The following is a 72,089-nucleotide window of genomic DNA, read 5'->3' as shown; positions in this document are numbered from 1 at the left end:
GCTCCCCACAGGGACCTTGTTTCTGCTGGCTTAGCACAACAAAACGTCTGTATTGTTGGTCTCAGACACCACTTTGCTGTCCACTATCCTGCGGGGGCTCTTCTTTTGGATGGCTTGCAGGTATTTACTGCTGTCCAGAGCATCCGGGAGATTGAAATCCTCCCCGTCTTCTAGCAGGTGGCAGTAGGTGGCAATCTCAGCCTCCAGCTCGACCTTGATGTTCCACAGGTCCTCGTGCTCTTGGGCCTGGTTCCTCTCTTCCTGGGTTTGGGATAGCTCTGACTCCAGATGCAGCAGGATCCTGTTGAGCTGCTCCATCTACATCTGCCTCCATCAGGTTGTTCTCCAAGCTGGCCTTCAGATATCTCATTGAGTCCAGGTCGATATCCAAGGACTGGACTGTACATCTCAACCCCCTGAGCATCCTCTCAGCAGCTGCGATCTCAGCGGACTGCATGGTGACTACTGTGGTGCTCTCCTCAGTCTGCTGGGACCAGTACTTGTCCAGGTCCTCTCAGTTGTTCTCAGCCATCTCGTCATATTGGGCCCAGATGCCTGTCATGACCTTGCCAAGGTCCTGAGACTTGGGGACATCTACCTCCATGGTCAACCAAGAGCTGGAAATCAGGTATTGTGACCTTTAACGTCCTCCTCATGATTCTTCATGAAGAGCAGCTCTTCCTTGAGGGCCTCCATCTCTGTCTCCAGCAGAGGCTGAGTGACACTGGTGTTATCAGTAATGTCGCTCTCCACAAACTGGCACATGGCCAGCTCTGTCTCACACTTTAAAGTCATCAGCAGCAAAATGATCATTGTCAGTCTGCAGGATGATGCAGGCACTGTCTGCAGAATTGGCAAAGATTTTTTTATTAGTCTAGTTGTCTGTCCTTATGCCAGTAACATAAGATTTTGATTACTGTAGATTTCTAACATGTTTTGAAATCAGGATTTGTAATGCTTCCAACTTTTTTTATGTGGTCCCTGAAATTCCGTATACTTTGGGGAGTCACATTCTCTGTTTCTGTGAAAAATAATATTAAGAATTTCATAGGGATTGTATTAAATCTGTAGCTCACTTTGGGCCTTATAGACACGTTCAAAATATTAAATTTTTAACTCTTGAACAAAAGCATGTTGAAGAATAAATTGTTTAATTTTCATGTATTTGTGAATTTTATGAATTTTCTTCTGTTATTGATTTCTAGTTTTAATCCATTTTGGTCAGAAATTATAGTCTGTAACCTTCAATTTTTATTATACTTTAAGTTCTAGGATACATGTGCAGAAAGTACAGGTTTGTTACACAGGTATACATGTGCCATGTTGGTTTACTGCACCCATCAACTCATCATTTACATTAAATGTTCTCCTAATGCTATCCCTTTCATGCCCCCCCACCCCCAAACAGGGACTAGCGTTTGATGTTCCCTGTCCTGTGTCCACGTGTTCTCATTGTTGAACTCCTACCTATGAGTGAAAACATGCAGTGTTTGTTTTTCTGTCCTTGTGATAGTTTGCTGAGAATGATGGTTTCCAGCTTCATCCATGTCCCTGCAAATGACATGAACTCATCCATTTTTAAGGCTGCGTAGTATTCCATGGTGTATATGTGCCACAATTTCTTAATCCAGTCTATCATTGATGGACATCTGGGATGGTTCCAAGACTTTGCTATTCTGAACAGTGCCACATTAAACATATGTGTGCAGGTGTCTTTATAGTAGCACGATTTATAATCCTTTGGATATATACCCAGAAATGGGATTGCTGGGTCAAATGGTATTTCTGGCTGTAGATACTTGAGAAATTGCCACACTCTCTTCCACAGTGGTTGAACTAATTTACACTCCAACCCACAGTGCAAAAGCGTTTTTGTTTTTCCACATCCTCTCCAGCATCTGTTGTTCCCTGACATTTTAATGATCCCCATTCTAACTAGCATAAGATGGTATGTCATTGTGGTTTTCATTTGCATTTCTCTGATGACCAGTGACGATGAGCAATTTTTCATGTCCGTTGGTTACATAAATGTCTGTTCATATCCTTTGCCCACTTTTTGATGGGATTGCTCGTTTTTTTCTTGTAAATTTGTTTAAGTTCTTTGTAGATTCTGGATGTGAGTCCTTTGTCAGATGGGTAGATTGCAAAAATTTTCTCACATATGAGAGTCAATTTTTCAACTTTTGAAACTGCCTTCGGGTATGGGAATCAGAGCCTCAAAAGTGAACTATGATCATGTGAAAGAACGACAATCTTTAATGTTGGCTGGGTGTGCATCCCAATGCCATTACATTACTGTGTGCTGAGCCCTATTAGGACTTTCTGTTTTGCACCTGAGGGCTTTATATGTTATGCATGACAGTCTCAATTCTTTCAGAGATTTTCATGCTGGCATGGACCCATGATCATACCTGTGGCCCTAAGCCTATATATGAGTCAACATCTTTACAACTGGTGGGGTCCAGATAAGAGAATCATCACCTTTCTATGCGCTGGGTTTATAACGAAGTTCCCCTTCCAACTCTGGACAGATGATTACATATGAGAGTCACAATTCCAACTATAAACTGCATTCATGTGTGAAATTCAGGACCTCACCAGTGGGTTCTGTTTATATGTGAGGGTGAAAATCATAATGGTCAGGAGGGTGCAGGGTGTGCATATGAGAAACAAATTTCACCTGTGTGCTGGGCCCTGTGATGAGACTGTGTACCACCTGAGGGCTTTCTGTAATATGTGAGAGAGTGGATGATCTTAGCGAGGAGGCCCACGGCTATTTCTCATTTCCCTAAGTGTAGCTAGGAGAAGCAGTATCTCTCCTATTGGCTGGTTTGACATATGAATGTCATCATTGCACCTGTGTGTTGTGTTCCAAGATATATGTCACAATTGCACCTGCATATAGGAAGAGAGCAGGAGAGTAAAATCAGCTGGATGCTGGGCCAGTGATATGTCGCTTCCCTGAGAAGAGGGACCAGACAACAGTCACATTACCTGAACGCTCAGGCATGGGTATGTTGCAATCCACTCCTCAAATTAGGACCCAGGCAGCAGAGACACATCACCTGCATGCTGGATCTAGCAATATGTCACAATCCTCTCTGTGGTCAGGGTGCAGGCAGAAGAGTCACATCTTCTTGTTGATGAATGCAGAAATATGTCACAAGTTTCACTGGTGTAAGGTAGAGGAATAAACCTTTTATCCCCTAAGTGTTGGGCCCAGGAATATGTCACAATGCCCAAAATATGCAAACCCAGGCAAAAGAGAACAGTCACATCACCTTGGTGGTAGGGTCAGTGATATATCACAATCCCCTCTTTTGGAAGGGCCCAGATAAGAGTGGACAGTCACATCACCTAGGCAATGAATAGAAAGGTGTGTCATAATACATCTGTTGGCAAGACCTATGCAGAATAGTCACATCACCTATGTGTTCAACCCAGATATATGTTACCACACACCATGTATGCAGGGACTAGGCAAGAGAAAAGGCCACATCACCTCGGTTTTGGCCCAGCAATATATCACAATACCTCCTAAGAGGAGGTAACAGACAGGACAGTCACACCACCTAGGTCTGAGGAGCAGAGCTATATGGTAATGCCCTGTGTGTGTGGGCCCCAAAATAGAGGAGATTTACATCACCTGAAGACTGTACCCAGCTTTAAGTCACAATGACCCCTGTGGGCAGCACCCAGGCATGAGAAGAGAGCACCATGATGTAGGTGCTGTGCGAGGCTGTATTTCACAATCTCCACTATGGATAGGTTTCAGGGAGAAGAGGAGCATCACATTATCCAGTTGATGAGTCTAGAGATAAGTGAAAATGAACCCTCTGAAGAGACCAGGATGCAGAATCACATGACCTGTGTGCTGGGTCTAGGAATAACCCACTCTCCCTTCTGTAAACGTGGCCACGCAGAAGATGAGGGTCACATATTTAAGGTGATGAACGCGGAAAGATTTCACAAGGCTCCCTGTAGGCAAGACCCAGGCAGGAGATTCCCTTCCCTCAGTTGCTGAGACCAGGAATATATCACAATGTGGGGCTCAAGCAGAAAACAAAAGAAACATCTCCTATTTTCTGGGCTCAGAATTATGTCACAATCTCTCCTATTGGCAAAGCCTTTGTAAAAAAAGAAGAGTCTTGTCAAATAGTTGATGGGCTCAGAGATATGTCCCAATGCCATATGTTACAAATTGCTGTAGGCAGGGTTCAGGCAGGAGACTCACTTTGGTGTTGGGCCCAATAATGTGTCACAGTGCTTTCTGCCTGCACGGCAAAGTCAACAGAGTAATGTCACTGAGAAGTTGGACCCACCAATGTATCACAATCTCCTTCCAAACAAATCCTAAGAAACGAAAGAAGAGTAACATGAGCTAGGTGCTGGGCACAGTGATATGTCACAATCCCTTCTTTAAGCAGGGACTAGGCAGCAGAAGAAAATCACACCACAGGGGTGATGGGCACATAGATATTTCACAATGTCCCCTTAGGCAAAGCTCAGGAAGGAGAGGTAGATCACCTAGGTTTTGGATGCAGCAATATGTCAAAATGGCCATTGTGGACTGGGTACCGCCAGAAGAGTCACATTACCTGGAAGTGGGACCCATCAATATATCACAACGCCCCTGTGAGTAGCACTAATGCAAGACAGAAAACTTACCTAGGTGTAAGGCCAAGTGATATGTCCCAATGTCCCCTGTGGGCAGCACCAAGGCAGGAGATAAGAGTCACATCACCTAGGTGCTGGCTTCAGTGATACATCAGAATCCCATCTGTGAGCTGGACACAGGAAACAGAGCTAAAATACTCGGGAGCTGGGCAGAGAAGTATGTCACAATCCCACCTGCAGAAAGCGACAGGGACAAGATGAACAACTCCACACATGTACAGATTCCAGGTATGAGAATTTGTATGTTGGGCCTAAGTACACCAGTCTCAATCTCAACAGTGAACTGGATTCATAAATGAGTCTTCTCTGGCTGACCGTGTCCCCTTAGGTGAGTTACAGTCTCACAGATGTAATGAATTTTGGTTTGAGAGTCACCCACCTACCTGTGGAAAAGATCCATATATGAGAGTCAATTTTCTCTTTCTTTCTTTTTCTTTCTTTCTTTCTCTTTCTTTCTTTCTTTCCTTCTCTTTCTTTCTTTCTTTCTCTTTCTTTCATTCTCTTTCTCTTTCTTTCTTTCTTTCTTTCTTTTTCTTTCTTTATTTCTTTTGGTCCCTTGAGATGGAGTCTCACTCTATCGCCAGGCTGGAGTGCAGTGGGGCGATCTCGGCTCTCTGCAACCTCTGCCTCCTGGGTTGAATCAACTCTCCTGCCTCAGCTTCCCGAGTAGCTGGGATTACAGGTACATGCCACCATGCTCAGCTAATTTTTGTATTTTTATTAGAGATGGGGTGGCCAGGTGCAGTGTCCCACGCCTGTAATCCCAGCACTTTGGGAGGTCGAGGTGGGTGGATCACCTGAGGTCATGAGCTTGAGATCAGCCTAATCAATATGGTGAAACCCCGTCTCCACTAAAAATACAAAAATTAGCTGGGAATGGTGGCATGAGCCTGTAGTCCCTGCTACTCGGAAAGCTGAGACAAGAGAATTGTTTGAACCTGGGAGGTGGAGGTTGCAGTAAGCCTAGATGGTGCCAATGCACTCCAGTCTGGGTGACAGAGCAAGACTCTGTCTCAAAATAATAATAATAATAATCATCATCATCATCATCATCATCATCATCATAAATAGTAGAGAGACGGGGTTTCACCATGTTGGCCAGGATGGTCTTGATCTCCTGACCTCGTGATCTGCCCGCCTTGGCTTCCCAAAGTGCTGTGATTACAGGCCTGAGTCACCGCACCCGGCCGATTGTGCTCATTTTTGAGGATGGTAACTTTTATTGTTAACAGAGTGTGAATGAATGTTAGAATCTCGCCTGTTTGCTGGGCCCTGTTAGGACACTATGTACCTCCTGTGGGCCTTGTACAGTGTGCATTAAACATAATCCACTCTGAGGTCTTCATGCTGATATGAACCTATGATCATACCTGTGGCCATAAGCCCAGGTATGAGAGTCAACATCTCTCCAGCTGGCTGGATCCAGACAAGAGGATCTTTACTTGGCTGTGAACTGGGTTCAGAAATAAGTCAGTATCGCAACTGTGACTGGATGTTCACATATGTTAGTTATAATTCCAACTGTGGACTGCATTCAGGTATGAGATTTAGGACCTCCGCAATCACCTCTGATCCTGTGTAAGAGTGACAATTCTGATGATTGGTGGGTGTGCACACAGAGAACACAATCTCACCTGTGTTCTGGGCCCTGTGATGACACTGTACCATCTGAGTGCTTTACATGATATGCAAGAGTGCTTATTTTCTCTGACATTCATAGTAAGAGAAGACCCATAATTTTGCGAGTTTTGTTAAGCCTGGCTGTGAGAGAAAGTATCTCTCCTATTGGTTGGTTTAAGGTATGAATGTCATCATCACTCCTATGTGCTAGGCCAAAATATATGTGACAACTTCACATTTGGGTAGTCAGCCAGCAGGAGAGTCTCATCACCTGGTTCTCTGTCAGAGATATGTTGCAGTCTTCCCTGAGGACAGGGACAAGGCAAGAGAGTCACATCCTAGGTGTTCTGCCAGAGATATGTCCTTCCTTCCTCCTGAAAGCATGACACATGAAGCAGAGTTACCTCACCTGGCTTCAGGGCCCAGTGATATGTCACAATTTTTCCTGTGAACTAAGCGCAGGCAGGAGAAACACATCACCTGTTTGCTCAGCCCAGAAATATGCTACAGTTTTTCTTGTGAGCAGTGCTTAGTCAGAAATGGGGGGATCACATTTTCTAGGTGATAAATGCAGAGCTATGTCACAGGGCCCCCAGTAGTCAGGGCCTTGGCAGAAGCTTCCTATTGTCTAGGCGATTGGCCCAGTGATACAACACAATAGCAAAATTATGTGGGGCCCAAGGCAAAGAGGAGAGTTGCATCACCTAAGTGATGAACAAAAAGATATGTCATAATACCCAGGTGGAAATGGCCCATGCACGTGAGTCACATTACCTGGGTGTTGGACCCAGTGATATGTCACAATACACAATATATGCAGGGCGCAGCCAAGAGGGGAGAGTCAAATCGCTCAGGTGCTGGGCCTGGTGATACATTGTAATCTCTCTTTGGTCAGAGCCCTAGCAGTAGAAGAAACTCACATCACCTCTGTGCTGAGGTCAGCCATATGTCACAATACCCCTGACAAATGGGCCCAGCCAAAGAGTCACTATTTAGGTGAGAGACTGATAGATATTTTGCAATGCCTCCTGTGGGTAGCGCTCAGTAAAAAGACAGTCACATTACCTAGATTCTGCCCTCAACGATTTGTAACAATCCCTGCTATGAACAGGCAGCAGTCAGAAGAAGGGAGTCCCATCACCTGGGTGATCAGTGCAGAGATATATCACAATGCCCCCTGTAGGCAAAGCCTAGACAAGAGTTACATCACCTGGGTGTTGGACACAGCAATATGTCACAATGGCTCATGTGGGCAAAGCACAGGACAGAGTCACGTAACAAAATGCCAGGACCAGTGATAGGTCAGTATACCCATTTTGGGCAGTGCCAAGGCAGGAGAATAGAAGCGCATTAATTAGATGCTGGATGCAGGGATATATCACAATCTCATTTGTGGGCTACACCCAGGCAAAAATGTCAAATCACTCTGTTACTGGCTAGAGGTGTACATCAGAATCACACCTGCAAGAAGGTCCATGGATGAGATTAACAATCCCTCATAAGTGCCGGTTCTGGGTATGAGAGTCAAGGCCTCCTGTATGTTGCATCTATGTACATAAGTCACTATCTCAATGGAGGAATGGATTTTTTCCATGACAGCCTTAATCCCTTTTGAAAACTGAGTTATCTTAGTGTAGTCACAGCCTCACAAGTGTTTCGGATCTTGGTCAAGGAGTCACAAACGCACTTGCGGACAACATCCACTTATAAGAGCCAAGTTTCCAACTTTTGACTGCCTCTGGGTGTGAGTTTCAGAACCTCAATTATGGTCCATGTTCGTGTGGGAGAATGACAATTTTGACTGATGGCTGGGCTCAGGCAGGAGCATTTCATCCTGCAGGTGTTGAGAGAAAGGATATGATACAACACCTAAAATATGCTGGGTGCAGGCGAAAGAGGAGACTCATATTAGCTGGTTGCTAGGTCCAGTTATATGTCACCACCTCCCTTTTTGGCAGGGCTAAGGAAAAAGAGGAGATCCAGAGCTAAAGAAATGTCATAATGTCCCTGTGGGTAGGGCCTATGCATAAGAGTTGCATCACCTAGTCATTGAACCCAGCCGTATATTACAATACACAATATATATAAGGCCCAGGCAAGAAAGGAGAGTAATATCACATAGGTACTGGGTCCAGCAATATGTCACAATACCCCCTGAGGGGAGGCTCCAGGCAACAGGGTAACATTACCTAAGTGAAGTGCCCACAGAGATGTTTCAATGCCCCTGTTGGGTAGGACTTTGAAAAAGGAGAAGTTACATAACCTATGGGCTACTCCTAGCTATGTGTCACATTCATCTCCAAGATGGACCGCAGACATGAGAGAAAAGTCACATGATGTAGGGCATGTAGTATGTCACAATCCTTATGTGAGCAGGCCCTAGGAAGAAGTAGAGAATCACATAGTCTAGATGATGGGACCAGAGGCATTTGACAATGACTCCTGTATGTAGGGACCAGGCAGAAGAATCACATCACCCATGTGCTGTGCCCAGTTATAAGTCACACTTCCTTCTATGGGCATGACCCAGGCAGGGAGAAGTCACATCATCCCAGTGCTAGACCCCGAGATATGTCACAATCTCTCTTATGGGCAATGCTCAGGTAAGAGAGGAGAGTCATATCAAATAGGGGATGCACCCAGAGGTATTTCACGATGCCTTCTGTGAACTCGATCCAGGCAGAAGATTCACATCAACATCAACTTGGTGCTAAGCCCAGCAACATGTCACAATCCCTTCTGTGTAAAGGGACCAGGCAGGAGAAGAGAATCACATCACCTGGCTGATGAGCACAGAGATATGTCACAATGACACTGTAAGGCAGGGCCCAGGCAGGGGAGTTACATCGCCTGAGTAGTGGACCCAGCAATATAACACAGTGTTCCATATGGGCAGTGCACAAGCCGGAGAGTCACATAACCTGGATGCGAGGCCAAGCTGTATATAAGAACGCTTCCTGTGGGCAGCGCCAAGGCAGAAGGGGAGACTCACATCTCCTGGGTGCAAGGTCTAGCGATATGTCAAAATGCTCACTGTGGGCAGTGCCAAGGAAGGAGAATAGAGTTACACCCTCAATGTGCTGGATCCAGCAATATGTTAATATCCCATCTGTGGGCTGGGTCCATGCGAGCCCGTCAAGTCACTCAGGTGCTAGGCACCGGCAAATTTCACAATGAAAGCTGCAGAATGGTCCAGGAATGAGATTAACAATCCCACAGCTGTCTCAGTTGTAGGCATGACATTCAACACCTCCTGTATGTTGGGTCTAAGCCCACGAATAACCGTCTCAGCAGCAGACTGGATTTGTGCATGACAGCCTCAATTCCTCTGCAGACTGACCTGTGTTCCTGTGAGAGGATGACAATAGTTACTGTTGGCTGGGTGTGCATATGAGTGTCACAATCTCACCTGTGTGCTCGGCCCAGTTAGCACGCTCTCTGTACTACCCAATGGCCCTATACAGTATGCATGAGAGTTGTAATCAACTTTGAGACCTTCCTAATGGTAGGGACCTATGATCGTACTTGTAGCATTAAGTCCAGGTATGAGAGTCAACATCATTACAATTAACTAGGTCAGGATAGGAGAGTCCTCCCTTGCCTATGAGCTGAGTTTAGATGTGGGCCACCATTTCAACTCTGGTTGAATGTTTATATATGAACACAGGTCTAGCACCAAGGTGATGTGAGTCTTTGGCCTAGACACTTCAAGCAGGAGGAAATGTGACATATCTCTGGGTCTATCAACTATTTGATGTGACCTTCCTTTTTTACCTGAGCTTTCTCCATAAAAGAGATGTGACATATGTCTAGACCAAGCACCTGGGTGATGTGACTCTCCTTTATTGACTGAGCCCTGTGTATTTTGGGTATTCTGACGTATCCCTGGACCTAACATCTGGAAGATAAGAAGATCCAGCATGGGCCCTGCCTAAAAAGTCTCTTGTGACAAATTTCTACATGAATCATCTTGGAGATTTGACTCTTCTCTCTTACCTGAGATTTGCCCATAAGAGAGATTGTTAAGTACCTCTGCAGCAAGCACCTAAATGCTGTGACTCTTCTTTCTTGCCTGGGTCATGCCCACAGATGAAAGGGTGGCTTATTGCTTTGTCCAGCACACCGGTTATGTGATTATGCTGCCTGATCTCTGCTCACAGGAGCCATTGTGACATATCCCTGGGCCCAGAAACTATTTAACACGACTCTCCTCAATGACCTTAACTTTGTGCATGGGATAAATTTTGACATCTCTGGATCCAGCACCTAGGTGATGTGACTCTCCTTTTCTGCATGAGCTATGTTTACAAGAAGGAGGCTGCCTTATTGCTGTGTTGACAACTGATGTGATACCGCTGTTCTTGTCTTCTTAGATTTTAAGAATTTAAACAAGAGACACAAAGAAAAAAAGTACAGCATAATTTATTGGAAAAGAAAATATTTGGAAGTTAAGTGCAGAATACAGTACACCCTGAGAGAGATATTCCAGGGCGGGCTGCTCATAAGAGTGAGACAGCGTGGATTGTCGCTGGAGAAACCCCCTTATGGGAGTTTTACATTATTGTTAATAAGGAGGAGGGAAGAGGAGCTGCTAGTAAGCATGTTCTGAGTGGTATTCTGGGTGCACATGCGCAGTAGCTGTACATGCTTGTTCATATGATGCATGTCTCGTTAGTATCTTAGATCTCCACCCAGGAGTGTATTTCTGTTTGTTTGTTTGTTTGAGACAGAGTCTCGCCCAAGCTGCCGTGCAGTGGTGTGATCTCTGCTCACTACAACCTCTGCCTCCTGAGTTCAAGCCATGGTCGTGCCTCGGCCTCCTGAGTATCTGGGATTACAGGCATGCACCACCATACTCTGCTAATTTTTGTATTTTTAATTGAGACGGGGTTTCACTATCTTGGCCAGTCTAGTCTCGAGCTTCTGGTTTGAAGTGATCCATCTTCCTCAGCCTCCCAAAATGCTGAGAGTAGAGGTATGAGCCACCGTGCCTGGCTACGGGGTGCATTTTTTGCTATTAAAATAAGCAAAATTTAAGTTTGAGGACAGGTAAAATCAAAATACACGTGCTCTGTAGAACAGAAAGTCCTTAATGAGGATATCTTTGCTCGAATAAGCCCAATTACAATGCGAAAGTTAAGGCTTATTGTGCTGGCTGTACAGTCACCACGGTTTCTGTATCCCAAGATCATGGTCATTTTCTGGACTATCTATTCTGCCTCAATTTCCCCCTAATAGATTTTAGGGCAATAACTATATTGAGGGGTTGACGGGTTAGGCCACATTTTCGGGAGCTCTTTTCTGCTGAGTGGGTGTTACTTCTGCCTAGCCTGGGCCTTAAAGTTTCTTCCTGTGTGATCTAACCGGGTGTAAATTATGTCATTCATGGAGCCAGTGGGCAAGATGCTGGCAGCCAAAGGTTGAAAGCCTTGCAAACCATCATGCAAACATGGAGCTGTCGCAAGCAAGACAGCAAGAAATCAGCTAACATTTTAAACAAAATTGGAACAAAACTAAAAGCTGAAAGTATAATAATGACTGGTACTATTAAAGAGAGCAAGGCAGGCAATGGACATTGCTTTCACATTCCCATGGAAGTTCCTAGAGATTCAATTTTGTCTGCCTGAGTGATGATATTATTAATATTTTCTTGGACTAAACCAGACTGATTGACCTCAAAAAACAGCATTCTTCTTTTAGATATAAACATGTTCCTCTTTGCCCGGCTGGGAGAAGATCCCAGGCTCTTTGGTTTTGTCGGACTACAGTGGCCATGGAGTCCAGACGTTGTTGAAGTCTATTGAGGTCCTCTGCTGCCTGTTGGGGACACATTGAGATTTTCTGAGATAGTTTTTACTGGAGTCCCGAGGCTCTACCTTATGGTGACATTTGTGCTGCAAAAGTATTCTGCATTAAAATGGTGAAAACAGCAAAAGTTTTAAGTATTTTCTATTTTTCGCCAATAAGAAAAAGTTTTGTGTAGCTGAGTTGGCAGCAGTCATTGGGTCCAACTATGGATGGTGAAGTTGAATGGTGGTCAAAGTTAGAGCCTGGAAGCCTTCAGTAAATGCTCTGAAGTTCTCTGAGAGCCATCAGAGCTGTTGCTTACATTTAATTAGATCATTTATTAAGAGAACAAGCACTCTGATGGTCCTCTTTCCATTTGGGACTTTCTGTAAGGGGATCAAATTATCTGGCCCTGCATGGTGTGAAGCTCCACTGTGAGTAACTACAGATGGGCTGGTCTCTATTGTACCTGGCAAAGGCCGATAGAGGAGCATAAGGAGGAGATGAAACAAGCTTAGATTCTACAGAAGACTCTGATAGTGTGGGGATGCTGGGGATTCTAAAGGAGGTGTAGGCCTCTGAGGGCCCCTATCTGGAGCTGGTATTGGGCTGTGGGGTCTAGGGTCCCTTCCCCTTAAAACAGATGATCCTCTAATGGTTCTGAGGGGTTTTCTGGCTTACTGGCCTTTAGCCCACAGGTGCTGCATAGAGCTGGGTTTTGTTGTCAGGCCAGAAAGGCTTGCACATAGGATACTTCAGACCATTTTCCCTGATTTCTACAGAAAAGATCTAGCTGTAGGATGGTGTTAAAGTTCACAGTCTCATTCTCCAGCCATGTTTTGTGATCTAATCTGTATGCAGGCTAAATAGTGTTACAAAAGAAGATTTTTTTTTTTTTTTGCTTCATCTAGCCAAAAGCTGTTTCAATTTTTAAATATATATCCCAGGTGTGTTTCAGTGTCAGTAGACGAAGTGACTCCCATGGTGCCGAGAGAATCCTGTAACGACAGAACATGTACTAAAGTCCAGGAGGCGATGGGCAACCCCATGGGCCAAGTGGAGCCACCAAGGTGTCCAGTGCATCCCCTCAAAACCCCGTTAACTGAAGCTCTAGGAGGTCATAGGCATTTGCCATACACCGTCCTATCTCTCACCAGCGGTGGACATCTCCAGCCCTGCCGAGATGACCCCCACTGCTGGCTGGGGGACAGATGTCTGGCTGACAAGCCTTTCCCTAATTGACTGATTTGCCATTTATGATGCCCAATTATAACACCTGCAATGCTCAGATTCAAAACCTGCGACTGGGCACCTACATGACTCTGCTTCTTTTGTTCAGCAAAGAAATCCTGTTGAAGAACAATTTCAAGGAGCTGGGAAATGCATAAAGCCTGAAGGGAGAGGGTTTCCCCAGAACTTTAGTGAAACAGCTCTGGAACAACCAGCGATAGTTAACCAGGTAGTCCGGAAGCGCCATAGTATTCACTGCAAGTAAAGGGAAAGTGAAATTAATGAAGTGGACAGACCTCTCTCCGGGCCATGGCACCAGAAATGTTGATGGCTGATGTAATACCTTGGTTCTTATTTTCTTAGTTTAAAAGAATTTAAACAAGAAACACTCAGCAAAAGAAGTACAGCATAGAGTAATTTATTGCACACCAAAAAAGAAAGAATACTTTGAAAATTAAGTACAGAATAGACGGTACAGTCTGAGAAAGAGATTCCAGGCCAGCCTGCTCATAAGAGTGAGACAGCATTAATTGTTACTGAAGAAACCCTCCTTCTGGGAGTTTTACATGATTATTCATAAGAAGGTGGAAAGAAGTGTTATAGTAAGCAGGTTTTGAGTGGTCTTCTGGGTGCACATGTGCAGTAGCTGTACATATTTGTTCATACATTGCATGTCTCATTAGCATCTTAAGTCTCCACCCAGAAATGTGTTTTTACTATTAAAATGAGCAAAAGTTCAGTATGAGGATAGATAAAATCAAAATGCACATGCTGTCTAGAAGTAAAAGTCCCTACTGAAGATAGCGGGTTTCAAACGACCCCAAGTGCACCACATCTTAAATGTCGCTCCCACAAAGCTGGAACACTATCTGTTCCTGAGGGATCAGGTCCCATTTATGTTTCTGAGACACTGGCAAGTCAGGCGTCACTTGAGATGAGACTGATGATTTCAAGTGTAAAATGCCAAAATAATCAGCAGCTTCAGGTTGCATTTTGGAGCTTGTCCACTTAAATGGGTTGATGAAAATGTCTCACAAGACTCACTCCCTGGAAATGGGGTTTTCTCCTTTGCTCTTAGCAGATTTTGTGCCACCCAATAATTAACCTTCCTGATGCCTTGACTTTCACATTCGTGAAAAAGGCGCCATTGAGACTGACATTTCCAGGAAGGCACAGACCTTGTCACCCCCTGCAGAGTTCTGAAGCTGTTCATAAGCAGGCCACTTGGAAGATTTCTCTCAAAAGCTGTTGAGCATGAGCCCTGGCTAGAGGAAAAAGAGGGCTGCGGCACAATGAACAGTGTCTCAGACATCAGGACAATTTCCACAGAAGTTTAGGAAAGAAGGCAGCGCCCTGGGCTGCGGAAGGCGCAATGCTCTGGAAAGAACCCTGGGTACAGCTGAAAGAGGAACCTGAGAAGGATAGGGCCAATCGGTTGAGGACAACCCGCTCGATTTGGGCAAAGGTAAGGTGCCTACGTAGGGTAATACCCTCCTCAATGCTCAGAGCAGACCTGTCCTCCAGGTCCACCTCTTTACTCATTCTCCTTGGCAAAGAGTCGGCATAGCATAAGAACTCAGCAGTGCTTTGGCCACCGGGAAGTCCACACCGCTCTGCCCCTCCCTCCAGGGCTATGCACCCCAGTTCCTGGTACATGCTGGGATTATATTTCTGAAGCCTACCGACAAACAGGTTGAGAGCAGTTAACAGACTACAGCTCCCAGCATATTAGGTGGGGCGTGTACCACTCTGCCCCTTCTTCCAGGACTGTGCCTCGACCCGGAGACTGGTGCATGCTGGGATTGTAGTCCTGTGGCACTTTGACCAAAGGGCTGGGAGTGTTTCTGAGAATACATCTCCCAGCAAGCCTAGGGAGACGCACACAACCCCGCCTCTTTCTCCAGGGACGGGCTGTGTCCCTGACCCCAGTGCATACTGGGATGGTAGTCCTGCAGCCCTGTGACGAAAGTTCTGGGAGTCTTTATGAAACTACATCTCCCAGCAAGCAGAAGGAGGCGTCCACAGCCTAGCCTTTTCCTCCAGTCATGCGCACTGTCCCTGAGCCGGGCGCATGCTGGGATTGCAGTCCTGCAGCCTGGTGATGAAAGGTCTGGGAGTGTTTATGAGACTGCATCTCCCACCAAGCCCAGAGAGGCACGGACAAACCTGCCTCTTCCTCCAGTGACGCGCACTTTCCGTGAGCCTGGTCCATGCTAGGATTGTAGCGCTGCAGCCCAGTGACCAAAGGGCTGGGAGTGTTTATGAGACTGCATCTCCCAGCAAGACCAGCGAGGAGTGCAGAGCCTCGCCCCTTCCTCCACTGAGTAGCGCACTATCCCTGATCCCGACGCATGCTGGGATTGTAGTGCTGCAGCCCATTGACGAAAGGGCTGGGAGCGTTTACGAGAATACATCTCCCAAAAAGCATAGCGAGAACAGCACAGGTCCACCTCTTCCTACAGTGTCGAGCGCTGTCCCTGAGCAGGATGCATGCTGGGATTGTAGTCCTGAAGCCCTGTGACCAAAGGGCTGGGAGAAATAATGAGACAACATCTCCCGGAAAGCCCAGCAAGGAGCTCACACCCCCTTTCTCTTCCTGCAGTGAGGCGGACTGCCCCGACGCCCCGTGCATGCTGGAATTGTAGTCCTACAGCGATGTGATGAAAGGGCTGGGAGTGTTTATGAGACTACCTCGCCCAGCAAGCCCAGCGAGGTGCGCACAGACCTGCCTCTTCCTCCAGTGACTAGTGCACTCTCCCTGAGCCCAGTGTATGCTGAAATTGTAGTGCTGCAGCCCTGTGACCAAACGACTGGGGTAGTTATGAGACTACATCTCCCTGCAAGCCCAGCGAGGCACGCACAGCTCCACGTCTTCCTCCAGTGACACACACTGTCCCTGAACCTGCTGCATGCTGGGATTGTAGTCCTGCAGCCCTGTGACGAAAGGATCAAGAGTGTTTATGAGACTACATCTCCCAGAAGACCTAGGGAGACGCACACAGCCCCGCATGTTTTCCCCGTGACGCATACTGCTTTGATCCCGATGCATCCTGGGATTGTAGTCCTGCAGCCCTGTGACAAAAGGGTCTGAGAGTCTTTATGAAATAACATCTCCCAGCAAACGCAGCGAGGTGCGCACAACCTTCCCCTCGTTTTCCAGTGATGCGGACTGTCCGTGAGCCCCACGCATGTTGGGATTGTAGTCTTATAGCACTGTGACCAAAGGTCAGGGAGAGGCCATGAGACTACCTCTCCCAGGAAGCCCAGCAAGGCGCACACTGCCCTGCCTCTTTCTCCTTAGACCGGCGCACCGTCACTGATCTGGGTGCATGCTAGGATTGTAGTCCTGCAGCCCTATGACCAAAGGGATGGGAGCGTTTATGAGAATACATCTCCCAGTACGCCCAGGAGGTGCACACAGCCCTGCCTCTTCCTGCAGTGACTAGCGCACTGTCTCTGACCTGGGTGCATGTAGGGATTGCAGGCCTGGATCTCTCTGACCAAAGGGCTGGGAGCGTTAATGACACTACATCTCCCAAAAAAGCACAGCGAGAAGCGCAAAGCCCTCCCTCTTCCTCCAGTGACGCGCGCTGTCCCTGAGCCTAGTGTATGATGGGGCTGGCAGTGTAGTCCTTCAACCCTGTGATGAAAGGGCTGCGAGGGTTTATGAGAATACATCTCCCAGCAAGCCCGGCGAGTAGCACACAACCCCGCCTCTTCCTCCAGTGATGCACAATTTCCCTGAGCCCGGTGCTGGCTGGGATTGTAGTCTTCTGCCTCTTCCTCCAGTGACGGGCACTGTCTCTTAGCCAGGTGCATGCTGGGATTGTAGTCCAGCCGCCCTGTGACCAAAGGGTTGGGCATGTGTATGAGAATACATATCCCACCAAGTCCAGCGAGGCGTGCACAATCCCGCCTCATCCTCCAGTTATGCACACTATCCTTGATCTTGGTTCATACTGGGATTGTAGTACTGCTGCCCTGTAATGAAAAGTCTGGATGTCTTTATGAAACTACATCTCCCAGGAAGCCAAAGGAGGCGCGCAAAACTTTGTCTCTTCGCCCAGGAACATGCACTATCCCTGATCCCGGTGCATGATGGGAATGTAGTCCTGCAGCCCTGTGACCAAAGGGCAGGGAGAGTTTATGAGACTGCATCTCTCAGCAAGCAAAGCAAGGCCGGCACAGCCCCGCCTTTTCCTCCAGTGAGGCGCACTGTTCATTAAGGAGTGTTCATGAGATTACATCTTCCATCAAGCCCAGCGAGTCACGCACAGCTCTACCTCTTCCTCTGCCGGCGCGCACTTCCCTGATTCCGTTGCATACTGGAATTGCGGTGCTGCAGCCCTCTGACCAAAGGGCTGAGAGTCTTTATAAGACTACATCTCCCAGCAAGCACAAGAGGTGCTCACAGCTGCACACAACCCTCCCAGCCCCACTTTTCCTTCAGTGACCGCGCACTGTCCTGTGAACATGGTGCATGCTGGAATTCTCCTGTTGCGGGATTCAGGAGGATGAGAGAGACCTCGGGTTGAAACAGGATAATTTTTATTGAGTGCCCTCAGTATAAGGCCTCTGAGCCTAAGCTAAGCCATCGTATCTTCTGTGACCTGCACGTACACATCCAGATGGCAGGTTCTTGCTTTAACTGATGACATTCCACCACAAAAGAAGTGAAAATGGCCTGTTCCTGCCTTAACTGATGACATTGTCTTGTGAAATTCCTTCTCCTGGCTCATCCTGGCTCAAAAGCTCCCCCACGGAGTACCTTGTGACCCCCCACTCCTGCCCGCCAGATAGCAACCCCCCCTTTTCCCTTACTTACCCAAATCCTATAAAACGGCCCCACCCCTATCTACCTTTGCTGACTCTCTTTTCGGACTTAGCCCGCCTGCACCCAGGTGATTAAAAGCTTTTATTGCTCACACAAAGTCTGTTTGGTGGTCTCTTCACACGGACGCGCATGAAACTCAGGACCAGCTGACTCACGTCAAAAAGACTGGGACCGGAACACAGACAGAACTTGACTTTTATACACACTTCGCAAAAGGGGGTGGGCTAGCTTGAAACAAGCTTACAGTGGCGTGAAAGCAGGGATACAGAGGCAGGACAAAGACAGGATTGCACATGACCGTTGCCAAGCAACCCACATGTCCATTTTCTAGGTTTCCCTGGGCATGGGCTTCTCCTATAACCCTCAGTATGGTGCCCAAGCAGCTGCAGTTCAGCCTACTCAGGCTTCTCATGACTTTCATTGTACTTCTTCGATAAAACAGAATACTTGAACTCACGAGTTACAGAGAACAAGAACCTATAAACTCATTCCGTAAAACAAAGGAAATTTGTTTTTCTTTTCCCTATGTTGGGGGAGTGTTGGGAGAGCCTCCAGAGCACATTAGATAATATTATCAAGACTATTCCTGGGTCTGGCTGTGCCTGTTGATGCCTCTGGGACAAGTCAGTCTAATACAAGAAAATTTATTTCTCTTTCTTTTTAATTTTATTTTTCTTTAATTTCCCTCCTCAGTCCCAAAGCCCTGTCACCAAAAGACTGGGAGTGTACAGTTTCACATCTTGTCATTTGTCATGAGACTGTTTTCCTTCACCCCCATGAACGTACTTACAATAGCTTCTTTCAAATCTTATCTACTGATTACAGCATCTTGCACCTCTTGAGAATAGGTTCTATTGTCTGCTTTTTATCTTGTGAATCGATTACATTTTCATGCTTCTTCACGCATCTCATGAAATTTTAAATTGTGTAATAGGAACTACAGGGACTCTGGATTCTGTTGTATTTCTTTGAAAAGTATTATTTTAAGAGGGAGTTAATTTGAATAGATTCAAATCCCAATCCTTATCTCTTCTACAGTGTCACAGCTAAAATCTTCATTCAGTTCTTCTAAACAGTGTGCGTTTCTATATAGCAAAATATAGTATTTTATTAAGCTTTATTATAGTTATCTGTGAAACAGTTATTCAACAATCTACTCTACTTCATTATTACTGGAGTCCAGAACCTCAGTTGTGTTCACTTTTTGGATTTTATGTAAGTGAAATTATATAATATGTATACTTTTACATCTACTTTCTTCTATGCAAATTTATATTTATGATATTAATTCATGGTATTGCAGATAGCTATAGTTTGTTTATTTAAAAATATATTTTACATTTTGGCAAAGTATACATAAAATTAACCATTTTAGCTATTTTAAGTGTGCAGCTGAGAAAAATTAACTACACTCACATTGTTTTGCAACTATTTTTCCCATTCATAGGGATATTTTTTCAACTTCCAAAACCAAAATTCTATGCACATTAAATAACAGCTCCCTGTTACTCCCCCGCCAGCTCCTGGGAACCACTCTTGTATGTGGGGTTTCCAGAATTTAACTACTCTAAGTATCTCATAAGTGGAATAATACAGTATTTGTCGTTTTTTGACTGGCTGATGTCACTTTGCACAATGTCCTTAAGGTTCATGCACGACGTACCTTGTGTCAGAATTTCCTTATTTTTCATAACTGAATAATATCCCACTGTATGTATAAATCACATTTTATCTATTTATTCATTGATCATAATTCAAACAACACAGGTAATTTAAAAACCTTTTGGGTGATGTGAGTAATGCTGCTATGAGCCTAGGTGTACGTGTATTATTTTGTGTCTTTGCTTTCAGATCTTTTGCTAGATACACAGATGTGAAATTGGGGGATCATATGGTGATTTTGTGTGTAAATTATTTGGTTACTATGCTGTTGTTTCATAGCAGCTGCAGCATTTTACATTTCCATCATCAGTGCACAAGTGTTCTAATTTCTCCACTTCCTCACCTACACTTGTGATTTTCTGTTTTTTTTTTCTTTTGGTAGTAGCTATGCTGATGCGTATTAAATGGTATGTCATTTGGGGTTAGATTTTCATTTTACTAATGATTAGTTTTGTTGAGTACCTTTTCACGGACTTATTAGCCACTTCACATAATTTTTCGAGAAATGTCTGTTTAAGTATTCTGCCCATATTATAAACAATTAGTTTGTTTTATTATTGCTGGATTGTTCTTTGTATATTTTGGATAGAGTCCTATTTATCTATTTTTCTTTTGTTTCTTGCGTTTTTGGTGTCCTGTTAAAAAAAAAATCACTGACAAATCCACTGTTATGACATGTTTTACCTATATTTTATACTAAGAATATTGTACTTTTAGCTCTTACATTTAGGTCTTTGATCCAGTTAGTTAATTTTTTCTTATAGTAGAAGTTAAGGGCCCAGCTTCACTCTTTTGCATGTGGGTACCCAATTTCCCCATCACTCATTTCCCATAAAAATCATTTGACCATATATATGAGGGTTTATTTATATTGGCTTTGTATATTACTCCATTAGTCTCTTTGAAGCATGCTATTTTGGAATTTTGTAGTAAGTTTTGAAATCATTAAGTGTGACTTCTCTAGCTTTGGTATTTTTTTTTCAAAATTGTTTTTGCAATTTAAGGATCTTTGAGATTCTCCATAAACTTAAAACTTGATTCTTTGATATCTACACAAAAGTAATTGGCATTTTACTTCTTGGTTACTTCCTAAGTACTTTATTCTTTTGATGCTATTGTAAATTGAATTGTTTTCAGAGTTTTCTTCTCAGATTATTCATATTACTACATAAAATACGGTTTGTTTTTCTATGTTGATTTTGTATGCTACTACTCAGCTGAATTTATTAGTTGTAGTATTTTTGTGTGGAATCTTAAGGATTTTCTACATATAAGAATATATTTTGTGTACACACTTTGATGCAGTTTATTTCATTGTCTTTTTTAATTTCTCTGATTGAAACTTCTAATACTGTGTTGAATAAAACGGCTGGCAAGAGCAGACATTCACTCTGTCTTCTGAGCTTAGAGGAAAGAATTCTGATCTTTTCCTCTGGAATATGTTGTTTGCTGTGGGTTTTTATATGTGAATTTTACAATGATGGTTTCCTTTTATTCCTAATTTATTGTTTTTATAATAAAATATTTTGAATTTTGTAAAATACATTATCTGTCTTAATGAGAGAATACTTTTTAAAAATTTTGTTAATGTGGCATATTCATTGATTAATTTTCATATGCTTAAACTTTTGTTAAGAAAGACTAGCTAAGTGAACCAGTGACAGTGGAAAAACATAAAGAAATCTATACTGGCTGTGATCAATTATTTGTAAACACCACTGCACTGAAACCAGCCATATGCTAAAACTTCCTTGCATTCCAATAATAAATTCCCCTTGGTCATGGGTTGTAATCTTGCTAGTATGCTGCTGAATGTAGTTAGCTAGGATGATGCTGAATAATTTTGCATCCGTGTTCATAAGGGATATTAGTCTATGGGTTTTTGTCGTCTCTTTGTCAAGCTTTGGTATGAGCTAATGCTGGCATCATGGAATAAGTTTGGAACTGCTCTCTTCAGGCTTTTGGTAGACTTTGGAAAGGATTTTAGTTCTATAAATGCTTGATCTAAGTCACTAATGAAGCAAACAAAACAAGGGCCTTTCTTCATGAAGAGGTTTTTAATTACTGATTCCATTTCCTTAGTAGTTTTGTATCTATTCAGATTTTGTATTTCTTTGTAATCAAGTCTTGTATACCTAGGAATCTGCCCACTTTATCTAGGTTTTCCAATTTATCATCCTATCATGGTTCACAGCACACTTTTTTAAACATTTTGTTTCTTTGAATTAGTAGTAATGTCCCACTTTCATTTCTCATTTTAGTATGTGAATATGCTGTTAATTTTTTGTCTGTGTAGCTGAAAGTTTGCCAATTGTTAATTTTTTGAAGAACTGAGAATGAACTTTTGGTGTTTTGGAATTCTATTGTTTGTATAATCTCTATTGCATTTATTTCTGCTAAAATCTTTAATATTTTCCTCTTTCTCTTTGCTTTGCATCTAATTTGGTCTCATTTTTCTAATTTACTAGGTGATAAAGTTATTATTTATTTGAGATCTTTGTTCTTTTTAAATGTATTTTTGCTGCAAACTTTTCACCTTAGCACTGTTTTTGCTGTTTCCCATAACTTTTGATGTGTTTTGTTTTTATTTTTCTTCCTCTGTAAGTATGTTCCTACTTCCTCTGTGATTTCTTCCTTTACTTATTGGTTGTTTAAGGGTATGTTGTTTAATTTATACAATTTTGTAAACTTTCTAACGTTTCTTCTGTTATTGATTTAATTTGAGATCTACTATACAACCCATCGTGGAGAATTCCCCATGTGCATTTGAGAAGAGTGTGTAATCTCTTTTGTTGGATGGAGTATATTGTATATATCTGTTAGATCGATTTGGTTCATTGAGTTAGTCAAGAACTCTATTTCCCAATTTATCATCTATCTCATTTTTCTATTCATTACTCAGAGTGGAGTATTAACTCCTTCAACTATTATTTTAGAACCGCCTTTTTGTCCTTTTAATTCTGTTCACTTACGCTTTCTATATCTAAATGTTTTATTATTAGGTATGGGTTTAAACTATTTCTATCTTCCTGCCAAATGGACAATCTATGACTATATAATGTCTTATTGTCCCTTTTAAGTTTTTAAGTCTATTTTGTCTGCTATTAATATAGTCATTCCCAGTCTCTTTTTCATACTATTGGTATAAAATAATTATTTTCTTCCTTTTTTTTATAACCCTCAAGTCCTGTGGAAGGCTAAGAGCAGCATTACTTAATTTAAAATGCAGATAAATCTTAAATCAATGGCTTAATGTTTGTACAAGCATTTAAATGGAAATGAACTACGCAGTCTACGAGGAACAAGGGATATCAGTTGGGTCTAAGAAGAATCGTGCCAAAATGCTCTAGGAGGAAAAGCTGCTGGGAATTAGGACTGTGATAATGGTCTTCGGGGTCAAGAATGAAATGGGGAAATGGGGATGCTCAGGGTCAGGTACATGCTTAGCAAAAGACCCAGAAAACCCTAAGCTCTCACCTCTGCATTTTAAACTCTGCACAAGTAGAAAGTAGAGGCGCAAGGAGAGTTGTAACTTTATGCTGATTGGTAAAGGCATGCTCCAAGACACATACATAGATCCCAGTTGAAAAAATCAGATATTTATTTTTAGTGAGGGTTAAAAAATCTGGAGTCTCACTTTCCAATTTAGGTTTAGTGAAAATATTTGGGGAGATTTGCATTGATCAATTCATCCTGAGGTCAAGAAAATGTTGATTTTGGCATTTGGAACCTCCAGTAAAGGACTAGCCTCCTCCTAGAGGTGTTCTTTGGGCTTTTGGACTCAGTGACACACTACTGGTTACACTGATTTGAAAGTCAGCTAAGAGCTTGCTGCAGAACCCCTGCCAAACTCAGTTTCACCCATAGAGGGCTAGAGCATCCCCAGCTGGTAGAAATTTTATGCCTCCTTTTATCCTCTGAAGCAAAGCTGCTGTCCCTGTGGGGCCCCCAATTTACTGGGTATTTCCTATATGACTGGTCCTGGTCCATAGATGAGTCAGGGAAGGTGAAACCTCATGATGTCCACTGGGCCGCTGTGGCTGTTTAATCTGTGCCAGCCATACGGAACCTGACATGAGTGGTTGCTCCTCTCAAAGGTCAGAACTCAGGGTTTGGGGTAATTGCACATATTCTATATGTTTGGTTGTCTACAATGGAAACTGTAGACTGTCTGAATGTCTTTTGGGCTGCAAACCGGAAACAATCTCAGATGCTGATCTAACTGGATCACTCCTCTAGAAGTCCACGGTAAGGGTTTGTTTTCTAGAGAGTGACAACAATCAAGCTGCAGATTGAAGCTAAATCTGTGTCTAACGCAGAGTCTAATACTGCAAGCCAGATTTGGGGATGCTGGTGAAAGTTGACCTACTTGTCTCGTGGTTGAACAATTCCTGGACCATACCTAGCAGAATAACCAGAAGTGGACTTTTGGCCCACTTCTTGAGATATCAGTCACCACTCTGGACATCTTCAGCATAACAGTAAGCCGACTCCATCCATACCATGTGTCCCTTGAAGCTAATCTGTGCCATCTTTTAGGCTTTTGAGACCAATTGAGCTCTGACTTCGTGGCATTTTTGACCACATGTACTAAAACGAGCCAACTCTATGATGTTCCCTCCTTTTCCACACATGTTGGTTAGATAATTTGTTGATTAGGTATGGTTTATTATCTCTTCCTGATTGCCTCCAAGATAAGGATGAAATGTTTGGGGGATCTAGGAATCTATTTCACAAACTTGGAATTTCGTGCTAATAATTCCTGGGTGAAATGTGACTTTCTTTCCCATAACTGCAATTCTAGGCAAGCCTGGCTTTTGTATCCTCTGAGTTGCATCTCAGCCTAGTAGCAGTTATGGGACTCCAACTTAGTTCCAGCTAAGATTTATGTAAATATTCTTGTCTCTATTTTACCTGGCTCTACTAGATAAAATGTCTAGGAAAAAGTAGAGGGCGACTAGAATAAAGATGAAATTATAGGTACAGGAATGAGACACACTGATTCTGTGGAAGTAGTGGGAAAACAACCTGGAACCTAGGGAGTGAACAACACAGACCTCGGAAGCTACGGGAAACGGTGGGACATTAACAACTTTTTTCCTTTCTGAACAACCCCTGGCGCAGCCCACAGAAAGGTCTGGAAATACTATTAGTTAGATCAGACGGTAAGGCAGAGGCTGTGGATTCATCTCCTTTTGGTCCCAACATTACTCTTAAGAATCCTTTGAGACTATTCTATCTCTCCGTGATGTAGGCATGGAACTCTAGTGGGCAGTGTGCACTCTCGGTGCCCATGGTTCCAGGCCACAGTTTTTCAGATGATGGACACCAGTTGCTTTTCCCTGAAGAGACTTAGTACCCTGTGGCTGAGCTTAAGTGGGACTCTAGACAGCATTGATTGCATTTTCTTCTTCCTCTATGAACTGGGATTTCTCCTTCTGTTTTTCTACTGTCTAGAGGTGAATCTGTATTTGTCAATATTTAGGTAAATCAGAGACATAAATCAGGTAAGGAACCCTAGACACTGCTTCTAGGCTAGCTGGACTCTTGCCTATTTCCCTTCTCACTTTATGAGATCAATTATATTGGCACAGGTTGATACCCTTAGATAGAGTCTCTCAGGAACAATTAGAGAAGCATACTTCTAGAGAAGCTGGTAGGACAGGGCAGGAGGGCCAATGAGGATCAAAGTTTCTGTCCAAATTTTTGAGCCTAGCTGTGTGTGGTCGAAGAATCCAGGAAAGATCCCAGATCCCTGAAAGGGATTGTTAAGAGAGGATCCATTAGATTAGAATGCTAGGGTGGGTGTTCATCCGTCACCTTCTGAGTCGGATTTTCAGGGTTAAGACTGTGGTAGGGCTGCAGAGAAATGCTTGCCTGGGAAAGCCTCTGATCGAGTGCAACATAGGTGGCTCCAGCACAAGGAGAAGTCCTCTATTTGAGGAACATTATACTTGTGTGGATGTGTCTGTGCTCTTCCTCAGCAGAGCCCCACTGACTGAATGATTGTTTGAGAATTATGCGTAAAGAGCCCTATATTATTTTGAATTTAGTAAATATTGGAAGAGAAACAAACAATATTATCTACTTTCAAATGGAATAACAGCATGAGCAACTTCCAGGAAAATGTCACAGGAGGAAACTCCAGGGCCTTGCTCATCCCTGGAAACCTTGAAAATCCTGATGCAACCTGTAGGGTTAACCTTAGCAACACTTAATTTTTTGCCATATAGATTTATCTTTATAAAAAATATTTCCATTGGACCTTTATTTTGGTATATGCCATGAAGAATAAATCATTTATTTCCTTTGTGTTAAGAACATCACATTTTTACACCTCATGTATAAATGATGCCATCACCCATGTAGTTTTTATTGCTATGGCCTGAATGTTTATGTCCCCTTTCAAATTCCTATGTGTATAATTTTAGGCGTGAGGACTTTGGGAAAGTGGTGAAGCCAAGAGTTCTTCATCTTCATGAATGGAATCAGTGCTCTTTCAAAGGAAGTTGAAGGGAATGCCCTTGTCCCGTGTGCGAGATGGTACCATCTATGGGGAACAGGGCTCTCACAATATACTAAATTTGCTGCTGCCTTGATCTTGCACTTTCCAGCCTCCATAACTGTGAAAAATACATTTCTCTTATTTATCCTTTACCCAGTCTAAGGTATTTTGTTATAGCAGCCAAGATGCAGTATGACACTTTCTTAGGCACTTTGGTTTATTTCTGAATTTTTAGTTTCAGTGATCTATGAGCTTTTTAATCAATCAAGATTTTTCACAGGGCTTGCCAGTGTTTTTTTTTTTTCAGAGTTTTCTTGTCTATTCTTGTTTGCGTTTTCATCTATATAATATTTTATAGTAACGTGTACTTGCAATATTTAATGGTATCAATACAGGAACAAAATTGAGTTTATAAATAACTTTAAGGACAATTGATGTTGATAATATTGAGTTTTGCTGACTAAGAATATGATACAAATTGTCTATTTGCTTATGTCTACATTCATATATTTCATAAACTTTCTATGTTTTTTCCATATTCCGTACACATTTTTGTAATATTTATTCCTAGCTTATTCTGCTAAAAAGTAATTTAAGAGACAATGAAATTGCAAAGTGTTTATTTGAGTAAGAGAAATTGATAAATTATAAAATATCAGATGGAAAGATATTGAGTGCTTCATTGACAGTGTAAGAAGCAAGTATTTATTTGAAAAATGTAGAAACAAAGAAATCATTTGATTGGTGGTAGCACAACTTTTTTAATTGTTTTTTGTTCGCCTGTTTACCTTGTTGGACAGTTTCTATTTATATAAGGTTGTTGGCTACTCCTGACTGGTTGAGCTTCATTTCTCTTTTCTAAATATGCAGCTACAAGAAATAATTTAAGTTTTGTTTGTATTTGCAAATCAAGCAAGGTTGAGATCACTTATGAGACCTAACTGATTTTGTCTGCTCAGAGATTATTGAGACATGATCTCCATTTTAATTTACTTTAACAAATTTTCTGTACTTTTACTTTCCATCCAAACTGTAACTTATAAATTATTATTGTTGTACATATGTAGGCCCATGTTGTGTATGCTTTGAAGACCTGTCCTGCATTCAAACTCATTTGTATTATGTTATTATTGAATTTGCCCCATTTATTGGAATGATAAACTGCAATCCCCCAACTACAAGAGGTATGAGCTCTGATGAGATAAGAGTAAAGATGAATCAGAAGTGAAAACAGTCCTCCAACCCACACATGCAGTAAAAACAAATTTCACATGAATACAATGAGTAATTATCTAAAATTTAAAATACCCTGAAAACATTAACGTTTATCTCATTATTATGTAATATGGAAATTACAAGACAAAAAAATCCAAAGACTTACTGTTTAAATATAATTGAAGCTTTTTATATGATGAAGTGGTAGATAATTTAAATGTAAAAAGCCAATAGGAAATATATGAAATAAAATAAAATTATATGTAAAAGTGACAATGCCTGTATTAGATTTAACAGTATCTTACAATAAAATAAGTTGAAACCTACAAAATGGAAGAAAGTTTAAAATTAGGCAGATATTATCAGCCAGATGAAGAATAAATACATATGTCAATAAGCATTTAATGTATTTTGTCTTAGATTTTATATGAAATAATAAAAAGTAAGCAAACCAATAGCATGATAGTTTCACCATGATTGATTCAAACTGAAAAAATATTAACATTTCTGCATTAGAAGTTGGATTCATGGATTGGCCTCATGCTGCATTCAAGGCACTTTAGCCAGGATCCAACACTCATTGCCAAGAGTCAGCAGGCTAGAAGTTTGCTTTTAAGATGTTCCCTGGCCTGCGACCAAGACACTTTTTCCTGACTACTTCTTCAACTCTGACATAGGTTTTGCTGATATAAATGCAAACCCAGCTCTATACCTACCAAGCATCTACGTGGCTACAGCTGCACGTTGAGCATTTAGGCACTAGGCAAGAGCTCTTCCCACGTTTCCAAGCAGATTTTCTAGAATTTCCCAAAAATACTGACATTGTCTTTTTGAGACCCCATCTCCCAAAGAGAATCAGAGAGGCGGTCTGGAAGCCATTTAGAATCTCCAGCCTCCAACCTAGTAACAATGGACTTGGATACAAAGACGCAACCTACTGACCTCAAAGACACCAGCCCAGATTCTGGGCATTGAATTCCTTCCTCCCCGTGAAAGATCTCATCTGAGTCACATCAAAGCCCACACTCTTCTTCAACGTTCACCTTCCAGACACGTTCCAAAAGAGCCCCTCAGAATTGTCTTGAGATGAAACAAAAAGTGATGAAGCTCCAGGTTTGGATTGCCTGCCTCATTCCTCACTCCTGAAAAGTCTACACCTGCTGGTTAGAACTCTCACACCTTAGGGAGCCTGGCCTCTCAGAGTGCATCCTCTAACAGGACCTCCTGACATTTTCCTCCTTGGAGGAGAGTGCCCAAGAATAAGAGGGAATACATGGCCTCCACTCTCACATGACTTGATTGACTGATGAACTGATGTCGGAGGAGGAAACATATGTAGGGAACAGCCTGGGTCTTGTGAATCCCTGTTTCCCCAGGTATGATGCCTGTGCAAATGGAGGGAGAATCCTCAAGTATTATTGGGTGGTAGATAAACACTGCCTAATAAAATTAAGTAAATGTGAGGTGACTTGAAGGGGAATTTATCATATGTCATATACAAAATTTTAGTTGGTCAACTTTATTTAAAAACAGTCACAATTCGTAAGGGCATTCAAATATAATTTTAATAGGGAGCTATGAAAATTATCTGCACTTGCTATGTAAATGATTGAGTTAGGGGTAACTATCTGAAGGTCATGAGCTTGATATCTGCTACTTAATTTCATAAGACATTTACTTGCAAATGGTTGCCATTTTTGCTCTCACTGTATGAAAATTTTTTCTTGCAAAGAGCATTCTTATGAAAGAAAAAGTAGAAATTTTGCCAATTTCGGCTATTAAAATGATAAAACTGGTTTGTTTGTTATTCTTAACCAAATGCTGTTACAGATAGCACATAGTACCCATGCTTTGATACTTTTTTGGGTTTTTTTTCACCTTAGGTCAATTGCCTTTCATTTTATTCATCAAACTGCATTTACTGTAGATAGACATTGCAGTTGTCATGTGCCCTATGGATTTGTACTTTGTTAGAAATATGAATTCTCAGGCCGAGTATATTGGCTCATGCCTGTAATCCCAGTACTTTGGGAAGCCGAAGCGGTTGGATCACCTGAGGACAGGAGTTCAAGACTAGCCTGGCCAACATGGTGAAACCACATCTCTCTACTATTTGCAGTTCACATTGTACCTTGCAATGAATATACATTTTATCCAAAAAGCCTAAAAAGTAATGAAATTGGGGTGGGAATGGCTGGAAGTATAGGTGAAACAAAAATGACACATGACTAGTAGCTGTTAAAGCTGGATGAGTGGTCTGCTATCCTTTTTTTGTATTGTGTATACGTTTTTAATGTTCTGTAATAAAACACTTGTAGAAAATGACAAAGTTTATCTACACTTAGCTCTTAAGGTCTTGGTTACCTTTGGGAAGGAGAAAGTGTCAAGGGCATGAGCAAATCTGATTCTTACATATACAAGTGTATTTATTTAGTAATAATTCATCAAGCATTCCATAAATATTTTGTTCCTATATTGCTGTATGCATGTTATTCATCAATAAATATTTAAATAGTACATATTTGCATAAATATCCTAAATTAATATTTTAGAATAATAGCAATGTTTTGTTTTGTTTTAAAGTGGGGCGTGTTCACTCAGGACATCATCAGGTGTATATTAATGTTCCAAGTTATTTATTTATGTTTTAACTTTTGGATGAGTCCCCTAGGTCTTTTAATTTTTACCTCAGTACAGTAACTAGCATGGTTTTAACTTTTTGGAATGCAGCTTTGTTTTCAGAAATGTTCTCCCCGAAGAATGATGCTTACCTAGGCAGGAGCACACAGCACAGTGACGCGTGCACAGGATGCAATGAGCACACACTGCACTGGGTGAACCAGGAACAGAAGGAGAAGCCAGCCTGGGTCTGCAAAATATACTGTGCAGGAAAAGCAGGTAAAATTGAAAGGTCACAATTCAGCAGCAAACGTTTTTACATTCATTTGAGAAATCATTTCTAACAAAAGCTGCTGGTTAAAGCCACGGTTTTGTGGCTTGTCTACACATTGTAATCATCTGCACAACTTTCAACCGTATTTTTTTCAGATCCAGCTCCGAGGATTCTGATTTAATTGATCGATTACAACTTGGGTTTAAGGGATTTTGAAAGTTTTCCTCCCCGCAGGTGATTCTCTTGCGCCAGGGGTAAGAAGCGCTGGATAGGGGTGAGGGATGCTTTAGCTGTGAGAGATATCCATGTATGCTTCAGGATTTGCCCCATCGCATATCTGGAGTTCGGGGTCTTAGAAAATATTCTTGCCCGGTTAAAAATTAAAGGATGGCTTCAATACTTACTTAGCTAGTTGGCTACGTTGCAGAAAAAGAAAATGCCTTTCCAGAGATCAGTTTTTTGAGTCAGAGTTTTGTTCTGTCAGCCAGGCTGGAGTGCAGTGGTGTGATCATGGCTCACTGCAGCCTTGACCTCCCAGGCTCAGAAGATCCTCCACCTCCAGCCTTCTGAGTAGCTGGGACTGAAGGCATGCACCAGGCCTGGCTAATTTTTCAATTTTTTTGTTTTTTTTTTTTTTTGTAGAGATGGCTTTCTCTATGCTGCCTGGGCTGGTCTCAAACTCCTGGCCTCAAATGATCCTCCTACATCAGTCTCCCAAACAGTTCGACCTACAGGCACAGGCAAGCATGCCTGGTGTATTTATTAAAATGTAGCTACTAGAATATTTAAAATTTACATGTGCCTCACATATTATTTCTTAGAGAATTGCCTCATTTTTGAAATCTCAGGCTGCCTGCTCTAAAACCTGGATGTGCCAGGAAAGTAAAAAATCTGAAATTTTAAAATAATTGTCATTATATTGCTTCCATGTATGAATAACACATATATATTTTTCATAAATTCAAATAATCTTACACACAAATGTAAATGCAAGTATTTTACAGGTACGGCCAGTGTCCAGTGCATGAAGGAAGCCCTGCCAGTAAAGGATCCAGGAAAAACCTATAATTCTTTCTTTATTCAATCCAGTGTCAAATCACATATGTCACTCATGGTCTGAGGGGGCGTGGTGGGGAATTGAACTATATCCAATCATGGGTGCTGGAGTGGAAATTATCTAATCAGATGCACAGCTGGAGAAGAATGGGCAGCTTTTTGATCTAGGGAGGCCTTTGCCTGTCTCTCCACTCAGAGCTCAGGACACTAGAGCCACCTCAACGCAATCGCCTGTTTTTTAGTTGTTTTAACACTCCAAAAGAGAATTAGTTTTCTCATTCATTTTCCAAATGCGTGGCAAGAAGAGCCTCAAATCTACCACCCTGTTACCACAGCCTAACTCTGGCTTGCAATCAGATTTTAAATTTCCAGTTCTTTCCTGGCACTCACCAACACTAACTAACCTTGTGTAACTCACAACATTATCAACTGTTCTTTATTGTACATTTTAGACACAGTATTTTAATTCTGCATTTCTTCAAAAAGCAGTGGATGACCCTTAAAAAAATTTTCATTTGTGAACATTTTACAGGACGTGAAAGCAGATAATAATCCCCTGACAATCCACAGTAAAAAAAAAAAAAAAAAGGAAAGAAAATATTTGTGCCCCTTTCTTTAATCTTCCCTTGGCACAGGCACCCCGTCAGAATGCCTTTGGGTTGAGGTTTCATGTTGGAAACCTCACAGGGCAATACATCCTCAGCCATCCTGTGTTATTTTCTTGGTTTTGGGTTTCAAAACTGTTTGAGAATCCCCAAGACACCAACACTGGTCATGACTCTTGAAGTGTCTAGTAAATAGCATCCCTTGTGTCATCTCCTCTCAGTGAACAGCCCAAGGTATGGGAATGCAGCCTCTTTTTGGAGTGGTTGGATGCACTATACCTGGAAGGAATCTCCAGGTATACCTTTGCGTTAAAAGCAAACCCCTTAGGACATTAAGAATTTCTTACCCCAACGCTTAGTTTCCATTCCTTAGAGACACATTGCAGGCCAGGCAACTGGATGCTGATATTGAGGAAAAAATGTCCTCAGATTGGTGAAGGGAGAGAAAATATTTCAAAGGACAAAGAAACCCAACCTAGTGAGGCAGTGCAAAAACCTGCAAAGTAAAATGCACCTCACAGACACGGTGGAGCACAGCGTAGCGGCTCCTGGTAGGACGCTCATGACCCACTTCACTGAACCAGATGGGAGCAGAGAAAATACCCCAAGTAATAGAATGGCTTGACTTGACCCTTGGGTCAGATATGTCTGTGTTTCAATCAGCATTGTCACCTTCTAATTTTGTCACCTTGAAAATATGACTGTATTTATTTTAACTTCACTTTTTCATTAACTGTAAATTATGTTTTATCAGTAGAGCTTCAAAAGTATGAAAATATAAAGCACATTAAGTTGGTGAATTTTGAATAAAATTAAGTAGTAATATATTTCATTTGTTAAAAATTGTTACTTACCTATTTCTTCAGCAGAATGAGTGTAGCATGTCTCCCAGGTCTGTTTTTTATTTGTTTGAGAGGTGATTTCAAGCAGAATCTCACAGCTTACTTTTGGAAATGCTACCAGGTGTAAAGACAGGGATAGTCTCTCTTCCACTACGGTGGTAGGAAATGAATACATATCTGCAAGCACATGAGGTAGATTAATTGTCAAATTACATATATTTATCGCATAAGTTATTCTTTTTTTCAAAACAGAGAACTTGTGAAAGTGAATATCTCTATTCCATATGCTGCCATCTGGGTGTTTGAGGGTAATGCTAAGTTTTAGGAGCTGGGACTTGGCACCTCCTGGAAGTGTTCACATATGATTAATTGTTTACTAAATGATTTGTTATGAACATAATTAAATTACATATTTATTTTCTGAAAGGGATAGATACTTTGGCTTTTCTTGATGAGTTATAAGATACAAGCCCCTTATAATGTTTTTATTTTATTTTATTCTGTTATTTTTTAGATGTAGTTTCACTCTTGTTGCCCAGGCTGGAGTGCAATGGCAAGACCTCTGCTCACTGTAACCTCCATCTCCTGGGTTCAAGTGATTCTCCTGACTCGGCCTCCCGAGTAGCTGGGATTACAGGCATACACCACCACACCAGGCTAATTTTGTATTTTTAGTAGAGACGGGGTTTCTTCATGTTGGTCAGGCTGGTCTCAAACTCCTGATCTCAGGTCATCTGCCCACCTAGGCCTCCCAAAATGCAGGGATTACAGGCATGAGTCACCATGCCCGGCTGTAATTTCCTCTCTTTTATACCTTAGATTTGAATAATTTTTGCTGGATTCTTCAAACATGAAGTATTTTTTAAATTGAAAACTGAATGACTAACTGGTAAGTAGAAGTCTCAGACCATTGACTAAAAGCTAAGGCCCACCTTGACCCTTCAAAAGAGGACCACTGAAGGCCCAGTTGATTATTCCTGGGTGTCTGCCCTGCAAGTGTCCAAGCCTACTCACACCAACCACGGAAGGCGCCTTTGTCACTGCCAGAAGATATAGAGCCTTGGTAAACTGGAAGTTCACAGGCAGATGCAGTTGAGGTTGAGACAGAAGAAATGTTGGGAGATTCTTTTTAGAATGGAATTGTTATTGTCCTGAGACTGTTTCTAGACTTGGTCTATGAAGTTACCTAAGAAGTATTGTAACAAAGAAAAAGTACAAATGATTAGATCTTTGAGGATCTCAAAGGTTAGGTGGAAAAGGGCTTTATTTCATAGGGAGGAGAAAACAAGTTTACAAAGAAGGTTGGAAAGGAAACACAGGATGAAGTGTAGCAAAATCAGATCCCAGATAAGATAATGTTTCACCTTGAAGTCAGCCTGTTCTTAGGAGGGGTATGTATAAATAAGGGTTGTAGGTTTGCTGAAGCTGTGGATGAGTCAAAGTTCAGGGGCTGGTTGGAAGAAGAGAAACAAGCAAAGTTTCTGTAAAGAGTATGTTATTTTGACCACTGAAGACTAAATTACTGAATGGTTGTTCATTTTTAAAAATGGGAATTTGCAATCTGTGTCCATCTTTGTGATAGGTTAAAAAAACAGTGGGGAGCATCCTCAAAGTCATCAGGGCAAGCACGCTTCTCTTCACTAAGCTGTTCTTTGAGAATGTAAAGAATGGAGGAATTTCTTTAAATATAGCTATTTCCAGGATTACCTTCACCCACAACTGTTCCTTGCCCTACACATCTCTTCAATTTGGCTGTTTCTGAGTTATATTTTTATAATAAAGTAGTAAATATAATTACAGTTATTTTGTTGAGGTTTTTTTTTTTTAGTAATTCTATCAAATTATTTAACTTGAAAAGGGATTTATGATAGTCTCAGATTTATAGGAGGTCGCTCAGAAGTGTAGATGGGCTTCAGGGAAGTGTAACTCTCCTCTGCAGTGAGAGAGGTGATGTGGGACTGAGCCCTGAATTTGTGGGGTCTGTGCGAACTCTAAGTTGTGTCAGAATTAAATTCTGGGGCAACAAATGGGTGTTGGAGAATCATTGGCTTTTCAGGGAACTTTCCACATTTAGGATCAAAAGCATTGTAAAAAGAAAGACAATGTGGGGGCCTCCGCTGGAGAGAGACTCCAGGTGTCTCGGGGAAGGTAGGCTCTGCTCTGCACACAGGCTAATACACCATGAACTGCCCTGTGTTTCCAGGCATCCTCCCAGTGTGAGAAGGACCGAGGACTCTGAGGGAAGAAGTTCTGAGAACAGATGACTTCTGCCCTCCTGCCAACCAGAGGCCACCACATGTTTTTCACCCACTGAACATACGCACCGCATGTTGATGTGGTCAAGCCCCTCCCAGGGCAGGGCTTCGGCATCAAGATTGTTGCCCATCCTACCTTTCCTCATAGACTTTCCAACCAAAAACCCACACACGTGCCTACAAGACCCCTGGCATATGCTCTACCTCAGACACCGAATCTGCAGTGGCAACCTGGTTTCTTCACCATCCCAGGTTTCTGTGCCACCTGATCATAATCTCATCTTCCTGCATGGACATAGAAATAAGTCAGAGCAAAGTTTCACCTTGGTCAGTATCTGTAGCATGAACCAGTCCTTCCACCAACCCTGTGCTATCTCCCAATTGTGGGTTCTTAATAGCACCTTCCCCTATTTTACCTTTTAGTTTACCTCAAACCTTTTTCTTTACGTGCACTCAGTGTGTCCAAGCCACCCCTAAGTTGCCTGAATCCAGCACCTACTAAAATTCAGATGTTCAGTAGTTCAAGACCATGGGCCTAGACCATGTTTTTGCAGAAGGAAATACAAATTAGAAATGAGAGGCTCTATTCTCCCATTTGAAAATAAAAAAAGATATTTTTTCTTTTCCCTTTTCTTAAACAATGTAATTTACAAAACTTTTATTTTTAATTTTTTGAGACAGAATCTTACTCTTTTGCTTAGTCTGAAGTGCGATGGCATAATCATAGCTCACTATAACCTTAACTTCTTGGCTTTGAGCAGTCCTCCTGCCTCAACCTCTTAATTACCTAGGACTATAGGCATGCACCTCCATGCCTAGCTAACTTTATTTATTTATTTATTTATTTTTTCAAGACAGTGTCTTGCTCTGTGGGCCAGGCTGGAGTGTAGTGGCATGATCTTAGCTCAATGCAACCTCCGCCTCCCAGGTTCAAGCAATTCTCTTGCTTCAACTTTTTGAGTAGCTGGTATTACAGGCACACACCACCATGCCTGGCTAATTTTTTATTGTTATTATTTTTAGGACAGAAAGGGTTTCACCATTTTGGCCAGGCTGGTCTCAAACCCCTGACCTCATTATCCACCTGCCTCTGACTCCCAAAGTTCTGGGATTACAAGCATGAGCCAACATGCCCAGCCATATTTATTTTATTTATTTTTTTATGGTGACAGAATTTCACCATGTTGCCTGTACTGGACTCAAACATTTGGCTTCAAGAGATCCTCCTGCCTTGGCCTCCCCAAATGTTGGGATTACAGGCATGAACAACCATGCCTGGCCTGGAAAACTTTTATATGTACCTTTTTTCTCTGCTTCTTTGAAATATAAGCAAATCATTTTAACAGCTAAATAAACCTTTCGCCATTCTTCATGACAGAGAATTGTCTTTGTCTAAGACCTGGAAACTATTGTTTTGTTTTTTAATTTGGCAACGATTTATTTATTTTTTATTTTCTGTCTTTTGAAGTAGGCACAGCTCAGTACAGTGGCTCATGTTTTTAATCCCAGTGCTTTGGGAGGCTGAGATGAGAGAATTGCTTGGGCCCAGGAGCTTGAGACCAGCCTGGGTAGCATAATGAGTCTCCTTCTTTATAAAAAATTAAAATCAACTAGCAAGGCATGGTGGCACAGGAGGCTGAGGTGAGAGAATCATTTGAGCCCAAGAGTTTGAGGCTGCAATGAGCCATGATCACACCACTCTACCACTGTACTCCAGCTTGGGTGACAGAGGGAGACCCTGTCTCTAAATAAATAAGCAAATAAAAAATGTGTTTTTCCATACAGAAAAATAAGTAAATAAACAGATAAATAAAATAGACATGGATTTGCTGAGAACAAAGCTAATTACAAGATAACAGAACAGTGAGCACCAAAGATGGGGTTCACCCTAGCAAATGATTCCAGCCTATTAGGACACTCACAGAATATTCCCTGCAGCATGACCGACATGAAAGTAGGATGTTATCATGCCAGGCTGTACCAGCGTTGGAAGACTAAACACTGTGGGGAAGAACCTCCCTTATGGAATATTATCAACAGGTGAGAGCCCCGCTCCTGCCCTGATGGGCTACAGAGATGAATTCTTGAGATAACACATTGCAGAAACATGCATAGAGTAGTTTAACCTTTTTTGTGTGTAACCCTTTCTCCATTTTCCTGCGAAATCCTCCCTAGTAATACTGTTAGCTTTTAAGTTTTGAGGGTCCGATAGGACTGAAGCTGCATGCTGCAGGAGATACCTGGGCAGGAAACTAACACAAACTGCAGCCACAGGCACAAATACTCATGGTCTAATGTAAAGTGAAAACAGTAGAAAGGTCTTTACTGTTATTCACCCAAGTGAGTGAACAGAGATTTTCCATATAACCAACTTGCCACTGAGACGAATGAAGGCCAGATTCCACTGGAACAAGACTATGAGTTACTCATGGGAAGGCTGTAGGACAAAGCCCAGAGATTTTTCATATTTGAGTCTGGGTCCTGGGTGTGTCCCGGTCTTCTCGGCTTTCTGTCTCTAGAGACCCCTATGTGGCTGCTCTCAGCACAGCCCAGTGCTGGCTGTGTTTGCTGGTTTAGTGCACCTGCTCTTTTTCCAAAAAGAGGGAGGAGTTGGCCACATCAAAGTGAATGATGAAGCTCCTCATCAATCTGAATGCAGCTTTGTAAATGTGCCTAGAAACCACGCAAAGAAAAGTCTGTGATCTGCCTTACTTTGACCGTATGTGACACCTCCATTAGAAATTCTGTTTTTCTCTGCACTCCAGCCTGGGTAACAGAGTGAGACTTCATGATAAATAAAAAAGAAAGAGAGAGAGAAGGAAAGAAAGAAAGAGAGAGACGGAAGGAAAGAAAGAGAAAGAAAAAAGAAAGAAAGAAGAAAGAAAGAGAAAGAAAGAAAAGAGAAGAGAAGAGAAGAAAGGAAAAAAGAAAAGAAAAGAAATTCTGCTCTTCAAATTAGGCCCATAAGGAGAATCTGTATAAATCTCCATGAAGGAAGGAAACCAGAGGACAAGCTAAAGTCTTGGAATTCACATCTGAGTACACAGACTCGTTCTCCAACCTTCTTCTTTTTATTCTGCCAGCTATGGCCTAGGTATGAACATGACAGGTACACAAGAGTTCCAACACCAGACAATCTACTTCAGTCCAAGAAGAGTGCCCTCCCTCTTGCTCCCCATCCAACTCATGGTACTAAGAAGTGGTGTGGGACTGCCCAGATGAGTTGACAAGAGACGCTGGCATGGAGGGGCCTGTCCTTGGCTGCCCTGTGTTATATGTAGGTTCACCCGGCCAATAGCCAGGGACATCAGTGATGAGGGCTCAGTTGACATCAGTTACATCTGTGTTATCAGATAAGACTTTTACATTGAGCCTTTGTAAGGCTGAAACTCAGAAATTTCAGGGCACAATGAAAGAGCATCTCACTCTCTTGAGCAACTCTCACCAACAGAGGTGGATACAGAGCTGTCTCAAGAATGTGGATTCCTGGTTTCTTAACTGCTGTTGGGTTCTGACACCAAGAAAGTGTGTTAAACTCTTCAAGGTTCCATCTACTGGGCCCCTTGTTTCCGAAAGACATAGCCCCACTATGCTACTGATTGCTCAGTCTCCTCTTCCATGTCAACTCTATTTGTACACAATTATGCAAACACAACTTCCCCTTAATTCCCTGGAAAGACCTAAATGCAGCCTGGGTTCCAGGATAGAAGAGACAGCTGGAACATAACCTTCTTTTTCTTACCGTCTCTGGGACCCAGTAAAAGTCACTGTATTCAAGGCTTCCCCAGCCTCCTAGCATGCACAGTGGGGATGATGCTAACATCTACTTCCTGGGGAATGTATTAGGTGTATATAAGATAATACATAAAAATAATGATGTAGTGTCACCTGTAGATAATGCACACACTTAGACATGGAAGCATTAGGAGAATAGGTGGGAGGTAGCATGGGCCACAACTCAAACAGGCCTGGTGTCTGGCAGGGTGATCTTGGGAATGTCACTTCTCCACTGGGCCTCATTTTCATTCTGCTCCAGTATGAAGTTGAAATTAAATGTAGATACTGTCCACTGGCATTCATATATTTTAGCTGTCTGTCCCCACCCAAAACTCATTGTGTATTATAACCCCCAGGTGTTAAGGGAGAAACCTGAGGGGAGACGATTGGATTATGGGGACCGGTTCTCCTCATGCTGTTTTTGTGATAGTGAGTTCTCACGAGATCTGATAGTTTCATAAGCATCTGGTACATCCCCTGCTCTCACTCATTTCACTTGTCAGCCACTGTAACTGGAAGGTTTCTGAGGTGTCCCCCCCAATTATGTGGAACTGTGAGTCAATTAAACTTCTTTTGTTTATAAGTTACCCAGTCTCAGGTACTTCATCATTGCAGTATGAGAATGATCTAATACAGGAATTCAACATTCTAGTGCTTTCTCTTTATATTTAGAATCATATCCATGTGCCTTATCATGTCTATGACAGAGGAAGTCTTCACAAAGTCTCTCAGTACTTGGTGGTGAGTGACTCAGTTTTTTATTGAATAAAATGGAATACTTCCTGATGCCAGTAGTATGGCCCTTCGGTTTTGAGGAAAATATCATCTTGTAGGTTGGCTAACAAGGAGATAGGAGTTCAGATCAAATTTGTTTTGTTTTACTGGCTTTAAGGCAGTGATTAGAAAAGGCCAAAAGGTGGGTTCTGTAGGGGATTGCTGGAAGGAAAGTAGGAACATGGAAAGTCATGAGACATACACAGTCATCTCTTCTTGCTTCCTCACAGGTCACATGCAAATTCAGGGAGAGTTAGTATGAAGCACACAATGGAAATTTGGGCTTCAACATCTGCAAACTGATGCTTCATGTACTTCAGTTGGCCATATTGGTTCCAACAATTTCAGCCAATGTTTAAAAATGTTATAGCAGTTAAAATTTTAGTGTTTCAACAAGCCGTTTCCTATCTTTCATTCTGAAGATCCATTTTTAAGTCTTTTTTTAAACAGTATAGGGGGTACAAATTCAGCTTCTGTCCAATGAAATACAGAAAAGGATATCACTTTTGTATTAGTTCAGGCTGCTATGCCAAAGAACCATAGATAGGCAGTATATAGACAACAGGACTTAATTTCTCATACCTCCAGAGGTTCAAATTTGAGATCAGGGTGTCAGCATGGTTGAGCTCTGGTGATGACTCTCTTCTGAATTTCAGCCTGCACACTTCAGGTTTTACCCTCATTTTGCAGGAGGATGAGAGCCCTCTGCGGTTTCTTGTATAAAGCCAGTAATCTCTATTATGAGGGTCCCACCCTAAGGGGTTAATTACATCCTACCTCCTTATAGCATTACGCTGGGGGTTACAATTTTAACACAAATATAGAAGAAAAATTATAGTAACTCTCAAATTTTTTTTCTTTCTTTCTTTCTTTTTTTTTTTTGAGACGCAGTTTCACTCTTGTATCCCAGGCTGGAGTGCAGTGGTGTGATCTCGGCTTATTGGAACCTTCGCCTCCCAGGTTCAATTGATTCTCCTCCCTCAGTCTCCCAAGTAGCTGGGATTACAGGCATGCGCCACCACATCTGGCTCATTTTGTATTTTTAGAAGAGACGGTGGTTTCACCATGTTGTCCAGGTTGCTTTCAAATCCTTGACCTCAGGCGATCCACACATCTCAGCATCCCAAAGTGCTGGGATTACAGGTGTGAGACACCTCACCGTCAAGATTTTTTTAAAGCTCTAATTTTTCTCCTACTGGGTTTTTCTTGTTTGCGCCCTCGATCTTTCTCTCTGTCTCTTTTTGTGTAAACCTTTTTGTCCAATTCTCTCTCTCCATTGTATTCCTCAAACACAGGAAGCAAGCTCCAATGCTATGAGATGCTCCATGTAGAGACCCACATAACAAAGGGCTGAGGGGGTGCTCAGACGAGTAGAGAGAAAGAAAGTCAGGCTCTCTGTCCACACTAAGCCCTGTCAGTTTTCACATGAGTCAGCTTAAAGGCTCATGCTTTACAAGTCCAGCTTCAATTAAGACCACAGCCTCCAGTCTCATAAAAGACCTGAAGGCAGAGGTAGCCAGCTGAACTGTGTCCAGATTCTGGCCCACACAAATTAGGAGATATTATATGTTGTTGAAAAGTGCTGAGTTTTAGGGCAATGTTGTCAGAAAGGAGCAGATATCTAACCTCATCTCCCAGGCCCTAGGATTCTCCATCCCTCTGCTTATCTCTTCCTCAGGCTGTCTGCAGCCAAACTATTCCCTTTTTACCTCTGCCAAACTCACACCTATGAGTCTTTTCACTAAGGGTGGCTTCTCCCTGACACATGCTTGTGCAGATGTCTCCCTGCTGTCATCATGGATTAAAAGTCACCTCAGTGAGGCCTGAGGTCCTCCCATGCAATAATTTTCCAGCTTTTCTTCTCAATAATCTACTTTATATTATAGTCTTTGCTCTTTTCTTTCACAAATACTTGCTTTAGTGCTTTTGTCCAGCGGTCCTCAGACTGTTTGGTCCTGCATTGGGGGGTGCAGGCATCATGTAATAATATTCTGTACCACATGTTGGACCCACCAGGGTAGCTGGCAAAGGGTGAGTGCAAGGAAAAAAAGACTGGCTAAGTGATTACATGGGGGATCTCTAATATCCTTTCCTCTTTTGACCACATGATAATGCGGAGATCACTGATAACAACATGAGGTGTGTGACTCTTACTTGTTCCAGCTGCTCCAGCAAAGCTCAGTGGGCACCAGAAACAGAGCAGGCTGTAACCACCTCCAGGCCATCACTAACCCTACAGCCCCATGCAGGAGCACTACGGAACAAATCTGGTATCTTGATTTTTCTGTCCTCAAGACACTGGTTCTTCAAGGTCCTAGGGGATAAAGTAGCAGGATCTGAAGGCCCCAAGTATAATGAGTGACCTAGGAATCCCGTTTTGCCCTCTCTTTGCCTCCACCTTTTGGGTTGTGCTATTTACTCATGAGGTATCCTCCCCTTATCCAGTGAAATTATTTTCTACCACTTTCAAATGAGGACCTTAAGAACCCAACAGTAGCTGAGATTTTCCGTGGACATCAGCCTCAGAGTCCAATGCTCTGGCACATTTAACTCTGTCTCATCTTCATCTACCCAAGATGCCTCTCAAGTGGCCATGCCTCCCTCTGATTTGAAGGATCTGCAGAGAGTGGGTGCATTTTTGCAGTCTCAGAGCAAGAATCCAGGCTGGCAGACACTTATGAGTATGTGAAATCATTGAGGTCACCCACTTCAGGCACCACTATTTATAAGGAAGAAAACAGGCTTTCCTGTAGGCACTGTCTACATTAGGCTGAAGTGGAGCATAGCTCATTTTACTTCCAGTTGCCCTCAGAGCTGGATGCAGAACCCCAGTCCTGTTATCTTGAAACTGACATGGAGAGGTCTCCATGTGAACAGAACCCTGAATCTGCTCATTTTCTGTGCTCCTGAATGTGTAGCTACAGACTCTAATTTCCAAAACAAACCTGATAGGTGGGACGGAGCCAAGGCCTAGGAAGCTGGAGCCCTCTCTAATGCTCTGGAGCCTGCCCACCTCCTGAGACCTGGACCAGCATCTGCCTCTTCTGGGGCCTCAGTTTCCCAACTGTAATGTAATGAGAAATTAAATGTAAAACTGCATAAACATATGCTCTGTGAGAATTTGGTGTCAGAGTTCTCAATACTGGATGATATTTTGGGATGGGGTGGGTTTGGGACCCATGGGTTCTCAGGCCTCCTGTCACACCCAGTGCAGTAGGTGTAGAGCTCTGGACAGCCAGGTGTTCTTTCCTGAGCCAGCTGATTACAACACAATGGACCAAGGGCTCTGATCTTAAATATGGTTTCACAGGATACCCCACCTTCAGCCACCACCTGCTCTGTGCTTCCCATATTTTGGGGAGCTGATGACAAACCCCATTATAGTGAGGAAGACCCAGAAACTAGACTTGTGGGCCTGGGGAAAAGAAAAAAACACTTTTCTATTTCTCCCAAACTGTAGAATCTCTTGTCAAATATTTAATTTTGATTATATCTGAGCTTGATAATACGTTCATGTGTTAACAGCTGCTTAAATTTATTTTTTCTGTGAAGTGTGGGATAATGTCTTTGCCACATTTTAAATCAAATTCTAAAAGCTCTCTTTAGAGTGGAGAAGTGAGCATCTTTGTAATATAAAGTTCACATATTTGTTGCCAGTTTGTTCTTTTTGTTTTTGTTAAAATGTTTTGTTTTATTCTGATTTGGATGTCTTTTGGGGTTTTGCTTTGTGGCTATTTATTACTGCAGTGTAACTTCTCCTCTAATTGACTGACAGGTTTATACATTCTCAATAAAATATTTTTGTAAAATCTTTGTAAAAATTGTGTAGTCTATTTTACATTACATAAACATAAAACAGTCAAGACTGTCATGATGAAAAAGAAAGATTGAGGGCTTAAAAAGTAAAATACGACACAGCTAAAGTAGTGTGTAAAGGGAAATTTACAGCACTAAATCCCCACAAGAGAAAGCAGAAAAGTGTCTAAAATCGACACCGTAATATCACAAATGAAAAAACTAGGGAAGCAAGAGCAAACAAATTCAAAAGCTAGCAGAAGACAAGATTTAAGATCAGAGCAGAACTGAAGGAGATAGAGACACAAAAAGCCCGTCAAAAAAATCAATGAATCCAGAAGCTGGTTTTTTGAAAAGATCAAGAAAATAAATAAACTTCTAGCCAGACTAATAAGGAAGAAGGGAAGAATCAAATACATGCAATAGGAAATGATAAAGGGGATATAACTATTGATCCCACAGAAATAAAAAGTATCATTAGAGAACATTATAAATACCTCTTTGCAAATTAACTAAAAAATCTAGACGAAATGGATAAATTCCTGGACACATATACCCTCCCAAGTGCAAACCAGTAAGAAGTCGAATCCCTGAATAGGCCAATAAAAAGTTCTAAAATTGAGGCAGTAATTAGTAGCCTACCAACAAAAAGAAGTCCAGGACCAGACGGATTCACAGCCGAATTCTACCAAAGGTACAAAGAGGAGCTGGTACCATTCCTTCTGAAACTATTTCAAACAATAGAAAAAGAGGTACTCCTCCTTAACTCATTTTATGCTTCCAGCATCATCCTGAAACCAAAACCTGGCAGAGGCACAACAAAAAAAGAAAATTTCAGGCCCGTATCCCTGATGAACATCGATGTGAAAATCCTCAATAAAATACTGGCAAACTGAATCCAGCAGCACATCAAAGAGCTTCTCCACCACGATCTAGTCAGCTTAATCCCTGGGATACAAAGCTGGTTCAACATATGCAAATCAATAAATGAAATCCATCACATAAACAGAACTAATGACAAAAACCACATGATTATCTCAATAGATGCAAAAAAGTCCTTCAATAAAATTCCACACCTCTTCATGGTAAAAACTCAATGAATTATGTATTGATGGAACCTATCTCAACATAATAAGAGTTATTCATGACAAATGCACAGCTAATATCATACTGAATGGGCAAAAACTGGAAGCATTCCCTTTGAAAACCTGCACAAGACAAGAACACCCTTTCTCCCCACTCCTATTCATTATAGTATTGGAAGTTCTGGCAATCAGCCAAAGAACGAAAGAAATAAAGCGTATTCAGATAGGAAGAGAGGAAGTCAAATTGTCTCTGTTTGCAGATGACATGATTGTATATCTAGAAAACCCTACCATCTCAGCCCAAAATTTCCTTAAACTGATAAGCAACTTCAGCAAAGTCTCAGGATACAAAATCAATGTTCAAAAATCACAAGCATTCCTATACGCAATAATAGGCAAACAGAGAGCCAAATCATGTGTGAACTCTCACTCACAATTGGTACAAAGGGAATAAAATACCTAGGAATCCAACTTAAAAATGATGTAAAGGACCTCTTCAAGGAGAACTACAAACCACTGCTCAAGGAAATGAAAGAGGACACAAATAATTGGAAAACAATCCATGCTTATGGATAGGAAGAATCAATATTGTGAAAATGGCCATACTGCCCAAAGTAATTTATAAATTCAGTGCTATCCCCATCAAGCTCCCGTTGACTTTCTTCACAGAATTAGAAAAAAAAACTACTTCAAATTTCATATGGAATCAAAAAAGATCTTGCATAGACAAGACAATACTAAGCAAAAAGAACAAAGGTGGAGGCATCATGCTAGCTGTCTTCAAACTATACTAAAAGGCCACAGTAACCAAGACAGGATGGTACTCGTACCAAAACAGATATATTGACAAATGGAACAGAACAGAGGCCTCAGAAATAACACTGAACATCTAGAATCATCTGATCTTTGATGAACCTGACAAAAAAAAGTAATGGGGAAAGGACTCCCTATTTAATAAATGGTGTTGGAAAACTAGCTAGCCATATGCAAAAAACTGAAACTGGACTTCTTCGTTACTCGTTATACAAAACATAACTGAAAATGAACTATATCAGAGTGAACAGGCAACCTACAGAATGGGAGAAAATTTCTGCAATCTATCCATCTGACAATGGGCTATGTAGAATCTACAAAGAACTTAAACAAATTTACAAGAAAAAAAGAAACAACAACATCGAAAATGGGCAAAGGATTTGAACAGACACTTCTCAAAAGGAGACACTTATGCAGCCAATAAACATATGAAAAAAAGCACATCATCACTGGTTATTAGTCACATGCACATCAAAAACACAATGAGAAACCATCCTACACCAGTTAGAATGGTGATCATTAAAAAAATCAGGAAACAGGAAAGGATGTGGAAAAATAGGAAGACTTATACACTGTTGGTGAGAGTGTAAATTAGTTCAACCATTGTGGAAGACAGTATGGTGATTCCTCAAGGATCCACAATGAGAAATACCATTTGACCCAGCAATCCCATTACTGGGTATATACCCAAAAGATTATAAATTATTCTATTATAAAGATACATGCATACGTATGTTTATTATGGCACTGTTCACAAGAGCAAAAACTTTGAAACAAACCAAATGACCATCAATGATAGACTGAATAAAGAAAACTTGGCACGTACACATCATGGAATACAATGCAGTCATAAAAAGGATGAGTTCATGTCCTTTGCAGGGACATGGATGAAGCTGGAAACCATCATTCTCAGCAAACTAACACAAGAGTAGAAAAGCTAACATCGCATGTTCTCACTCATAATAGGGAATTAAACAAAGAGAACACATGGACACAGGAAGGGGAACATCACACACTGGAGCCTGTCGGGAAGTGAGGGACTATGGGAGGGATAGCATTAGAAGAAATATTCCTGGCCTAGGCCACTATTTCGATTTTCTAAATTTTGTTTCTAAAACATGATATGTTTCAAAAATTGTTATTGGTACGTAATTATATAAATATATAGTTCAGAAAAAAGAATCAACATTAATTATGCTTTTTCCAAAATACTTTATGGTTTTGAGCTCTTCTAGCAGTGACATTTTTGCTGTAGGTAGTTGCTCTATATCTGGTATATTCATCATAGCATCCTTTGTGCCCTTTACACTTATCCTTCAATTTCCCACTCTCCTTAAGTGTAAAAGTTCAAGGCCAGAGCTCCCATATCGTCCCAATATTACTTTTTGAAAAGAAGCTTCTATGTACTGTTTTCTCTGGGTCTTGGTTGGATATAATGCTAAAAGAGCTGAAAAATAATATTTTTTAAAAAAATTCGGTGATGAGATTAAGGTAAATATATTTTATAAATCTAATGTTCAAAATGAGGTCAGCTGAGAAGACAGTGATAGTTGAAGCAGAACCTGAGATCCTGTTTCTCTCAATTGACATATGAACTTAACTACAATTGGGTGAGCAAAGCCAGTTGAGTTTGTAGCACCCCACATGAGAAAAAAGCCAACCATAACCACATTTAGAAGAAAACTTGGTCACATTTTTGCACTACAGAACAGTGCAGTTAGATAAAAATATGTCCATTCCATGATTCTCCTTCGGGAAAGAAAAAAGAGTGAAATGCGTATGCAAGCTTCTGACTTACTGAGTTGTACCGGGGTTATCCAAAGACTGGAAATTGCTTCCTTTAACATTTAGTGTTGACGAGAATAGAGACAGAGTTTAAATGACAGCTTGGGTTAACTGAGAATAAAGATAAATTCTTCTTACAACAACTGAGACTGTAGTGCCTACAACAGTGATGAAAGGAAGAGACTAAAGGCTCCTAAGAGGAAACAGAGGTAAACCTTATTAACAAGAAAATACATACAGTAGTCCAAAGAAGACACATTTTGACAACAGATTGGAGAATCTCCCAGAATGACTACTGTGGTTGAATGTTGCCAATTTTCCCATGTATAAAGCTCTTTCATAAAGGATAAAATAGGTAGTGGTTTCTTAATTGATCAAAACCTTAACAAAACTACAGTATGTAAAAGCAACCAGGAAATATAACCTAATCAAAGGAGAAAAATATATATTCAAGTGAACCTAAAGAAGTGGAGATCTAGGAATTATTTTTTTAACTTAAAATCATTTATTTTTCTTTACTTTTTCATTTTATGCACAGGATCTTACTTTATCTCCTGGGACAGAGTACAGTGGTGGAATCACAGCTCACTGTAACCTCAAATTTCTGAAGTCAAGCAGTCATGCCACTTATGTCTCCTGAGTAAATATGACCACAGTTGTGCACGTTACCACTCCTGTATAGTTTCTTTAAAAAAATTTGTACAAACAGTATGTTGCTGTGTTGCCTCGGTCTCAAACTCCTGGTCTCAGGCAATCCGACTGCTTCAGTCTGAAAGTGCTGGCACAAGCCACCATACCTGGAATTGTTTCTCTTTTAAGAAAAAAGAGCTTTAAATCATTAATAGTAAAATAAAACAAAGAAAGATATTGCGTAACGATAAAGGGTTCAATTCAACAAGAAGACTTAACTATCCTAAATGTAGATGCACCCAACTTTGGGGAACATAGAGTTATACAACAAGTACTGCTAGACCTACAATAAGACTCAAGTAGACACACAATAATAGTAGGGGAATGCAACTCCCCACTAAGTGTTTGACAGATTATCTAGGCAGAAACTTAACAAAGAAATTCTGGAGTTTGATTCGACACTTGATCAATTGAAACTAATAGGCATTTATAGTATACGCGACACATCATCTAAGGAAAGTACGATACATTTTAAAAAAATCAAAATTATGCCAACCATCCTGACAGGCCACAATGGAACAAAGATAAAAATCAATACAAAGAAAATCTCACAAAATCACAAAATGATATTGAAATTAAACAACTTGCTCCTCAATGAATTTTGGATAAACAAAAAATTAAGGCAGAAAATTAAAAAGATTTTGAAATAGAAGAGACACAATATAACAAAATGTCTGGGATGTAGGAAAACCACTGTTAAGAGGAAAGTTGAGAGTGCTAAATACCTGCATCAAAAAGTTAGAATGATTTCAAACTAACAATTTAACATCACACTTAGAGAAAATAGAAAAATAAAAACTAACTAACCCCAAAGCTAGCAGAATGGGAAAAATATTCATAACCTATGAACCTGACAAAATCCAATACTCAGAACCTGTAAGAAACTTAAAGAATTCACAAGGAAAAAACTACACCATGAAAAAGTGGGCAATAACAGACACTGTTCAAAAGAATACATACAAGTGGTCAAATAACATGAAGAAGCTTATCATCACTAACCATCAAGGAAACGTAAATAAAAACCACAGTAAGACACCATCATACACCAGTTAGAATGGCTTTTGTTAAAAAGTAAAATGATAATAGATGTTGATGAGGTTTTAGAGGGAAAAAACCACTTATACACTGTTAATAGGAATGTAAACTAGTTCAGCCACTGTGGAGAACAGCTTGGAGATTTTCCAAATAACTGAGAGTTAAACTGTGATTCAACCCAGCAATTTCACCGCTGGGTATATACCCAAAAGAGAATAAATTATTCTACCAAAATAGCACATGCACTTGTTGGTTCATCGCTGCATTATTTATAATAGGAAAGACATGAATCAACCTAGGTGCCTATTAATGGTAATTTTTTATTTTTTTGAGATGAAGTCTCACTCTGTTGCCCAGGCTGGATTGCAGTGGTACAATCTCAGCTCACTACAACCTCCGCCTCCCAGGTACAAGCAATTCTCCTGCCTCAGCCACCCGAGTAGCTGGGACTATAGGCGCATACCACCAAGCCCAGCCAACTTCTGTATTTCCAGTAGAGACGGGGTTTCATTATGTTGTCCAGGATGGTCTCGATCTCCTGACCTCATGATCCACCCACCTTGGCCTCCCACAGTGCTGGGATTACAAGCGTCAGCCACCGTGTCCAGGCTATTAATGGTAAATTGAATTTTAAAAGTGTCACATGTACAGCAATACTACATAGCAAAAACAAACAAAAAAAAACTTGTCCTTTGCAGCAGTGTTAATACAACTAAAGGCCATTATACAAAGCAAATTAATGCAGAAATAGAAAATGAAGATACTGCATATTCTCACTTATAAATGGAAATTAACACTGGGTACACATGGACATAAAAACAAAAATAATAGACAAATCTTAGAGGGTGGAGAGAGGGAGGGACCAAGAACTGAAAAACTGTCTACTTAGTACTATGCTCCCTACCTGAGTGATGGAATTACTCATAGTTCAAACCTCAGCATTATACAAAATACCCATGGAAAAAACCTGTGTAGGTACCTCCTAAATCTAAAATAAATTTGAAATTCTAAAAAGAGGTCTTACTCTCTCACGCAGACAGGAATACAATACAATGATTATACCTCAATGCAGCCTCAAGTTTCTGGGGAACTCAAGGAATAATCTTACATCAGCCTCCAACTTCCTGAGACTACAGGAACATTCCACAATGCCTGACTAATCTGTGAAAATATTTTTTACCTATAGCTTCTCACAATATTGCCCCGGGTAGTCTCAAACTCCTGGCTTTAAGTAATTGATAGGGTTTGGCTCTGTGTCCCCAATCAAATCTCATCTTAAGTTGTAATAATCCCCACATGTCCTGGGAGGGACCTTGTGGGAGGTAATTGAATCATGCGGGTGGGATTTTCCCATGCTGTTCTCATGATAACAAATAAGTCTCACGTGATCTGATGGTTTTATAAGTGGAGGTTCCCCTGAACAAAGTCTCTTGCTTGTTCTAATAATGGTGAGACCTCCCTAACCATGTGAAACTGTGAGGCCATTAAATCTTTTTTCATGATAAATTATGTAGTCTTGTTTATGTCCTTATTATCAGCATGATAATGGATTAATACAGTCGTCCTCTTGCCTTAGCTTTCAAAGTAGCTGGAGTTACATGCACATGTCACTGTGCCTGGCTAAAACACCTAGCTTAAAGATGCTCAGTCAGCTAAAGAAGAATATAGAAAACTAAACAGAAAAAGAAAACAATGCATGAAGATAATGAGATTATCAAAGAAGTGATTAAAAGTCCAAACTAGAAACAAAGTGTGGAGCTGAAAAGTAAAATACCTGAGTTTAGAGATTCACTAGAAGGTCCAACAACAGGTTTGACCTAGCAGGAAAAAATTCAGCAAGCCTCATAAGAAGTCATTTGAAATTATAGGGTGAGGAGGCTAAAAATAATTTAAAAAATTAAGAGAGCCTAAGGGACTTACAGGATACCATTAAGATGGTCAATATACTCATAATGGGAATTCTAAAATGAAAAGAGAAAAGAGAGCAGCAAAGTTATTTCAAGAAACAAACAGTGACAGAGAACTCAGAATTTGAGGAAGAAAATGACCTAAAATTTAATGAAACTTTACCAACTCTAACTAGTAACAACACACGGAGACCCATGACAAGACACATTATAATCAGAGATTCAAAAGTTAAAACACCGAGAATCTTGAAGTCAGCAAGAAAAAAGTGACTTAGCATGTACAAGTTTACCCCTGCAGGATGACCAGCAGATGTCTCAGCAAAAAACATTACAGGCAAGAGGTTGTAGGATGACATACTCAAAGTGCTGAAAAAATGGCAAGTACCAGCCAAGAACACTGTGTCTGCCAAAACTATCATTTCAAATGAATTAAAAAATAAAAATAAAGAATATTCAAGATCAACAAAAACTGTATAAATTTATACCCACTAGGCCTGTCTTAAAAAATGCTAAATAGTCATTCACATTAAAAAATGAAATAATGATGAGAGCAACACAAAATTATGTAAAATATGACATTTTCTAATAGAGAAAATTATGTACACAATCATAATATTCTTTGTAATTATAATGCAGATGCACAGAATACTTTAATTCTGCTATATATTTGAGATAACAAAGACTTAAAAATGACTATAAATCTGTGCCAATAGATTCACAATACAAAATGATGTAATTTGTGACATCAATAAAACACATAGGGAGCCATAAAGAGGCAGGGTTTTATATGCAATAGTAGTTATTCATGGTAATATCTATAGTAACAACAAAGAAAATACCTACAGTTCTTAGGATTTTGAGACTAGTCTGGGCAACACGGCAAAACCCTGTCTCTATGCAAAATAACAACTGTTAGCCAGGAGTAGTGGTGCACATCTGTGGTCCCAGGTACTCAGAAGGCTGTGGTGGGAGGATTGTTTGAGTTGAGCCTGAGAGGCAGAGCTTGAGTAAGCAGAGATTGTGCCACTGCACTCCAGCCTGGGTGACAGAGTAAGACCCTGTCAAAAAAAAAAAAAAAAAGTAAATACCTATAGTACGCACACACAAAGACATACACACACAGAGAGTAGTGAGAAAAGAATTAAAACATGTCACTACAAAAATCAATAGTACACTAAGAAAGAGAACAATAGAGAAAAACAGGAAAAAAATAGCTACAGGACCGGCCAGGGGCGGTGGCTCACGCTTGTAATCCCAGCAATTTGGGAGGCCGAGGTGGGTGGATCAACGAGGTCAGGAGATCGAGCCCATCCTGGCTAACACGGTGAAACCACGTCTCTACCAAAAAAAAAAAAAAAAAATAGCCGGGCGTGGTGGCAGCCTCCTGCAATCCCAGCTGCTGGGGAATTTGAGACAGGAGAATGGCATGAACCCGGGAGGCGGAGCTTATATTGAGCCAAGATCTCACCACTGCACTCCAACCTGGGCGACAGAGCGAGACTCCGTCTCATAAAAAAAAAAAAAAAAAAAAGCTACAGGACCTAAAACAAAAAAGAAACAAAATGCAATACGAAATAATTCCCTTTTAGTAATTTTTTATATAAATCAATTATGTCAATCAAAAACATACTTTCACTAAATAAATTCATGAAACAAGATTCAACTCTCTGCTTCCTACAAATGACCACATTATGATCTGGAACACATATAACCTGTACATGAAAGAATAATAAAAAATATTAAATGCAAAATCAAATACTGTCATGGTAGACAAAATACATAGTATATCAAAAACTTCCCCGAGACAAGAGGAAAAGGACAATAAAAACAACAACAATAAAAGCAACAACAATAAAGCAACATACAACAATAAAAGCAACAACATTAAAACAACATACAACAATAAAAGCAACAACAGTAACGTATGTGCCTTACATCACAGTTCCCAAATATATGAAGCAACATTTTACAGAATTGAAACATGAAGTAGCCAGCACCTGATAACAGTAAATGACTTTTATATCTGACTTTTAGTAATGTAAATTAAAAAACAAACATAAGATGGATAAGTAAACAGAGGATTTCAACAACACGATAGAACAATTAGACCTAACAGTCACATTTATATCTCTCCACTCAACAGTAGAATCTGCAATACTTTTAATCACACATGCCACAATATTCCAGATAGACCACCTGTTAAGTTAAAAAATGAATCTTAGCAAATTTAAGCAGATGGAATTACAAAATTATTGCTAACTATGATACAATAAAACAAGAAGTTAAAAACACTAGCATGTCAAAGAATAAGTAAAAATTAAACAACAAATTCTCAAACACACTCTTGTTCAAGAGGTTATAGACTTAATATTGTTAACATGTCACTACTACCGAAAGTGGTTTACTGATTCCATGCTCTTTCTTTTCTTTTCTTTCTTTTTATCTTGAGATGAGTTTTTGCTCTTGTTGCCCAAGGTGGAGTGCAATGGTGTGATCTCAGTTCACTGCAACCTCCACCTCCTGGGTTCAAGCAATTCTCCTGCCTCAGCCTCCTGAGTAGCTGGGATTACAGGCAAGTGCCACCACACCTGGCTAATTTTGTATTTTTAGTAGAGACGGGGTTTCTCCATGGCTGGTCTTGAACTCCTGACCTCAGGTGATCCACCGTCCTCAGTCTCCCAAAGTGCTGGGATTACAGGCATGAGCCACCACCCCTAGCTGATTCAATATACTTTCTATTAAAATACAAATGAAACTTTTTGCAGAAGTTTTAAAATATTCCATAATTTTTATGGAATTTCAAATGATTGCAAACAGCCAAATAATATTGGGAAAAAATATAAAGATAGAGGCATCATACTTTCTAATTTCAAAACATAGTACAAAGGTATAGTAATCAAAACAGTTTGGTACTGACATAAAGACAAATGAATGATGAAACAGATGAGAGAGTTCAGACATAAGACCTCATGGGTTTAGTAAACATATTTTTAAAAACTGTTCCAAGAATTCACAATAAGGAAAGAACAGTCTCTTCAACAAACAGTATTGGGAATAATAAAAATTTACAAGGAAAAAATAACAAAGTTAGACCTTACCTTGCACCAATAAAAACAAACTCAAGGCCGGGTGTGGTGGCTCACACCTGTAATCCCAGCACTTTGGGAGGCTGAGACAAGTGAATCACAAGGTCAGGAGATCAAGACCATCCTAGCCAACATGGGGAAACCACGTCTCTACTAAAAATACAAACAAAAATTAGTTGGCGGTGGTAGCACACGCCTATAGTTCCAGACACTCAGGAGGCTGAGGCAGGAGAGTCTCTGGAACCCGGGAGGCAAGAGTTTCAGGGAGCCGAGATCACACCACTGTGCTCCAGCCTAGCGACAGAGAAAGACTCCACCTCATATAAAGAAATAAACTCAAAATAACTAATTTTTGGTAGTTATTAAAATGGAATTTTAAACTTTATTTTTCAGATAGTTTGCTATCAGCATACAGAAAGCTGCTACTCTGTTGATTTTCTGCAGTGTTACAGAATTTGTTTAGTAGTTCTATTAGTTTTTGGTGTAGTGTTTAGAGTTTTTCACATATAAGATTATTTTGTCCACAATCAGAGACCATTTGACTTCATCCTTTCCTATTAGTATGAGTTTATTTCTACCTCTTGCATAATGTCCTTGGCTAGGACTTCCAGTACTATGTTGAATAAGAGGTCTGAAAGTGAGGATGATTTCTCTTGTTCCGGATCTCAGAGAGAAAGCTTTCAGCTTTTCCTTATTCAGTATAATGTTAGCATTGCTTTGTCATAAATGGCCTTTATTGTGTTGAGGAACATAACTTCTATTCCTAATTTGTTGAGAGTTTTCATCATAATCAATGTTGAATTTCATCCAACGTTTCTTCTGCATACGCAAAAGGTACAAAAATGAAAATACTTAATGTGATGGTTAATCCTGGCTGTCAAATTGATTGGATTGGAGGATAGAAAGCATTGATCCTGGGTGTGCCTGTGAGGGTGTTGCCAAATGAGATTAACATTTGAGTCAGTGGGCTGGGAAAGGGAGGCCCACTCTTAATTGGGTGAGCACCATCTAATAAGCTGCCAGTGAATATAAAGCAGAAAGGAAAACGTAAAAAGGAGAGACTGGCCTAATCTCCCAGCCTGCATCTTTCTCTTGTGCTGGACGCTTCCAGCCCTCAAACACCAGACTCCAAGTTCTTCAGCTTTGGGACGTGGACTGCCTCTCCTTGCTCCTAAAACTTGCAGACAACCTATTGTGGGATCTTGTGATCTCTCTAGGGAGCCCGACTAATACACCTAGCAACAAACTTAACTAAAAAGGTACAAGATCTCTACTCTGAAAACGACAAAACATGGATAAAAATATAAAATACAAATGAATAAATGAAAAAATCTTGTGTTTATACACTGGAATAATACTGTTAATATAGCTACCCAAAGTGATCTACAGACGTAACGTGATTTTTATCAAAATATCAATGACATTTTTTCACAGAAATAGAAAAAATATTTTAAATTTATGTTGATCCACAAAAAACTCTGAATAGACAAATAACTTTGAGCAAAATAAAAAAAGCTAAAGGCATCACTTTATCAAACTTCAAAACTTGCTACAAAGCTATAGTAACTAAAACAGCACTGTACTGGCATAAAGACAAACACATAGACTAATGTGCCCAATAAGCCCAGAAGTTCGTTTATGCACCTAAAGCCAACTGATTGTCAACAAATTTGCAAGAACACACTTTAGGGAAAAGCTAATCTCTTCAATAAATGGTGCAGGGCCATTTAAATATTTAAATTCATAAAAATTATACTAGACCCCTGTGCCTTGCCTTATATGAAAATCAACTCAAACTAAAGACTTAAATGTAATGCCATCAATTATGAAACTATTAGAGAAAAACTAAAAAATGCTTTATAACATTGGACGGGGAAAGGATTATTAAAATAACATGTCAAAACATAGGCAACAAAATCAAAAATAAGCAAACAACATTATGTCAAACTAAAATGCCTTTCCATATTAAAAAAACTAAAAGATTGAAGAGACAGCTTAGGCAATGAAAGAAAATGCTTTCAGGCTATACATATGACAAAAGGCTAATATTCAGAATAAATAAGAAACTTTAAAATCTCAAAATAAAATACACTTATAATCTAATTTAAAAAATGCAAAAGATCTTAATAGATGTTCGTCAAAAAGTGATACAAAAATGGCTAACTGGAACAGAAAAAGATGTTCTACATTACTAATCACCAAGGAAATGAAAATCCAAACCACAATGAGGTACCGCCTCACTCCCATTTAGAATGGCTATAATAAAAATAAATAAATAAATAAAACAAGTACTAATGCGGATATAAAATGAGTGAATGTATACATTGTTGGTGGAATTGTAAATTTGTATGGCCACTATAGAAAATACTATGGAGGTTTCTGAAAGAATTTAAAAATAGATCTATTACATGATCCAGCGATTTTACTCCTGCGTGTATATACAAAAGAAAGGATATCACTGTGTCAAAAAGATATTTGCATTTCCATGTTAGTTACAGGTCTAGTTATAATAGCTTATATATGGAATCAATTCAAATGTACAGCAACAGATAAATTGATAAGGAAAATGTACTATATATGCACAGTGAAATACTATTCCGCCATAAGAAAGGAAAAAATTCTGTCAGTTAAAAGAGCATGGATGAAACTTGAGCATACCATGTTAAGTAAAATAAGCCACACAGAGAAACACAAATACTTTATTATCTTATTATCTCACTCATTTGAGGAAGCTGAAAAAAAGGGTTGATATCAGCAAAGAGTACAACAGGGGTTACCAGAGACTGAAGCAGGAGGATGGGAAAAGGCTGCTTCAAAAGCATTGTGTTACAATTAGATAGGAAAAATAAGTTCTTGTTTTTTGTTACACAGCAGAATAATAATAATTAATGAAAAGGTATTGCATATTACAAAATAGCTAAAAGAGACCAGTTGTGGTGGCACATTCCTGCCATCCATACATTTTGGGAGAATGAGGTAGGAGAATCACTTGAAGACAGAAGTTCAAGATGAGCCTGGACAACATAGTGTGACCCCGTCTCTATGAAAAATTAAAACATTAACCAGGAATGGTAGCAGGTTCCTGTAGTCTCAGCTAATTGGGAAGCTGAGGTTAGAAGATTGTTTGAGGTTACAGTGAGCTAGGATTGCACCACTGCACTCCAATCTGTGTGTTAGAGCAAGATCCTGTCTCTAAAAAAAGTTAATACATAAAGATAAAAAAATAGGTAGAGAAGAAGCTTTGGAATGTTCTCACCACAAAAATAACAAATGTATGAGGCAATAAATACACTGAGTACTCTGATTTTTATTGCTATACAAAGTATCTACATAATTGTTTCCCCAAAATATGTACAATTACATGTGTCAATTTTAAAAAATGAAGACTATAATGTAAAATCTATAGCTGTAAAATTCCTAGCACAATACACAAGGGTGAAGCTTCATGACAATTGGTCTCGGCAATAATTTGGGGGACGTAACATCAACGGATCAGACAACAAAAGCAAGGGAATACACATGGTACTAAATCAGTGTGTGAAAAATATCCCAAACAGGCAAAGCAGAACATGGAATAGATATATGCACATTTATGTACACTGTAGTATTACTAACAAACATACTACCTGGAAGCAAATGTACCTTTAAGGATGAGTAGATTCAACAAACAGGGCACGTATATTCACTGGGATAGCATTCAGCCTTAAAAATAAGGAAATCTTGAAAAGTACTACAATAAGGACAAATCTCGAAAACATTCTGTTAAGTAAAACAAGACAGTAAAAAAGGAAAACTGTATAATTACACCTATGTAAAATATTTAGTCAAACTCAAAGAAACCAGGTGCTGTAGTCTCAGCAGTGCACCAAGATGTAACAGTCTCTCGTAGTCTGAGATAGCATCCAAAGTTCTTTGTTCTACTTCTAATGAGATTAAGGAGCGTGAACACAAAGGTGAGGTTAGAGTGAAAGTTTAATAAGCAAGAAAAGAAAGCTCTTTGCCAGCAGAGATAGTTTCTGAACGGGGTGACCTCTGTAAGGCTAGGGTCCAAGGTTTTTATGGACTGGGAAAGGAAGAAAAAGAAATGTGCCTAGTTCACAGACTGTCTTGAAAAAAGTATGGCTCAACTTGGCCCAGGACTTTGGCCCGGGACCAATCAGGAGCTGAAGGGATGATTCATAGACGCTATTTAGATTGGCCCAGGACTTATCAGAAGCTAAGGTGAAATATTGGCCCAGGAGCTTGGCCCAGGAGCAACCAGGGGCTGAAGTAATTATTCACAGAGGTCAGACTTACAGTCCAAATAAAGGAGAGTGTCGACCGGAATGCACCAGAGCCCACTGTGCTTATGCCCACAAAAGGAGAAGAAACTTCTTCCTGGGAGCCCACTGACTGCACAAAGTACAAAGGCGTTTCTTTTTTTCTTTTTCTTTTCTTTCTTTCCTTCATTTTTTTTTTGAGATGTACTTTCTTTTTATTTATTTATTTATTTATTTATTTTGAGATGTAGTTTTGCTCTTGTTGCCCAGGCTGGAGTGCACTGGTGCGATCTCGGCTCACAGCAACCTCCGCCACCTGGGTTTAAGTGATTCTCCTGTCTCAGCCTCCCAAGTAGCTGGAATTACAGGCATGAGGCACCATGCCCGGCTAATTTTGTATTTTTAGTAGAGACGGGGTTTCTCCATGTTGGTCATGCTGGTCTCGAAATCCCGACCTCAGGTTGTCCGCCCACTTCTGCCTCCCAAATTGCTGGAATTACAGGCATGAGCCACCGTGCCTGGCCAAACAAAGGCATTTCTATGCCAGGTCAGTCTTGTTCCCTTATCTCACTGAGCTGGAGGTTTGTACAAGTTTTTATCCAAATGGACCAGAGGTTTTTCTGTCTGTGAAGCCATGGGCAGGTCTCCAAGCACAACATCATGTGATAGTTACCTTGCTAGTGTCTGCAGCTTGATTTTTTCCAGGATTCCTTTTATGTTATGCAGGGATGAGACACTCACCCAAGGGCCAGGGACTTTCCAGGGACCCCTCTCTTGCTATCCAACTAAAGCAAGCTAACTAACTTGTTTCACAATTAATGAGTATTCACTTTTACTCTTGTAAGACAAAAATTATCTGAAACCTATTGCAAAAAAAATAGAACTATACTAACCACTTCTAAACCATATACTTAAAATGTTAGAAATGAAAATGGCATGTTTTTAACTACAATTAGAAATTTAGGACTATCTAAAAGGCACGGTTACAAAATCTTCAAACATCCCCTTCAAATAACAAAGGGTTCTTCTCACATAATTATTTAGATTTAAACTATAAGTTGATTGTGAATTTAAGATTATTTCCCTGACTACTCACCAAGATAGAATAAAATAATCACTAGAAACCAAGAAAAGAGGGAAATTTACAGCACTAATGTCCACATCAAAAAGCTAGAAAGGGCCGGTCATGGTGGCTCATGTCTGTAATTCCAGCACTTTGGGAGGCTGGGGTAGGCAGATCACTTGAGACCAGGTGTTCAGGACCAGCCTGGCCAAAAGCAAAACCATCTCTCTACAAAAAAATACAAAAATTAGCTAGGTGTGGTGATGCACATCTGTAATCCCAGCTACTCAGGAGGCTGAGACAGCAGAAATGCCTTAAAACCGAGAAGTGGAGGTTGCAGTGAGCCGAGATCATGCCACTGTACTCCAGCCTGGGCGACAGAGTGAGACTCTCCCACAAGAAAAAAAAAAAACTTGAAAGATCTAAAGTTAACAGACTAACATCTTGATTAAAAGAACAAGAAAACCAAGTGAAAACAAACCTGAAAGCTAGCAGAAAACAAGAAATAGCCAAGATCAGAGTAGAGCTGAAGGAGATAGAGAGACCGAGAACTCTTCCAAAAAACAAAAAACAAAAAAACAAAACTCAACCAATCCAGAGCTGTTTTTATGAAAAAAAAAAAAGTAATAAACTAGATGGAACACTAGCTAGACAAATAAATAAGAAAAGAAAGAAGAACCAAACACAATTAGAAATAATAAGGGAGATATCATCACTGATCCCATGGAAATAAGAACAACCATCAGAGAATACTATAAACACCTCTATGCTCATAAACCAGAAAATCTAGAAGAAATGGACAATTTCCTTGCAAAATAAACTCTCCACAAGACTGAACCCGGAATAGATCAATAATGTGTTCTGAAATTGAGGCAGTAAGAACTAGCCTACCAAGCAAGCTGAATTTGACCAGAGGTAAAGAGGAGATAGTACATTTTCTCCTAAAACTATCCAAAAAAAATTGAAGACAAATAAGTTCTCTCTAACTCATTCTATCAGGCCAGCATCATCCTGATACCAAAACCTAACATAGATACAACAACAACAACAACAACACATCATGCCAATGACTTTGATGAACCCTGTGCAAAAATCCTCAATAAAATACTGGCAAACCAAATACAGCAGCACATTAAAAAGTGCATCCACCACAATGGAATTGGCTTTGTCCCCAGGATGCAAGGTTGATTCAACATATGCAAATCAACAAATGTGACTCATCACATAAAGAGAACTAAATAAAAAAACCACGATTATCTCAATAGGTGCAGAAAAAGCATCCAATAAAATTCAACATTCCTTCACGTTTAAAATTCTCAATAAACTAGGAACTGAAGAAACATACCTCAAGATAAGAAGAGCCATATACAACAAACCCACAGCCAATATCATACTGAATGTGCAAAAGCTGGAAACATTACCCCTGAAAACCGGCACAAGAAAAGTATGCTCTCTCTCACCACTCCCATTACGACTCCCATTCGGAAAACTTGTCCAGGAAAATCAGGCCAGAGGAAGAAATAAAGAGTATTCAAACAGAAAGAGAGGAAGACAAATTATCTTTGTTTACAGATGACCTGATCATATATCTAGAAAGCCTCTTCGTCTCAGCCCCAAAGCTTCTTAAGGTGATAAGCAACAGTAGCAAAATCTCAGGATATAAAATCAATGTGCAAAAGTAGCTAGCATTCCCATACACAAGCAACAGGCAAGCAAGGAGAAAAATCATGAATGAACTTTCATTCACATTTGCTATAAAGAGAAAAAAATACCAAGGAATACAGCTAAGAAGGAAAGTGAAGGATATCTTCAAGGAGAACTACAAACAACTACTCAGAGGAATCAGAGTGGACACAAAACAGATGGAGAAACATTCCATGCTTATGGAGAGGAAGAATCAGTACCACGAATATGAGCATATTGCCCTAAGTAATTTATAGATTCAATGCTGTTCCTATTGAACTACTGACATTCTTCAGATAATTAGAAAAAAAAAAAAACTTTTAAAATTCATATGGAACCAAAAAAGAGCCCAAATGGCCAAGCCAACCTTAAGAAAAAAAAAAAAAAAAAAGCTGAAAGGGTCATTGCCTAACTTCAAACTATACCAGAAGAGTACAGTAACAAAAACAGCATGGTACTGGTATAGAAACAGACACATAGACAAATGAAACAAAATAAAGAGCATAGAAATAAAGCCAAAAACCTACAACAAACTGATCTTTGACAAAGTCAACAAAAACAAGGCATTAGGGAAAAGTCTCCCTATTCAATAAATGGTGCTAGGATAACTGGCTAGTCATATGCAGAGAATTAAAACTGGAACCCTTCTTAACACCATAGACAAAAATTGACTCAAGATGGATTAAAGACTTGAATGTAAAACCCAAAACTATAAAAACCTTAGAAGAAAACATCTAGAGAATACCATTCAGGATATAGGCATGAGGAAAGATTTGATGACAAAAAGATCAAAAGACATAGCAACAAAAGCAAAAATTGACTAATGGGGTCTAATTAAACTAAAGAGCTTCCGCAGAGCCAAAGAAGCTATCATCAGAGCAGACAACCTAGAGAATGGGAGAAAAATTTTGCAACCTATTCATCTGACAAATGTCTAATACCCAGAATCTACGAGGGACTTAAAATTTACAAGAGAAAAACAAATAACCCCATTAAAAAGTGGTCAAAGGACATGAACAGACATATCTCAAAAGAAGACATACATGTGCCCAACAGACATGGAAAGCTCAACATCACTGATAACTGGATAAATACACATCAAAACAACAATGAGATACCATCTCGCACCAATTACAATGGCTATTAATAAAAAGTAAAAAAGAAATAAAAACAGATGCTGGTGAGGTTGTGGAGAAAAGGGAACAGTTTTACACTGTTGGTGGGATTGTAAATTATTTCAAGCATTGTGGAAGAGAGTGTGGAGATTCCTCAAAGACCTAGAAGCAGAAATACCATTTGACCCAGCAATACTATTACTGGGCATACACCCAAAGGAATATAAATCTATTTTAAATATACATGTATACATATGTTCATTGCAGCAATATTTACAATAGCAACGTCATGTAATCAATCTACATGCCCATCAATGATACACTGGATAAAGAAAATGTGGTACACATACACCATGGAACACTATGAAGCCATAAAATGTAATGAGATCGTGTCCTTTGCAGGGACATGGTTGGAATTTGAAGCCATTACTCCCAGCAAACTAATGCAGGAACAGAAAACCAAACACCACCTATTATTATTCTAACTTATTAGCGGAAGCAGATCAATAAGAACACATGGACACATCAGGAAGAACAACACACACTTGACACCAGTTTCATGGCATGGGGGAGGGGAAGGAGAGCAGCAGGAAGAAGAGCTGCGGATGCTGGCCTTAGTACCTGGGTGTTGAGATGATCTGTGCAGTAAAGCACAATGGCACACGTTTATCTATGTAAGAGTCCTGCATATCCTGCATATGGACCCCTAAACTTAAAATAAAAGTTGAAAAAAAAAGCTTATCACATATGGACCACTGAACTTAAAATAAAACTTGAAAAAACATGAGTATCAGGTGGATTCCCTATGTTAGACCCAAACTGAGGATCCTGAAGCTCCTGCTGGGGGAATTGGGGCTGGGGGCACCCTGGGGAGCTGCTGCCAAGGCCGTCCACCGTCCCTACAGGCCGCCTCCCTTCCCGGCCTGTGATGGAAAGGAGAAGGGGTATGTGAACAGCTGTGGAAGTCAGACTCTCGGGAATTGAATCAGGCCCCAGCCCATGCCCCCCAGCCCAGTCCAGCCAACGTGCCCGCTGTCTTCCCACCCAGCCAGCCGAGCCCTCAGGATTGTTAGATGGAACCAGGCTCCATCATCACCCAGGCATGGAGGGAAGATGCCCTAGTCCTTAGCAAGCAAGGCCTGGTTTCCAAAGTGCTCTCCGAAGAGGCCTCATGTTTGTCACATCTTAGAAGGTACCTTTCTGCTGTTCTTGCACCCAGCATGTTGGCAAGTCAAGTTCCCCCACTGAGTTCTCCACACATAAGGAGGGAGTCAACACCATTGCTAAGTCGGATCAACTCCAGGGTCTCCAGTATCAGTTTTATCAGATCCCAGGGACCTGCCTGCTCCCAGAGGTGACAGAGAAAAATCAAGGAACGATCTGTATGGTCACTGACATGGATGAAACCCTTGTGCATAGCTCCATTAAGCCAATCAGCAATGCTGACTGCCTAGTGACTGTAGAGATTGAGGGGACCATGAGGCCTTATATGGATGAGTTACTGAGATGACTGGAGGAAATGTTTAAATGTGTTTTCTTCATTGCTCTCTTCATTCCAGCCTGAACAAGTATGCAGATCCTATTGAGAGGTGACAGCGTGCTGGCAGTCCTCACAACCCTTGCTTGCTCTCGGGGCCTCCTCTGCCTGGGCTCCTACTTTGGCGGCACTTTAGGAGCCCTTCAGCCTGTCACTGCACTGTGGGAGCCCCTTTCTGGGCTGGCCAAGGCCGGAGCCGGCTCCCTCAGCTTGCGATGAGGTGTGGAGGGAGAGGTGCGTGTGGGAACCGGGGTGGCGTGCAGTGCTTGCAGGCCAGTGTGAGCTTGGCAGACCCCGCAATCGGAGCTGCCGGCTTGCCCCACTGGCCCCAGGCAGTGAGGGGCTTAACACCTCAGCCAGCAGCTGCTGTGCTCAATTTCTCTCTGGGCCTTACCTGCCTTCCCACAGGGCAGGGGTTCGGTCCTGCAGCTTGCCATGCCTGAGCCTCCCCACCATCCGTGGGCTCCTGTGTGCCCAAGCCTCCTGGATGAGTGCCGCCCCCTGCTCCATGGCACCCAGTCCCATCAACCACCCAAGGGCTGAGAAGTGGGGGTGCACAGTGCCAGACTGGCAGGCAGCTACACCTGCAGACCCTGTGGGGGATCCACTGGGTGAAGCCAGCTGGGCTCCTGAGTCTGGTGGGGATGTGGAGAACCTTTGTGTCTAGCTCAGGGATTGTAAATACACCAATCGGCACTGTGTATCTAGCTCAAGGTTTGTAAACACACCAATCAGCACCCTGTGTCTAGCTCAGGGTTTGTGAATGCACCAATCAACACTCTGTATCTAGCTACACTGGCGGGGATGTGGAGAACCTTTGTGTCTAGCTCAGGGATTGTAAACGCACCAATCCGTACCCTGTGAAAAAAGACCACTCAGCTCTAACAATCAGCAAGATGTGGGTGGGGCCAGATAAGAGAATAAAAGCAGGCTGCCCCAGCCAGCAGTGGTAACCCACTCGGGTCCCTTTCCACACTGCGGAAGCTTTGTTCTTTCGCTCTTTGCAATAAATCTTGCTGCTGCTCACTCTTTGGGTCCACAATGCCTTTATGAGCTGTAACACTCACTGTGAAGGTCCACAACTTCACTCCTGAAGCCAGCGAGACCACGAACCCACCTGGAGGAATGAACAACTCCAGACGCGACGCCTTAAGAGCTGTAACACTCACCGCGAACGTCTGCAGCTTCACTCCTGAGCCAGCGAGACCATGAGCCCACCAGAAGGAAGAAACTCTCAACACATCCGAATGTCAGAAGGAAAAAACTCCAGACATGCAGCCTTTAAGAACTGTAACACTCACCGCAAGGGTCTGTGGCTTCTTTCTTGAAGTCAGTGAGAACAAGAACCCACCAATTCCAGACACACTGTGATGGGTGTGCTGGACCAGTGTGGGGTGTTCTGGGGTTGCCTAGCCCATGAATCATGTTTGTTCCACCAGGGCTGCTATGTCAATGACCTCAGCCATCTGGGGAGGGACCTGAGGAAAACTCTCATCCTGGACAACTTGCCTGCTTCTTATGTCTTCCACACAGAGAATGCAGTGCCTGTGCAGTCCTGTTTTGATAACATTCCAGACAGCAGCTGCTGCACCTGATATCAATCTTTGAGGAGATGAGTGGAGCAGAGGGCGTCTACACTAGCCTTGGGCACCAGTGGGCCCTTAGCCTTTCCTGCTTCCCAGCAATGGCCATCGCAGTAGGGGATTTTCCCACACTGGGCCTTTATGATCAGCCTGAAAGAGTGAAGGCTGGAACACCTATCCACATGGGCCTGGAAAGGGTGGGAAGTGATTGAAAAGAGCTTTAGGACAGCTTAGATGCCCAGTGGGTGAATGCCAGACCAAGGATATCCAGAGCTACCTGCCATCAAGTTGTTGGGTTCCCGAGATATGGGTGTGAGAGAAAGAAAGAGAGCATGTGTGTTTTGCGATGAACTGTGGGCCCAACATATAGTGTTTCAGTAGGGGAGAAGCTGAAGGACACAGACTCTTCCCAAGTTAGCTTGTCTCCTCTCCTGTCATCCTATGAGACTCTGAGTTCCATAGGGATGAAGACTGTTGAAGGCTCCACTGCAAACCTGGTCTTTCCTCAGTGCTGCAAGGCCTATGCCAAGGAGAAAGGAAAAGTATGCCTTTGGGTGTTCCAGACACACATCTTTCTGAAATATTTCTCCAGCCAGTTGTCGCAGACAAAAGACGATATTTCTGGGAAGATGGGGACTTATGTCCAGACCAGTACCCAAGCCATCAGGTCTTGTGGCCCAAAGGCTATGCTTACTTAAGTCCAGCCATGTGCCTGGGATGGATACTTTCTGCATCTCCCCAAGACTCACCACTTAGGCATAACCTCAAACCTGTGGGGAAGGAATCTGTCTCCCCGCCCTGCAAGAGGACAAATAACTGATTTCTGTTCTTTCGACTCTGTTTTAAAATTATCTTAAAAAAAAAAAAAAAGCCTATCTGAAACTGAAAAGAAAAAAACAAAAAAAAAAAACAAGGAAAAAGATGTCATACTTACATAAGTGAAAAACATACAGATATATCTATAAGCAACAAACACAGCTAATTCATACTTATACTAAACATCACATTGAGATAAAGTGTACCGAGCTAAAAATTATCTCTCGACTGATGATATCAAGCTTTAAAACAAAAATACAGTTAACTGATCTGAGAAAACATAACCCCCAAGAAAAGAAACACAATAACACGGAATTGAAAATAAGAAGAGAGATTGTCGTGCATAAAATCCTGAATACAACATAGATTTACAATGAAAAATAACCTTTTTTTTTTTTTTTTGAGACAGAGTCTTGCCCTGTCGCCCTGGCTGGAGTGCAGTGGCGCGATCTCGGCTCACTGCAAACTCTGCCCACTGGGTTCACGCCATTCTCCTGCCTCAGCCTCCTGAGTAGCTGGGAATACAGGCGCCTGCCACTATGCCCGGCTAATTTTTTGTATATTTAGTAGAGACGGGGTTTCACCGTGTTAGTCAAGGTTGTCTCGATCTCCTGACTTCGTGATCCACCCACCTTGGCCTCCTAAAGTGCTGGGAATACAGGCATGAGCCACCACAACCAGCCGAAAAATAATTCTTTAGATATCTACAGCATTCAACTGTGTGCACTCATGAAAAGCAGACAATTTAAGTCATTAGAATTTAATAAATTGCAGTAAAATTATACAGAAAATATATTACAATCATTAATAACAGGCTCTAATGAGAGTAATTTAATAAATAATCATTAAAAAGACAGGAGAATTTTCTTATGTTCTCAATATGTTGCTGCTCTTCTTACCACAAAATATAATAAAAACATATGACTGTACTGTAGATTTCAGGAGCTAAAAAAGCCTTATTTTCCAAAAGAACAACATAAATTTTGCAAAATATGATGAGCATTACTGCAGTATAAAGTAAATATCTGGAATTAAAATATACCATCATTTATATACAGACTAAAAAAAAGAATATAAATGTTAATGATTCCTTTCTGCCTACAGTGAGCTTAAAATTACAACCAAAAATTTTAATAAATATGTAGCACCTACAAGACATTTTATTAATAGCTTACATAATGTGGAAATTTGAGCAATTTATTTTAGAATTTTTGAATCTAAAAATCACCAGCTTGACATTCATTTGAGAAAGTGAAACATGAAGGAGAGTAACATAAGCAAGATGACAGAATGGGAGGTTCGGCATCCACATCCCCCACAACAGAATGCAGCTGCCACAGGAAACATAAGTGCATTCATGAAAGCCTTAGAATCCAGTTCAGAGTTTGTGACACCCAGCTGGAGGCAAAGACCAAGGAAGACATCTTTAGAGGGTAAGCACTTGACCAAGTGGCAAGCTTGCCAATCATGGTCCTGGCTTCAAAACAGAATACTACCACATCTTACTGTAGACTTGGCTATGACTCATTTTACTTTGGTCCTGCCACTGCAAATATCTGTGAAAAACAAAAGAGAATTCATACTCACCTGAGACTTAGGTGACAGGCCTGCAGAACTTGGTTCTCTCTATAGTCCCTGAATCAGGCAAAACACACCTTCTTTACTTCTCCAGCCATGGTCTGGAAGAAATCTTCACATTGATATGATGAAATGCTAACTAACAATACGAAAAATACTAAAGTATAAATGTCACTAAATGGCAAATACATACTGAAATTCAGAATACTCTAAATTGTTATCATCTTAAACTAGACTATTAAAATACAGGATGTTTTACATAAGTCTCATGAGAACCACTGGGAAAAAAAATAGTAAAGAAAAAGAGAAAGTAATTAAAGCATACACAAACAACAAAAATTACACATTGGATATGGTGGCTCTTGCTTATAATTCCAACACTTTCGGAGGCCAAGGTGGAAGAATCATAAGCTCCCTGGTTGTTGTGGGACATGTCCAAGTAGTCCAAGCTACTTGGGTGGCTAAGTTGGGAGGATTGCTTGAGCCCAGGAGATTGAGGCTACAGTGAGCTGTGATATGCCACTGAACTTCAGTCTGAGCAAGAAATCATAACTTTGTCTCAACAAAAATGAACAACACCACAGGAAAGACAGAACCAGAAAAAAAGAAGCAAACTTAAAATGGACAGAAAACTACAAATGTACAATAGTAACTGCTTACCTATCACTACGTTACAAATAAAAAGATTAAATTATCTACTAAACAGATACTGCCGTAGACTGAATGTCATCTCTAAAATTTAGGATAAGATAGCCAATGTGATAGAATTAAGAGGCGGAACCTTTAAAAATTAATTAAGCTATAAGCACTCTGCCCTCATGAATAGATTAGTGTTCTTATTATGGGAATGGGCTAATTATAACAAGAATGGATCTGTTATATATTAAAAAAAAAAAGGTCTCTCTCCCTCACATCTTTGGCCATGTTATTATCCAGCAACTAGACCTTCAACAGATACCAGTAATATGTTGTTTTACCTTCCCAGCCTGCAGAATCATGAGTCAAATAAAATTCTGTTCTTTATTAATTAGCAGTCTGTGATATTCTGTTATAACAGCCAAAAGAGACTAAAGCAGACAGAGTGGATAAATGAAACTTTTAAACCTCATAATATGCTGCTTACAGGAGACTCAATTATGAATAAAGAGCATAGTCTAAAAGTGAAAGGATAGAAAATGATATTCCGTGCAAATAATAACCAAAGGAGTGCAATGGTAGTTATGCTTAAATTAGACAAAATAGACTTTCTAGCAATGTCTCTCACAAGCATGAAATGAGTTTACCATACAATAATAATAGACGTTAATTTGTCAAGCAAATATAGCTATATATATTTATGCACCCAAAAGGGAGGCTTCTAAATATAAAAAGCAAATATGGGCAGAACTGTAGGGAGAAGTAGAAAGAAACCCAATAATAGAAAAATTTAATGAAATGTATAATAAAGGACAAATAGTTAATAGCATTGTAAATTGGCAAGGGAAAGCTGTTCTCATGTGTTGCATTTGAGAATGCAGCAAAGAAAGTGGGAACTGATAATTTTACCGCAAGTCTGAGTTAGGCTGAAAAACAGGGTGGTCGATTAGAGGTTCCACTTGCCATATATTAAAAAAACACAGGAGAAAACCAGTCCTCCTCTGGAGTGTTAAAATATTTAAAGATCAGAGAATTAGACTAAAGTGGCTCTAGTGCCCTGTGTTCATAGGTTAAAAAAAAAAAAATCTAAAACCTAACTCAAATACATTTCCTATAAACCATTATCTTAGCCTGAAACAAAATGCACGTTTAACCAATGGCAAACATGCAATTAACCTCTGAATATGTAACCAGGACATTTCCATCTGGATAGTTCAAATAAGGTGACTACATAACTGGAACCAATTCTTGAATTTGGGTTGCTTTCTCATGCATCTTATGAAAGCCTTTACTTTATGCCCCTCGGGTGGACCACAAATCATGGCTGGGTGCTTTCCATTTCACCAATCACTGTTTGTTCAGATAAACTGGTTAACGTTTTAACTTAGACGCCCCTTAATTTTTAACAAGAGAGACTGTGGACCATACGGGCCGCAGCTCCTCCCACGCAAACACCCAGTCGCGGTTTTTCCCTGATGACCCACCTGGCCTCCCTGAACAATCTGGGAAACACTCATGGCTGTGGGCAAAGAGCAGGGCGCTGCCCAGGGACAGGACCGGATGGGCCGGGCCGGACGTGGGGGTCCTCGCTGCTGGCCAAGTGGCCATCTTGCAGCCACAGGGGACTGAGGGCCAAGCTGCGGGAGGCTCGGAGCTAACCGTGGGGAGGCCGGTCCTGCCGGTTTCACAGCCTGCTCTCCCCTCTCGGGATGCCGAACCCGTATACTCACCGTTTCCCAGCTTCCAGGATGTCCTGGTATCTTAACTGTGGGTCCCCAAGGACCTACAGATCACAGGGCAACAGGGTCTGTGAGAGAGTAGCCCGGGGCTCCCAAGGTGGAGGAGGCGAAAGAGGAGATGGATCCCAAGTTCCTGTGCCAACGCCAGCGAGAGACAAAGATCCCGCCAAACGCCGGAAGCCACGCCCTCCTTTCCTGTCCTCTCCAACTGCGCGCCTGATTGGGCGGTTCCCACATCAGTGTCAATGATTGGATAAAACTCCAGGACTCACCCACCCCCACCTGACTCCTGCCCCTACCCCCACTCCCCCTCAGCCTTAGTGCATTTTTGTTAGTTTGTTTTACTTTAAGTTCTGGAATACATGTGCAGAACGTGCAGGTTTGTTACAAAGTTTTACATGTGCCATGGTGGTTTGCTGCTTCTCTCAACCTGACGTCTAGGATTTTAGCCCCACATGCATTAGGTATTTGTCCTAATTTTCTCCCTTCCCTTGACCTCAACCCCCTAACAGGCCCCAGTGTGTGATGTTTTGTTCCCGGTGTCCATGTGTTCTCATTGTTCAACTCCAACATATGAGTGAGAACATATGGTGTTTTGTTTCCTGTTCCCGTGTTAGTTTGCTGAAGAGAATGGTTTCCAGCGTCATTCAAGTCCCTGCAAAGGACATGAACTCATTCTTTTTATGGCTGAATATTATTTCATGGTGTATATGTGCCACATTTTCTTTTTCCAGTCTGTCAATGATGGGCATTAGGTTGGTTCCAAGTCTTTGTTATTGTAAACAGTGCTGCAATAGATATATGAGTGAATGTGTCTTTATGCTAGAATGATTTATATTCCTTTGGGTATATACCGAGTAATGAGATTGCTGGGTCAAATGGTATTTCTGGTTCTAGATACTTGGGGAATCACCACACTGTCTTCCATAATGGTTGAACTAATTTACACTCCCTCCAGCAGTGTAAAAGCCTTTCTATTTCTCCACAGCCTCACCAGCATCTGTTCCTGACTTTTTAATAACTGCCATTCCAAATGGTGTGAGATTGTATCCCATTGTGGTTTTGATTTGCTTTTCTCTAATCATCAGTGATGATGAGCTTTTTTCTTTTTTCTTTTTGTGTGTTTGTTGACTACATAAATGTCTTCTTCTCCTTCTTCTTCTTCTTCTTCTTCTTCTTCTTCTTCTTCTTCTTCTTCTTCTTCTTCTTCTTCTCCTTCTTCCTTTTCTTTTTATTTATTTATTATTATTTTTAAGATGGAGTCTTGCTCTGACACCCAGGCTGGAGTCCAGTGGCAGGATCTCAGCTCACTGCAACATCTGCCACCCAGGTTCAAGTGATTCTCCTGCCTTATCCTCCCAAGAAGCTGGAATCGCAGCCACCCATCAAAACACCATGCTAATTTTTTGTGTTTTTAGTGGATACATGGTTTCACCATGTTGCCCAGGCTAGTCTTGAACACCTGACCTCATGATCCACCTGCCTCCACGGCTGAAAGTGCTGGGATTACAGGCTTGATCAACCACGCCCAGCCAAATGTCTTCTTTTGAGAATAGTCTGTTCATATTCTTTACTCACTTTTTGATGTTTCTTTTTTTTGTGTGTGTGAATTTAAGTTCCTTGTAGATTCTGGATATTAGACCTCTGACACATGGATAGAGTGCAAAAATTTTCTCTCATTCTGTAGGTTGCCTGGTAACTCTGGTGATAGCTTCTTTTGCTGTGCAGAAGCTCGTTAGTTTAATTAGATCTCATTTGTCAATTTTAGCTTTTGTTGTGATTGCTTTTGGTATTTTATTCCTGAAGTCTTTGCTCATGCCTATGTCCTGAATGGTATTGCCTAGGTTTTCTTCTAGGGTTTTTATGGTTTGGTGTTTTATATTTAAGACTTTAATCCATCTTGAGATAATGTTTGTATAAGATTTAAGGAAGGGGCCCAGTTTCTGTTTTCTGAATGTGGCTAGCCAGTTCTTTCAGTACCATTTGTTAAGTAGGAAATCTTTCTCCATTGCTTGTTATTGTCAGGTTTGTTGGAGATCAGATGGTTGTAGATGTGTGATGTTATTACTGAGGCCTCTGTTCTGTTCCATTGGTCTATATATTTGTTTTGGTATCAGTACTGTGCTGTTTTGGTTACTGTAGCCTTGTAGTA

At 40.9% G+C, this 72,089-nt stretch overlaps 1 long non-coding RNA gene across 2 annotated transcripts; it reads right to left on the bottom strand.

Moving 5' to 3' along the window:
• Window positions 1-23,045: 23,045 nt before the first annotated feature.
• On the bottom strand, window positions 23,046-70,098 carry LOC129530474 (uncharacterized). 2 transcript variants are annotated; one of them, XR_008675841.2, is made up of 5 exons: window positions 69,929-70,098; window positions 67,572-67,674; window positions 32,939-33,103; window positions 30,302-30,411; window positions 23,046-28,915 (listed from the first exon to the last, which is right to left on the bottom strand). It is a non-coding gene; the product is annotated as an uncharacterized lncRNA (long non-coding RNA). The 2 variants fall into 2 exon arrangements; XR_010132437.1 differs by having other exon boundaries at window positions 23,046-30,411.
• Window positions 70,099-72,089: the final 1,991 nt, after the last annotated feature.

The sequence above is a fragment of the Gorilla gorilla genome, chromosome 22 (assembly GCF_029281585.2).
Source record: "Gorilla gorilla gorilla isolate KB3781 chromosome 22, NHGRI_mGorGor1-v2.1_pri, whole genome shotgun sequence".
Classification (NCBI taxonomy): Eukaryota; Metazoa; Chordata; class Mammalia; order Primates; family Hominidae; genus Gorilla; species Gorilla gorilla.
Note: the sequence above shows the minus strand (reverse complement) of the source record. Positions and strands in the feature narration are given on the sequence as shown.